Consider the following 72,089-nt stretch of genomic DNA (forward strand, 5'->3'; position numbering starts at 1 on the left):
CTTTTAACATTGACTCTTTTAACACAAAGAGTGCAAAGCAAAAAATATTTATATACATGATTCTGATGACAGTCACTTGCATGGGTATCCTGTTTTGTGGGGGACTCTCTGAGAAGCTGAGTGGTTCTCCCACCACATTCCTCATTACTATCCAAGAGAATTCCTAAATATAGCAATTTATCTGCATTTGCTCAGTGCCAAAAAGAAATGAAAGCTTACCAGTAAGAAGTATTGCTTTATTATGAACATGATTATATTAATAGTTCATATACTTAAACATATTTCACAGTGTATATATATTTTTTAATAATTTTTATTGAGCTTTAAGTAAACATTTACAAATCAAGTCAGTCTGTCACCTATAAGCTTATATACACCTTTCTCCATACTCCCACTCATTTTCCCCCTAAAGAGTCAGCCCTTCCAGTCTCTCCTTTCGTGACAATTTTGCCAGTTTCTAACCCTCTCTACCCTCCTATCTCCCCTCCAGACAGGAGATGCCAACACAGTCTCAAGAGTCCACCTGAAACAAGTAGCTCACTCTTCATCAGCATCTCTGTCCTACCCACTGTCCAGTCCCTTCCATGTCTGATGAGTTGTCTTCGGGAATGGTTCCTGTCCTGGGCCAACAGAAGTTTCGGGGACCATGACCGCCGGGATTCCTCTAGTCTCAGTCAGACCATTAAGTCTGGTCTTTTTATAAGAATTTGGGGTCTGCATCCCACTGATTTCCTGCTCCCTCAGGAGTTCTCTGTTGTGCTCCCTGTCAGGGCAGTCATTGGTTGTGGCTGGGCACCATCTAGTTCTTCTGGTCTCAGGATGATGTAAGTCTCTAGTTCATGGGGCCCTTTCTGTCTCGGGCTCATAGTTATCGTGTGACCTTGGTGTTCTTCATTCTCCTTTGATCCAGGTGGGTTGAGACAAACTGATGCATCTTAGATGGCCGCTTGTTAGCATTTAAGACCCCAGATGCCACATTTCAAAGTGGGATGCAGAATGTTTTCATAATAGAATTATTTTGCCAATTGACTTAGAAGTCCCTTTAAGCCATAGTCCCCAAACCCCCGCCCTTGCTCCGCTGACCTTTGAAGCATTCAGTTTATCCCGGGAATTTCTTTGCTTTTGGTCCAGTCCAGTTAAGCTGACCTTCCCTGTATTGAGTATTGTCCTTCCCTTCACCTAAAGTAGTTCTTATGTACTAACTAATCAGTAAATAACCCTCTCCCACCCTCCCTCCCTCCCCCCCTCGTAACCACAAAAGTATGTGTTCTCAGTTTATACTATTTCTCAAGATCTTAAAATAGTGGTCTTATACAATATTTGTCCTTTTGCCTCTGACTAATTTCACTCAGCATAATGCCTTCCAGGTTCCTCCATGGTATGAAATGTTTCACAGATTCGTCACTGTTCTTTAGCGATGCGTAGTATTCCATTGTGTGAATATACCACAATTTATTTAACCGTTCACCCGTTGATGGACACCTTGGTTGCTTCCAGATTTTTGCTATTGTAAACAGAGCTGCAATAAACATGGGTGTGCATATATCTGTTCGTGTGAAGGCTCTTATTTCTCTAGGGTATATTCCAAGGAGTGGGATTTCTGGTTTGTATGGTAGTTCTATTTCTAACTTTAAGAAAACGCCAGATAGATTTCCAAAGTGGTTGTACCATTTTACATTTCCACCAGCAGTGTATAAGAGTTCCAATCTCTCCGCAGCCTCTCCAACATTTATTATTTTGTGCTTTTTGGATTAATGCCAGCCTTGTTGGAGTGAGATGGAATCTCATCGTAGTTTTAATTTGCATTTCTCTAATGGCTAATGATCGAGAGCATTTTTTCATGTATCTGTTAGCTGCCTGAATATCTTCTTTGGTGAAGTGTGTGTTCATATCCTTTGCCCACTTCTTGACTGGGTTGTTTGTCTTTTTGTGGTTGAGTTTTAACAAAATCATATAGATTTTAGACATCAGGCACTGGTCAGAGATGTCATAGCTGAAAATTCTTTCCCAATCTGTAGGTGGTCTTTTTACTCTTTTGGTGAAGTCTTTAGATGAGCATAGCGGTTTGATTTTTAGGAGCTCCCAGTTATCTGGTTTCTCTTCGTCATTTTTGGTAATGTTTTGTATTCTGTTTATGCTTTGTATTCGGGCTCCTAGGGTTTTCCCTATTTTTTCTTCCATGATCTTTATCGTTTTAGTCTTTATGTTTAGGTCTTTGATCCAATTGGAGTTAGTTTTTGTGCATGGTGTGAGGTATGGGTCCTGTTTCATGTTTTTGCAAATGGATATCCAGTTATGCCAGCACCATTTGTTAAAAAGACTATCTTTTCCCCAATTAACTGACACTGGGCCTTTGTCAAATATCAGCTGCTTATATGTGTATGGATTTATATCTGGGTTCTCAATTCTGTTCCATCGGTCTATGTGCCTGTTGTTGTACCAGTACCAGGCTGTTTTGACTACTGTGGCTGTATAATATGTTCTAAAATCAGGTAGAGTGAGGCCTCCCACTTTCTTCTTCTTTTTCAGTAATGCTTTACTTATCCGGGGCTTCTTTCCCTTCCATATGAAGTTGGTGATTTGTTTCTCCATCACATTAAAAAATGTCATTGGAATTTGGATCGGAAGTGCATTGTATGTATAGATGGCTTTTGGTAGAAGAGACATTTTTACTATGTTAAGTCTTCCTATCCATGAGCAAGGTATGTTTTTCCACTTAAGTAGGTCGTTTTTAGTTTCTTGCAGTAGTACTTTGTAGTTTTCTTTGTATAGGTCTTTTACATCTCTGGTAAGATTTATTCCTAAGTATTTTATCTTCTGGGTGGCTACTGTGAATGGTATTGATTTGGTTATTTCCTCTTCGATGTTCTTTTTGTTGATGTAGAGGAATCCAAGTGATTTTTGTATGTTTGTCTAATAACCTGAGACTCTGCCAAACTCCTCTATTAGTTTCAGTAGTTTTCTGGAGGATTCCTTAGGGTTTTCTGTGTATAAGAGCATGTCATCTGCAAATAGAGATAATTTTACTTCCTCCTTGCCAATCTGGATGCCCTTTATTTCTTTGTCTAGCCTAATTGTTCTGGCTAGGACCTCTAGCACAATGTTGAATAAGAGCAGTGATAAAGGGCATCCTTGTCTGGTTCCTGTTCTCAAGGGAAATGCTTTCAGGCTCTCTCCATTTAGAGTGATGTTGGCTGTTGGCTTTGCATAGATGCCCTTTATTATGTTGAGGAATTTTCCTTCAATTCCTATTTTGCTGAGAGTTTTTATCATGAATGGGTGTTGGACTTTGTCAAATGCCTTTTCTGCATCAGTTGATAAGATCATGTGGTTTTTGTCTTTTGTTTTATTTATATGGTGGGTTACATTAATGGTTTTTCTGATATTAAACCAACCGTGCATGGTGTCCTGGTATAAATCCCACTTGGTCATGGTGGATTATTTTTTTGATATGTTGTTGAATTCTATTGGCTAGAATTTTGTTGAGGATTTTTGCACCTATGTTCATGAGGGATATAGGTCTGTAATTTTCTTTTTTTGTGGTGTCTTTACCTGGTTTTGGTATCAGGGATATGGTGGCTTCATAGAATGAGTTAGGCAGTATTCCTTCATTTTCTATGCTTTGAAATACCTTTAGTCGTAGTGGTGTTAACTCTTCTCTGAAAGTTTGGTAGAACTCTGCAGTGAAGCCAACCGGGCCAGGGCTTTTTTTTTGTTGGGAGTTTTTCGATTACCTCATCAATCTCTTTTTTTGTTATGGGTCTATTTAGTTGTTCTACTTCTGATTGTGTTAGTTTAGGTAGGTAGTGTTTTTCTAGGAATTCATCCATTTCCTCTAGGTTTGCAAATTTGTTAGAGTACAATTTTTCGTAATAATCTGATATGATTCTTTTAATTTCAGTTGGGTCTGTTGTGATGTGGCCCATCTCGTTTCTTATTCGGGTTATTTATTTCCTTTCCTGTATTTCTTTAGTCAGTCTGGCCAATGGTTTATCAATTTTGTTAATTTTTGCAAAGAACCAGCTTTTGGCTTTGTTAATTCTTTCAATTGTTTTTCTGTTCTTTAATTCATTTAGTTCAGCTCTAATTTTTATTATTTGTTTTCTTCTGGTGCCTGATGGATTCTTTTGTTGCTCACTTTCTATTTGTTCAAGTTGTAGGGACAGTTCTCTGATTTTGGCTCTTTCTTCTTTTTGTATGTGTGCATTTATCGATATAAACTGACCTCTGAGCACTGCTTTTGCTGTGTCCCAGAGGTTTTGATAGGAAGTATTTTCATTCTCATTGCATTCTATGAATTCCTTTATTCCCTCCTTAATATCTTCTATAACCCAGTCTTTTTTCAGCAGAGTATTGTTCAGTTTCCAAGTATTTGATTTCTTTTCCCTGATTTTTCTGTTATTGATTTCCACTTTTATGGCCTTGTGGTCTGAGAAGATGCTTTGTAATATTTCAATGTTTTGGATTGTGCAAAGGTTTGTTTTATGACCTAATATGTGGTCTATTCTAGAGAATGTTCCATGTGCGCTAGAAAAAAAAAGTATACTTTGCAGCAGTTGGGTGGAGGGTTCTGTATAAGTCTATGAGGTCAAGTTGGTTGATTGTAGCAATTAGGTCTTCTGTGTCTCTATTGAGCTTCTTACTGGAAGTCCTATCCTTCTCCGAAAGTGGTGTGTTGAAGTCTCCTACTATAATTGTGGAGGTGTCAATCTCACTTTTCAGTTCTGTTAAAATTTGATTTATGTATCTTGCAGCCCTGTCATTGGGTGCATAAATATTTAATATGGTTATATCTTCCTGGTCAATTTTCCCTTTAATCATATTGTAGTGTCCTTCTTTATCCTTTGTGGTGGATTTAACTTCAAAGTCTATTTTGTCAGAAATTAATATTGCTACTCCCCCTCTTTTTTGCTTGTTGTTTGCTTAATATATCTTTTCCATCCTCTGAGTTTTAGTTTGTTTGTGTCTCTAAGTCTAAGGTGTGTCTCTTGTAGGCAGCATATAGACGAATCGTGTTTCTTTACCCAGTCTGAGACCCTCTGTCTCTTTATTGGTGCATTTAGTCCATTTACTTTCAGCATAATTATAGATAAGTATGTGTTTAGTGCTGTCATTTTGATGCCTTTTTATGTGTGTTCTTGACAATTTCATTTTTCCACTTACTTTTTTGTGCTGAGACGTTTTTCTTTGTAAATTGTGTATTCCTCATTTTCATAGTAGTTGCATTTATGTTTGCTGAGTTGTTATGTTTTTCTTGGTTTTTATTTTGAGTTATGGAATTGTTAGACCTCTTTGCGGTTACCTTAATATTTGCCCCTATTTTTCTAAGTAAAAACCTAACTTGTATCGTCCTATACCGCCTTGTTTTCCTCTCCATATGTCAGTTCTATGCCTCCTGTATTTAGTCCCTCTTTTTGATTATTGTGATCTTTTACATAATGACTTCTGTGATTCCCTGTTTTGAGCATTTTTTTCTTTTTAAAATTAATCTTAATTTGTTTTTGTGATTTCCCTGTTTGAGTTGATATCAGAATGTTCTGTGTCTTTGTGTTGTTATCTGATGTTATTGATTTTCTGACCAAACAATTTCCTTTAGTATTTCTTATAGCTTTGGTTTGGTTTTTGCAAATTCTCTAAGCTTGTGTTTATCTGTAAATGTCTTAATTTCACCTTCATATTTCAGAGAGAGTTTTGCTGGATATATGATCCTTGGCTGGTAGTTTTTCTCCTTCAGTTCTCTATATATGTCATCCCATTGTCTTCTTGACTGCATGGTTTCTGCTGAGTAGTCTGAACTTAGTCTTATTGATTCTCCTTTGTAGGAGACCTTTTGTTTATCCCTGACTGCTTTTAAAATTTTCTCTTTGTCTTTGGTTTTGGCAAGTTTGATGATAATATGTCTTGGTGATTTTCTTTTTGGATCAATCTTAAATGGGGTTTGATGAGCATCTTGGATAGATATCCTTTCACCTTTCATGATGTCAGGGAAGTTTTCTGCCAACAGATCTTCAACTATTCTCTCTGTGTTTTCTGTTATCCCTCCCTGTTCTGGGACTCCAATCACAGGCAAGTTATTCTTCCTGATAGAGTCCCACATGATTCTTAGGGTTTCTTCATTTTTTTTTAATTCTTTTATCTGATTTTTTTTTTCCAGCTATATTGGTGTCAATTCCCTGGTCCTCCAGATCTCCCACTCTGCATTCCAATTGCTCGAGTCTGCTCCTTTGGCTTCCTATTGAGTTGCCTAATTCTGTAATTTTGTTAATCTTTTGGATTTCTACATGCTGTCTCTCTATGGATTCTTGCAACTTATTAATTTTTCCACTATGTTCTTGAATAATGTTTTTGAGTTCTTCAACTTCTTTATCAGTGTGTTCCTTGGCTTTTTCTGTAGATTGCCTTATTTCATTTCTGAGGTCATCCCTGATGTCTTGAAGCACTCTGTAAATTAGTTTTTTATATTCTGTACCTGGCAATTCCAGGATTGTATCTTCATTTGGGAAAGATTTTGATTCTTCAGTTTGGGGAGTTGTAGAAGCGATCATGGTCTGCTTCTTTATGTGGTTTGATATTGACTGCTGTCTCTGAGCCATCACTAAGATAGTGTAGTGATTTATTCTATATTTGCTCACAGAGTCTTATCATGTTTTGTTTTCTTTCAATATATGTAGATGGGCTACTAGATTGTGCTGCCTTGATTGTTGTAGCCCTTGACTCACTTATGTCGTATTACCAGCTGGTTTGGGCTGTTACCAGATATATATGCCTGAGTCCATTCACTATTCTTGAGTAGAATCTGATTTTGGGTCATCAAGTGTGTGGTGTAGACTGTCACCTATCTACCTTGAGAAGTAGTGGTGATAGTTGTGTGCACCAGATTCTAGTAGCAGCTGGGGTTCACGCTCCAGGGGGGCAGGATGCTGACAGGCTTCCCCCAAGTGCCAGTGACGTAGGTGTGTCTCTATTCCTAAAGCACCTTGGTGGGTGGGCTCTGCAGCTGTACCTTAGGCCCCCAATGCAAGTACCTCTACAGATTGGCAGGTGTCACCCTCCTTAGACCCCTAAGGCAGGAGGCTAGGTGGTCTGGGGGGAGCTTCAGCCCTCAGTTCCCTGTTGTGGGTCAGTGAGGGCTCTGTTGAATACGCAGAGATATCAGACCTGGGAAACTTGTCTTTTCAGTAATCCGCTAAAACAATTACAGTCAGATCCCTATCAGAATTTCCTTTGCATTATAATAGCCACCTTGTTCCCTGTAGGGATGAAAGCCCAATACTGGATCACATATGCTTGGCTGGAGCTGGTTCTGTGTTTTTAGTCCAATTAGGGAAGGATTTTTGGTCCCTGGGTATTTTGTAGCTGCTTCTCTCAGGCCAGGAGAATGGCTTAGGAAAAGACCAAAAAAGAAAGAAAGGAAAACCACAGCGCAGTTCACTTTCTGGCTCAGGAAATTCCAATGTTAATGAAGCCGCCTGGGAAGGGGAGGGTAGGGTTCAGATAAATAGGAGAGAGTAGCACCCCGGAATATAGACAATGTTACTTATCTTGCTTGGGATGACTATTTTATCTGAGATTCCCGAGGGGTGCGTCGACTGAGTGCGCTGGCTGGGTAGAGATTGCCCCCAAGGGTCAGGCCCGCATCCTGTGCTTGCGCTGTCTCAGAAGCCGCGGTTAGTTCCTCTGCTCCCAGTCCAAAGCCCAGCACCAAGGTTCCCCTGCTGGGATGTTGCACTCCCGGCTCCAAAACCACTTGCTGCCTCCTGGTGACTTCTCTTCCTGTCAGCCGTGTCGCTGTGCAGCCTGCGTGCACTGGCTGGGCTTCCCCTGAGGTCAGTTCAGGAGGCTAGGGTTGCACCCCTTGTTTGCACCATCACAGGATGCCATGCTCAGCTCCTCTACCCCCAGTCCAAAGCCTGGCACCAAGGTTTCCTGACTGGGACGCTGGCTCCAGGCTCTGAAAACAGTCGCTGCTTCCCCGTGGTTGTTCGTTCTCAGTCTCTGTCACTCAGGTCAACTCTTTAGATCTGTGTTTGATGGTCAGGGTTCATAGATTGTCATGTATTTGATCGATTCACTTGTTTTTCCAAGTCTTTGTTGCAAGAGGGATCCGAGGTAGCTTCTACCTAGTCAGCCTTCTTGGCCCCGCTTCTCACAGTATATTTTTGTACTGGTATAATTGTCAATCATTTTCCATGTACAATTTAAAAGTAAATATATAGTTAACAAAAACTGAAAAAAAAAAAAAACTGGTCCCGTCGATTCTGATTCAAAACAACCCAATAGGACAGAGTAGAACTGCCCCATAGGGTTTCTAAGATATGACTGGTGGATTCGAACTGCTGATCTTTTGGTTAGCAGCCGAGCTCCTAACCATTGTGCCACCAGGGTCCACAGTTAACAGAGAACAGGCTAATTGTTTTCACAACTCTTATGAGTGGTAGATAAGGGGAGAAGGTAGAGAAGGCATATGATAGGAGGCAAACTCGCTTACTTATTTTATATCTGGGCGCAAAGAATTTTCTTCTTTACTGGTTTCAAACTTAAGTGTGCATTATAATCACTTTGGGAATGTGTTAAAATGCAGATTCCTGGGTCCTCTCCTAGTGCCTAATTCCCTTTGTCTGGGTTAAGGTCCAGAAACAGGCTTTATAAAGAACTACTTCAGATCAAATTTAGAGAACGCTATATCTAGATAAGTCCAAACTACCTAAAGGGAAGGTACAAACTTCAGTTGCTTTGAGAATGTGCTAACAAAAATAACACATCAAACCTTTGCAAATTTATAATAATTTTTAAGATGGACTGATAAAAATGCCTTTTATCTTCGCTAATGTTTCAGTTGAATTGTGTCACAGAAGTTAGTCTTCTTATCTCAGGATCTTGGAATATTACTACTGGTATATACTTTAAAATCTTGCAAAATGTTTCAAACAAAACAGACTCCAAAAGATTGTGATAGGCTCATGATTTGAGCATAGATATTTGTACGCAATATAACATTTTCCCTTATAATATGGCTTTGATTCTAATAAGGAGCCTGCTGCAGCAATGTAATACTGCTTTGTGGCACCAAAATATTTTACAGGTTCTCATTTCTTGCTTTATTTCATACTATAAATATATGGCCTTAAATTTTCCTGGGGAGAAAGAAGTGATATCATATAGCCATGCAGATACACTTTTTGCTCTTTCTTCTTAGTTTACATCAGGAAGAGAAATGAGGTAGCATTTTGAAGGAGAAATATTTCAGTTTGCCTCATGCTTTTTTTCCACCAATTAAAACACTGTTCTTTTACGGATGCACCACTGCAAATACCTGTCACTCTTTCCGTCAAACAAGGAAAGCAAATGTCATAATGTTTCTAGTCAAAGTCATCATACGTCCACTGAAATCGTCCTTTTGCTAATATGCCAATATTCTTGAATTCTTCAGCAATTGTAGCCTTAGAATAAAAATTGTTTTATTTTCATTTTTGTGCAAATCTGGATTGACTTATCTAACCTTGCCTCCAACTACATTCACAATTCAATTATAGTCAACTTAATGATTGCAAAAGTACTGTTTTCCTTTTAGGCTATTTTGCTGACACCGTTTGTTAATGGTTCCATCATTAACCTTCCCTCCAAAACGTGCCCATTCATTAGTTCATTCATTCATTTAGTACTTACGTATTGACACTTCATCATGCACCAGGCACCATTCTAAAATCTGGGCACTATTCTAGACACTGGGCTTCCCTTGACATGTCTCTCAAATCCATTTCTTCTTTTACATACTTGTTGTTGTTCTTAGGTGCCATAAAGTCGATTCTGACTCATATTGACCCCATATACAAGAGAACGAAATGCTGCCCACTCCTGGGCCATCCTCACAATTGTTATGCTCAAGCCCACTGCAGCAGCCGCTATGTCAATCCATCTCATCTGGGGTCTTCCTCTTTTTTGGTGATCCTCTACTTTACCAAGCATAATGTCATTCTTCAGGGACTGGTCCCTCCTGATAACATATTGCCACTTTTCAATTCAGCTCTTTACCTTTATCAGAGTAATTTCCAAAGGTCTTCTTGCTTTCTTCTTCCCACACACCTTTTTTAACTCCCTCCATCATTTTAACCACTTCTGTACCTTGCATCAGATAGTATAGAGTAGTGTTTATGAGGCAGGTTTTAGACTCAGTGCTTGGACTGAGTTCCAGGTCTGCTACTAGTTCACTGAGTGACCTCGGACAAATTATTTTTCATCTCTAATGCTCACTTAACCTGTTGCCATGGAGCTGATTCTGACTCATAGCAACCCTATAGTCCTCACTTATCCCGTGTAAAATGGAGACAATGCTTTGTGGAGTTGTGAGAGAATTGAATAATGCATAAAATTCTTTGGCACAGAGCCATGCAAAATTTAGAACTTAATGAATATATGTTCCATTGTGTATATTTCTATATCCATATATGCTGTACTGTAGCTGTATGCCCAAATTTTCTTCCTAAAGCCCTAAAACATCTCTTTTAACACATCATTTACCTCATCAAAAATCTTTAAAAGGTCCATAGAGCTTACCCTAAAATTTAAGACATCTTACAATTGTAATGCTGCCTCAGTTTAAAGCCACCGCTCCCATTTATCCCCTACATGAACCATTAATTCAATCCAATGGTTTACTTGCTGTTCCCCAGATGCTGAGTGTTTTTCTGCTTCTGAGCTTTGGGTCTCCCAGTTCTTTTGCTCTTGCAATACTCTCCTGTCCATCTGTCTAAATCCTGCCTGTCCTTTAAATCAAATGAAAATGACAATCCTTTTCTCTATTCATCCCCATCTGAAATGACATCTCCTTCCTCTGAACTCCAACAGTACAAAATTGTACTGTTCAAATGTCAAACGACAAGTATTATCTGGTGGCAATTGTTCTACTATTTTCTTGAATATCTTCTTTAAATATTTATTTTGCTCATTTTGTATTTTGCTGTTCATTTTGTCATATGGTGTCCTCCCAGCTACTTTGTAAATCCATTTAGGGTAGAGTATATAGCTAATATCTCTATCCCTACATCTATCTAGAAGTGTATCTTGCTAATAGTTGCAGCCCAATTCAGTATTATTATTGTAACAAAATAATAAAATATGTGCATGTACTTCTATCAATTGATAAATGAACTACTGATGAAGCTCCATTTCTTGATTTTTTTTTAGATAAAAATATAAATAAAAAGAAATGATTATGTTTTCTTCTTATGCCTCAATGGACTATTCTATTCATCTCCCCCTGCCCAAGGGACATTGGTGCTCCTCTTTCAACACCAGTGACTTAAAGGAGTGCTACTCAAAGTAACAGATCTATAAACTGTTTGTCACTAGCCCGGGAAGAGATAAGTTGCTTGGTCTGGAATTTAAGTCAACTGGTGGTGCAGTGGTTCATAGATCGGCTGCTAACCAAAAGGTTGGCAAGTCAAATCCACCAGCTGCTCCTTGGAAACCCTAAGGGGCAATACAACTGTGCCTATAGATTCTCTATGTGTAGAAATCAACTCAACAGCAATGGGTTTGTTTGTTTGTTTTTTGTAGCGCTGTACATAGTTAGCTCAGTTGACATCACTTTCATTACAAGATATCTTGATTAAGGTAGCAGCATGTTGATTTACCAGGAAGCTCCTTACCTCTTCATGGAAAAAACAAAACTAAAAGATTTACAGCAGAGAACCAGGAACGTCAATCTGCAAATGACAAATATCAGAAAAATAAAAGGTGAAATAAATGGTGTAGGTAGAGAACTTTCAAATGGAGAGGAAATCAAGGAGATACTATGTAATAAAAGACTGGTTCAAACTCAGAAAGATAGGGGTAAGTTTCAAGGTAACCACAAAAAAGTTAACAAACCTACTCATCAAAATAAAGAAGATGAGTCTAAGTAAACACAAAATCTACAAAAATGAAAGAAATTAAAAGAAAATCCACAACCAAAAGGAACTCAGCACAGGAGTGTAAGAGGAACAAAGAAAATGTCCCAGCCCAGTGCCGTCGAGGCGATTCAGCACCACAAAAAAAAAAAAGCAGTGCAAAAAGGCAGCAATAAACTCACACCTATTGATAATCATGCTGAACCTAAATGGCTTAAATGCTCCCAAAAGAGACAGAGAATGATGGAATGGATTTAAAAAAACAGGACCCATCAATATACTTCCTACAAAAGACACACCTTAGAAACAAAGACATAAATATATTCAAAATTAAAGGATGGAAAAAATACATCAAGCAAGAAGCAACAAAAAAGGAGCAAGAGTGGCAATACTAATTTCAGATAAAATAAAATTTAAGACAAAACGAACCATAAAAGACAAGAGAGGACATTATATAATGATTAAAGGGACAATCCATCATAATGACATAACCATAATAAATATCTACTTCCCAATGTCTGGGCTTCAAAATACATAAAACAAACTCTAACAGCACTGAAAAGAGCAACTGCCAGTTCCACAGTAATAGCAGTAGACTTCAACATGCCACTGTTGGTAAAGGACAGAACATCTAGAAAGAAACTCAACAAAGATACAGAAGGTCTGAAGGTAATCTAAACCAACAGAATTAAGAATCTTATAAAAATAATAATAATAATACAGTATGACCAAGTGGGATTCTTAAGAGGTATGCAAGGATGGTTCAACATTAGAAAATCAATCAACATAATCCACCATATAAATAAAACAAAAGAATCACATAATCATCTCAATTGACACAGAAAAGGTATTCGACAAAGTCCAATGCCTATTCCTGATAAAAACTCTCAATGATATAGAAATAGAAGGGAAATTCCTCAACGTAACAAATGGCATCTATACAAAACCAATGGCCAACATCATTCTCAGTGAAGAGAAGCTGAAAACATTCCCCCTGAGAATGGGAACAAGACAAGCATTCTCTTTATTACCACTCCCATTTAACATTGTGCCAGAAGTCCTGGATACAGCAATAAGGCAAGTAAATAAATAAATAAAGGACATCAAATTGGTAAGGAAGAAGTAAAACTATCCTTATTCACCAATGATATGACACCACATATAAAGAACCCTAAAGACTTCACAAGAAAAGTACTGGAACTAATAGATCCAGCAGAGTAGCAGGATGCAGGATACCAGATAAACCTACAAAAATAAACTGGATTTCTATACACAATAAAGAGAACTACAAAAAAGGAAATCAGAAAAGCAATACCATTTATAATAGCCCCTAAAAAAATAAATTACTTAGTAATAAATCTAACTAGGGTTGCAAAAGACCTATACAAAGAAAACTATAAAACACTACTGCAAGAAACCAAACAAGGCATACAAAATTGGAAAAATATGCTCATGGATAGGTAGACTTAACATTGTGAAAATGTTAATTTACCCAAAGCAATCTACAAATACTATGCAATCCTGATTCACATACCAATAGCATTCTTTAACCAGATGGAAAATCTAATCATTAATTCAAGAAAGGGTTTACACGCAAAAAGAAATAAAATCTTTGATAGTAACAAGAGAGAGGAGGAGTGAGGAGAGAAAAACACTAAGGAGACAATAGATAAGTGGTAACTTTGGTGAAAGGTAAAACAGTATACAATACTGAGAAAGTCAGCACAACTTGACCAAGACAAAGTCATAGAAGCTTCAAAGACATACCAGACTCCCTGAGGGACCAAATTACTGGGCTCAGGGATGGGTATCATGGTCTCAGGGGACATCTAGCTCAATTGGCATATGAAAGTTTTTAAAGAAAATGTTTACATCCCATTTTGATGAGTAGAGTTTGGGATCTTAACAGCTTGTGAGCAGCCATCTAAAATACATCTGCTGGTCCTACCTCATCTGGAGCAAGGGAGAATGAAGAAAACCAAAGACACAAGGGAAAGATTAGTACAAAAGACTAATGGACTACAACCACAGCCTCCACCAGACTGAATCCAGCACAACTGGATGGTACCCAGCTATCACCACCTACTGCTCTGATAGGGATCAAAATAGAGTGTCCCAGACAGAGTAGAGAAAAATGCAGGACAAAATTCAAACTCACACACACACACACAAAAAAGATCAGTCTTACTGATCTGAAATGCGGAGAGTATGACCCCCAGACACCCTTTTAGCTCAGTACTGAAGTCACTCCTGAGGTTCACTCTTCAGCCAAAGATTAGACAGGCCTATAAAACAAACAATAACACACATGGTTCAATCATGTACATAGGACTAAATGTGTGCACCAGCCCAGGGGCAAGGATAAGAAGGCAGGAGAGGACAGGAAAGCTGGACTAATGGAAATGGAGAACCCGAAGTTGAGAAGGGGAGAGTGTTGACACACTGCAGGGTTGGCAACCAATGTCATGAAAAAATATGTGTACTAATTGTTTAATGGGAAAGTAATTTGTTCCTAAAGCACATTTAAAAATAATAATAATAAATAAAATGAAGCATTTGGCATAGGTTCAAGTGCTGATTCAGGAGCTGAGACTAGGCTCCATTTCTGCTTCTGCTATGAGAAAGTAACCTTCAGGCCACAGCTATGTCTGTATCTAAAGAATTAACTCTGTAACTCAGGAAATGTTTTTTTCTGTGTGGTCAGGGCCACACTCTTTCCGCAAACATGTTCCCAGAGGCAGATGGGACACAAATATTTATCTGAAACCCCTTTATGCAGGATGTTCTCAGAAAATATCTTGCCATAAGCAAGTCATTTTCAATTTATCTTGCTTACCATGTTGAAACATTCGTTTTGACTTCTATATGTTCTCAAGAAATTATTGCATCATACAATCTTCTTTACAATGTAACCTCAAGAAAAGATATTCTTGAGAAAACAGTTTCAATAGCATGTTACCATACCAGCATGTCCTGTCATTGTTCTGCGGTTTCCTGTGTACCCTGTCCACACACACTTCTGTAATCTATGATGAATTTCTTTCTAACCAATCACAATATTGTAGCCTCCATTCTTTGTCTAAACGCTATGATAATGTTTGTGTCATTATGATGCCTCAGACTTCATGGTTTCATTTTCATGAGCTGTGTGGTTCTCAGTTCAAATTGCTTTTAACCCCTTAATAAGTCTCTCTGTTTTACTCTGAAAGAGCGTTCGAGTTCTCTCCACAACATTTTGGTGTCAGTGACGTGGGATCCAAAGTAACTTGCTGGTTGCAACCCTGGTGGGCCACGGAACAAGAGCATGGTGTCTATACAAGCCCCTTTTACTTAATCTTCTTCCCCCGCTCTCCCAGGCAAGCACTTCCAGTCAGGACCTCCACCTTCTTCTCTTTGAAGTGCTCTGAATTTTGTTTTAAAAGGTTAATGGCCTTTTGTCTCTTTTACCCTCAGTTTGCCATGGAGCCTATTTGAGGAGTTCATTAGGTGTTTTCACTTTGAGTTGTGGCTTGGTCCAGTCGAGTCTGTTTAACAGATTTGTCAAGTATTTTCACTTTGAATTTAGCTGGGTTTGGTAGTGTGAACTCCCTGTGTTTTCTCTAAACACCTATTAAGGTTTTTTCAGGTGTGTTTCCTCCTTTTATAAAATACTGTGAAGCAAAGGTTAACTGTTTTTCACAGGAATGTTTTCTATCTTGATGGATATTAAAAAGAAAAAAAAAAAAACCTGTTGCTGTTGAGTCAATTCCGACCATAAAGCACACCAGCTAATCATTCACATACACAGCATTTGACTTAAACAAATTTAAGCTCTCTGTGCAGTGAATTAGAATCTAAGGGCACCTAAATTTGACCTTCTTAGTTAGATATCTATTTTTGATCCTTTGTATTTGGAATTTTGTTTAACTCTCTAACAGCAGTTTGTTAAATTAGGAGCCACTTTTAAGAACTTTCCTATTAGAGAGAATAATGTATTTAAAATAAGAGACTAGGTCTCTAGCAGGCAAAATAAATTAGGTTCAAAAACGATGCCTTATATATTTGTCTTGCATAGTATTGTATAAGCCTGGTTTCTTAGCTAGCCTCACAGACAGGTAAATTTATGTAGTTTTTGCCACATTTTGTGTTTAAGTTTTTGTGTATCTTGTCTCAGAAAACTATGACTGGCAGTAGTTAGTTTTTTTTTGTTTTGTTTTCCTTGTGAGGCAGTCTTTTAAGTCTTAGAAAAACTGCTTAGTGTGCTTGGGCTTCTAATAGCCATTTTGAAAAACTTTCATATAAATTGATATATTTGAAAAATGCACCAAAAAGGATAAATTGTTTCTCTAAACGCTCCTATAAAGCATGCAGAAGGCAAGGTTATGAAAATACAATAATCTCTTACCTCCAGATGGTATTATTATTAAATTAGATTATAATATTTCTTTAAAGAACTTACACTGATTGTTTTAATCATAAATAAGCACTAATGTAAGTTTAATAGTCCAAATATTTCAAGGAATTGATGAAGGTGAATTTTTTTGATAGATTTTTATGTTTTACAGTATGTTAACTTAAAGTAGTTTCTAAGATCTTTTTAAGTAACTTAAGCTAAATTGAATATGTTGTTGTTGTTAGGTGCCATTGGGTCAGTTCTGACACATATCAACCTTACATACAACAGGATGAAACACTGCCTTGTCCTGCAACATCCTCACAATCGTTGTTATGCTTAAACCCATTGTTGCAGCCACTGCCTATTTTGAGTCCTTTCCAACCTGAGGGGCTCATCTTCCAGCACTATATCAGACCATGTTCTGCTGCTGTTGCCAAAGTTTTCACTGGATAATTTTTTTCAGAAGTAGAACACCAGGTCCTTCTTCCTAATATGTCTTATTCTGGAAGCTCAGATAAAACTTGTCCACTATGGGTGACTCTGCTGGTATTCGAATACCACTGACATAGCTTCCAGCATCAAAGCAATACACAAGTCCCCACAATACAACAAACTGACAGATGCATGGAAGAAATTGAATATATGGAATGTTTTGTTAAAGAAAAAATTAGTAATTTTGCACTAAAATGAAAGAAACTAATGGTTCCATGATAAGAAAGAGAAAAGCATAGGAAAAAAATTAGATGATACAGAAAGTTGTAGGAGGCCAGAGAAAAATACAAAGTTAAAATACTAAAGAAGGAAGGCTAAACTTATGCTACAGGAAAATATATATATATGTATTTTCATGTGTATTTGGGTTTGTCATGGATTGAATTATGTCCCCCCAAAAATGTGTGTATCAATTTGGCTGGGCCATGATTCCCAGAATTGTGTGGTTGTCCTTCATTTTGTGATTGTAGCTTTATGTTAAAGAGGATTACAGTGAGATTGTAACACTCTTACTAAGGTCACATCTCTGATCCAATGTAAAGGGAGTTTTCTTGGGGTGTGGTCTGCAGCACCTTTTATCTCACAAGAGATAAAAGGAAAAAGAAGCAAGCAGAAAGTGGGGGAACTCATATCACCAAGAAAGCAGTACCAGGAGCAGAGTGCATCCTACGGACCTGGGTTCCCTGTGCAGAGGAGCTCCTAATCTGGGGGAAGATGGATGAGAAGGCCAACAGAGAGAGAAAGCCTTCCCCTGGAGCTAACACCCTAAATTTGGACTTTTAGCCTACTTTACTGTGAAGAAATAAATTTCTCTGTTAAAGACATCCACTTGTGGTATTTCTGTTATAGCAGCACTAGTTGACCAACACAGGGTTTAACAGTAAATGTGTTTGTCACTTAGATGGTTATACTATAAGAAATATATTACAAAGACAAGAAACTTAAAAGATTTATTAAACATTTTGTTCGATATGATTGAGCTTCTTGTTTATTACAATAGAAGTTTTGATGGGTTATTTCATAAGAATTTTTAAGAGCTTTTAATGTCAAATAGATATAAAACAAAGAAATGGATTTCTTACTGTTAAGATAACAAAATTTCCTTAATTACTAAGTTGAAAAGTTAATTTTATTCTTCATGCAATCTGCCTTAAAGGCAAGAGTTCAAAAGGATGAGTTCCTGGATCAAAACAAAGCCATATGGTTTTAAAAAAAAAGACTAGGGTTTTTAACCTTTGGAATCTCTGGTTTGAATAATTTAAGCACTGTTTCTCAATAATCTATAATAACTCCTGACAACTTTAAAACTTCATAGCTGTATAGGGTTTGTTTCTGTTTTATAAAAAAACAAAATAAAATAAAGATTTTTTAAAATAGGTTATGAGCTATGTAGAATGTGTTGTCGAGTCAGGAAAAGTGCCAAATTTTCTTTAAATAAAAGTTTATATATCAGTAATGTTTACCTAATGCTGCACAGCAAGCACATACTATTATGTCATAATTTTATGATTTCAATTGTTGACTTGGTCACAACTTTGTCTCTTTTAAATCTAGTGTCATTAAAGCCAATGTTTTTAATTAGGGAATTCACAACATCTACCCATAATTTTTTTAGTACCATTCAAATGCTTAGAGACTTAATCTTAATATGCTCTTCATGTACCCTGACTACATAGTACAATGTCTCGAGATTATTAGTGTTATATCTGAAGCTCTTTGGAAAATTAGGTTAATCATTATGGTTAGAGATTTTTTTGTCTAAAGCTTTTATTTAACTTTACTTAGCTTGCATTACTTTTGTAGTTAATTTCCATCAGGTCTTTTCACTTTTAAGAATTATTATTATAAGTTAACCATAGCCATTTTTAAGTCTATCATTCACAGATAAATTTTACCTTGCTGATTCACCGAAAACACAAGAAGAATGGACTATATCGGATTCATAAAGAGGACTATAATATTTTAAACATGAATACAATTGAACTAAATCAAGATTTTTAGATTCTAAATCAAGATTCTTATATAGAAACTGACAGGGTTTTTCAAGTTCCTGCTGATCCAGAACAGCATGGAACCAAAATTACCTACGTGGGACTGAATAAACTGAAAGTATTACAATATGGCTTTTTTGAAAATATTGCTGATGTTCAGTGATCTAATTTCCAGATATTGGAAACCATTTTTATTTTCCTTTCCATCTTTTAATATAAAAATAACTTATTTCGGTAACTAATAACATTATGCTAAACCCCAAACCAAACCCATTGCCGTTGAGTTGATTCCAACTCATAACAACCCCACAGGGTTTCCAAGGCTGTGAACCTGAACAGAAGCAGAGTGCCACCTCTTTCTCCCACAGAGCCGCTGGTCATTTTGAACTCCTGACCTTTTGGTTAGCAGTAGAGCTCTTTAACAACTGCGCCACCAGGGTTACCTTATAACATTATGCTATTTACAGAATATCCAATGAATTAAAAGATGTTATGGCTCAAGTCAAGGTACTGACTAAAATATATTCAGAAATGCCTCAGACTCCAAGAAATGGATGCTGATATGACTGTGATGAAAAAAAGAATTCTTCAAAATCAAATGGCCTCTCTTGTGTCATTTATACTGACTCTAATATTGTTAAATATTGTCAATCTTTAATCCAATACTCTTAGAAATGTTTTCACAGGTTAAATAAGTCCTTGATGAATGAAAACCAAAACCCCAAAACCTGCCTGCTATTGTTCCAGGGGGCTATGTATATTAGAAAGAAATCAGCTCAAATTTTCCCTGGAGCCTTATTGGAAAAAATTGTATTTTGTTCTCCTTACTAATCCTTATGCCACTAAATTACAGGGAGTTAAGACTTGAATACACTTCTCCCAATTCAAGAAGACTGCAGCTCCTTTGGACTGTCCAGCCAACTAAAGGACTCAAACTGAAATTCAACCGCCCCAGTGGACCAAAGCCAATGACTTCGACAGAAGTTGACAGCTCCATCTGAGACCACAGAATCACACTTCATGCAGGCAGCTGAGATTATTGGACTAAGCTTTATAATCTTTGCTATTTATCTTGATTATCCTTCACTGAGTTGGTATTTTCCCCTGGTAAGATATGCCATGTGGAAACCCCTGAATTAGTTGCCCTTTGATAGTTATAGTTTTTAAAGTGGCATTGTTTTATAAGCTGAAATTTATAGATTGGTAATTTGCCACCTCTTACTTTCCAATTTGCATCCATTCTTTTCTTTACCACGTGTTATGCAGGCTGTTGAAGGCCTTGGACTTCTGTTTCTACTGGTGTGGTCGATCCTTATAGAATTGCATTTAGGTTGTCATACTCCTGTATCGGAAAATTTCCCTCCATGGTGTTAATTCTTTATGTCCCCACTAGATGAATGTTACCCCTGCCTAACACTTATAGCCTTTGAAGTTGCCTTATTCTATAAGTTAAGATTCATAGATTAGTAATTTTTAACTAGTTGTTTTCATTCCAGAATTATTCGATAATATTACATCAATCATCATCATTCTACTAATCATTACAGTCACTGTTTTCCTGTTAGAAATAGTACACATGCCTTTGAGGGAGAAATTTATTTTGGAATCACTATAAATCTTATGACTCTTCCCTTACTATATTATTTTTGGTTACTGTTTTCACAGTACGGAGCTTTTCTTCCATATTCTCTTACTATTCTCCGTAACCATCATTAATACATGACATAAAAATATGTTAGAATAGCCAAGTCAGTCACTAGTACTAATAACCTGTCTGACTGTTGGATCTGTCATCAAATTCTAAAATCTGGCCTCGCAGAATTCTGATCCATTAGCTTCTCCTATACTGAATTACAGTTTTGTTCCTCCTGCTACCATCAACTTTAACATCCCCTCAAGGTGAAGACTGGCATCCTCCCAGGCTATTAGCTCAACCTCAGATCCCTTGTTTCACTCCAATCTAGACTGGAGTTAAGGATTGTTCTAAAGCTGGCTGGAACCCTTCAGACTATAAAAATGAGGGCTTAGTTTCATACAGTGCCCCTCCCAAATTTTAAAAGGCAGCTTTTGCAGGAAATTTGACGATGTGGAATTGGCTAAGATTAGGATGATTGCCTATTTGTAACAATTCCTTAAAGGAAAATAGGCTTGAATAAATAAACCAAAACATCCCTCTCCCAAATAAACTGGAATTGGCATAATATGTGCCCCCTTTGGACACATATTTTGTGTGGAGAATTAAGATTCCCAAACATTGCCAATCCAAATTCAAATGATGAGTCCTGTACCTTGGATGGTTAGGATATGACTGGTCAATGTATATTAGGTCTTTTAGAAGTCCCTCTAGATATCCAGAGAGTATGTTACAGGATCTAATGAGAACTCTATAATGGACAGACACAGAGATGGATGGACATTTCTTCAAAGCCTCCTACCCCATCTTGGCATTCCTGAACTTGAAAAATCTATTCACAATTTATCTACTACAATGCTTCAACTCCCCCATGTGTCTGTCAGTTTGTCATACTGTGGGGGGTTGCATGTTGCTGTGATGCTGGAAGCTATGCCACAGGTATTCAGATACCAGCAGGGTCACCTATGGCAGATGGATTTAAGCTGAGCTTCCAGGCTAAGACAGACTAGGAAGAAGGACCTGACAATCTATTTCTGAAAAGAACTAGCCAGTGAAAACTTCATGAATAACAGCAGAACATGGTCTGATACTGTGCTGGAAGATAAACCCCTCAGGCTGGAAGGCACTCAAAAGGAGACTGGGGAAAATTTGCCACCTCAAAGTAGAATCAACCCTAATGATGTGCATTGAGTCAAACTTTCAGGACCTTCATTTGCAGATGTGGTACAACCAAAAAAGAAAAAAACAGCTCCAAATATCCATTAATAATTGGAATTTGGAGGGTACAAAGTATAAATATAGGAAATTTGGAAATTGTCAAAAATGAAATGGAATGCATAAACATGGATATTCTAACCATTAGTGAGCTGAAGTGGACTGGTATTGGCCATTTTGAATCAGACAACCTTATGGTCTACTATGCTGGGAATGACTACTTGAAGAGGAATGGCATTGTATTCCTTGTCAAAAAGAACATATTAAGATCTATCCTGAAGTACAATGCTGTCAGTGATGGGGTGATATCCATATACCTACAAAGACCAGTTAATATGACTATTATTCAAATTTACACACAAACCACCAAGGTCAAAGATGAAGAAATTGAAGACTTTTATCAACTCCTGGAGTCTAAAATTGATCGAACATGCAATCAGGATGCTTTGCTAATTACTGGTGATTGGAGTGCAAAAGTTGGAAATGAAGAAGGACGGGTAGTTGAAAAATATAGATTTGGTGATAGAAATGATGCCTGAGATCACATGATAGAATTTTGCGAGACCAAAGACTTCATTGTGAATTCCTTTTTTCAACAACACAAGCAGTGACTATACACATGGACCTTGCCAGATGGACTACACAGGAATCAAATTGACTATTCTATGGAAAAAGAGGAAGGAAAAGTTCAATATCATCAGTCAGAACAAGGCCAGGGACCAACTGTGGAACAGACCATCAACTGCTTATATGCAAGTTCAAGTTGAAGCTGAAGAAAATTAGAACAAGTGCACGAGAACCAAAGCAGAATCTTGAGTATATCCTACCTGGATTTAGAGATCATGTCAAGAATAGATTTGACGCCTTGAACACTAATGACCTAAGACCAGACCATTTGTAGAATGACATCAAGGGCATCATACATGAAGAAAGCAAGAAGTCATTTAAAAAAAACAGGAAAGAAAGAAAAGACCAAAGTGGATGTCTTAAGAAACTCTGAAACTTGCACTTGAAAGTCAAGTAGCTAAAGTGAATGGACAAAATGATGAAGTAAAAGAGCTGAACAGAAGATTTCAAAGGGTGGCTCAAGAAGACAAGGTGAAGTATTATAATGGCATGTGCAAAGGCCTGGAGTTAGAAAACCAAAAGGGAAGAACACCTTTGGCATTTCTTAAGCTGAAAGAACTAAAGAAAGAATTGAAGTCTTGAGTTACAATACTGAAGGATTCTATGGGAAAAATATTAAATGACACAGGAAGCATCAAAAGAAGATGGAAGGAATACACAGAGTCACTATACCAAAAAGAATTGGTTTATGTTCAAACATTTCAGAAGGTAGCATATGATCAGGAATCGATAGTACTGAAGGAAGAAGTACAAAGTGCTCTGAAGGCATTGGCAAAAAACAAGGCCCTAGGAATTGAAGGAATACCAACTGAGATGTTTGAACAAAAGGATGCAGCACTAGAAGTGCTCACTGGTCTATGCCAACAAGTTTGGAAGGCAGCTACCTGGCCAAGAGGCTGGAAGAGATCCAAAGAAATGTGATCCCACTCAATGTGGAAATTATTGAACATAATTAATATCACACGTGAGTCAAGTTTTGCTGAAGATCATTCAAAAGTGACTGAAGTAGTACTTCAACAGGGAACTGCCAGAAGTTCAAGCCAGATTCAGAAGAGGGTATGGAACCAGGGATATTATTGCTGAAGTTAGATGGATCATAGCTAAAAACAGAGAATACCAGAAAGATGTTTACCTGTGTTTTATTGACTATGCAAAGGCATCCAACTCTATGGATCATAGCAAATTATAGATAATATTTCAATGAGTGGGAATTTCAGAACACTTAATTGTGCTCATGAGGAACCTGTACATAGATAAAGAGGCAGTTGTTCAGACAGAACAAGGGGATACTGTATAGCTTAAAGTCAGGAAAGGTGTGCATCTGGGTTGTATCCTTTCACTATACATATTCAATCTGTATGCTGAGCAAATAATCCGAGAAACTGGACTATATGAAGAAAAGCGTGCCGACAGGTTTGGAGGAAGACTCATTAACAACCTGCAATATGCAGATAACACAACTTTGCTTACTGAAAGTGAAGAGAACATGAAGCACTTACTCAGGAAGATCAAAGACCACAGCCTTTGAATTATGGTGTTGGCAAACAGTATTAACTATACAATGGGACTGCCAGAAGAATGAACAAATCTGTCTTGGAAGAAGTACAGCCAGAACGCTTCTTAGGAGTGAGGGTGGCGAAACTTCTCACATACTTTGAACCTCTATCAGTAGGGACCAGTCCTTGGAGGAGGACATCTTGCTTGGTAAAGTAGAGGGTCAGCAAAAGAGAGGGAAACTTTCTATGAGTTGGATTGACACAGTGGCTGCAACAATGGGCTCAAGCTTAGCAACGACTGAGGATGGTGCAGATCTTGGAAGTGTTTCATTCTGTTGTATATAGGGTAGTTATGAGCTGGAATGGAAACCCTGGTGGCATGGTGGTTAAGTGCTACAGCTGCTAACCAATGGGTCGGCAGTTGAATTCCACCAGGCGCTCCTTGGAAACTCTATGGGGCAGTTCTACTCTGTCCTATAGGGTTGCTATGAGTTGGAATCAACTTGATGGCACTGGGTTTGGAACTGGATTTTTATGAGTTGGAATCAACTTGGTGGCACTTAACAACAACAACATGCTACAACTAACTGATAACTTTGGTGATAGCATAGAAGCAAAACAGAAGTCCCTAAGTTCTTTGAAGTTTTACTGGATAATAGAATTGTCCTTAATTTTTTTCTAGCCCAACAAGGAGGAAACTGTACAGTTGTCAATACCTCCTGCTGTACTTGGATAAATACTTCAGCAGAAGTAGAACAAGATATTGGACACTTGGCTTCAAATACTTCTGTGTCCAACTTCCCTTTTCTATTTTCAGCTGACTACACTCAAGGATTAGATCATGGATTAGATCTATATTGTTAACTGGGTTAAAAATATTTATTATTATTGTAATAGTTATCAGAACTGTCAGATATTGTATGAAATATAGGGCTAATATTATTACTCAAAATACCAAAATGATAGCCATCCAGAGAATCATGAACATTGGCTCTGCTCACTTTTGTAACAAGATAGAAAAGTAGTCACACCCTAGATTAGCCTGTGGAATAGCCAAGTTATTCTCCTAATGTGGTTCTCTCTGTAACTCCCTCAAGTTTGGTCACTGAAGCAGAATTTCCAGCCATAGTATGGTGAAGGGGACCGGTGGTTCCCAGCCCCTACAGATATGGCCCAACTACTAAAAGTAGTCTCCAAGTTTGTCTAAATAGGCTATTGAAGGACAGCAGTAGCATCTGGTGTCTTAAGGCTGACCGTAGTGCACAGCCACCTAGATGAAGTGTTGCCATCAAAATCTATGTAGAAGAAATGTTCTTGTGCCCGGCAATCATAGGCTGGGCATAGAAATCCTTAATCAAAACGAGGGAATGATTAAGAGCACTTAAAATGAAGCACTCAGCCTAAGTAAAAACGCTGAGACTAGACTCCATTCCTGCTTCTGCTATGGCAAAGTAACATTTAGCCCATATCTATGGCTGTATCTAAAGAATTAACTCTGTACCTAAGGAAATGTTTGTGTGTGTGTGTGTGTGTGTTTAACCTCTGTGGTCAAGACCACACTCTTCCTGCATATGTGTTCCCAGAGGGGATTGGGACACAAATGATTATCTGAAACCCCCTTATGCTGGATGCTTTCAGAAAATACATTGCTGAAAGCAAGTTATTTTCAACTTATCTTGTCTAGCATGTTGAAACAATGCAGTTTGACTTGTGCATAATGTTCTCAAGAAATGCTTGTGCTATGCAATCTCCTTTACAATGTAACCCCAGGAAAAGACATGCTTGAGAAAGTAGCTTTAATAGCATGTTCCCAGGCCAGCTTGTCCTGTTATTGTCCTCTGATTTCCCATGTACTCCCTGTCTACACACACTTCTGAAATCTATGATGAATTTCTTTCTAACCAATTGCAATATTTTAGCCTCTGTTCTTTGTCTAAACCCTATTAAAAATGTTTGTGTGATTATCACTCCTTGAACTTCATGGCTTCGTTTTCCTGAGCTGTGTGGTTCTCAGTTTGAGCCACTTTTAAACTGTTAATAAACCTCTCTGTTTTACTCTGAAATAGCATCCAAGTTGTCTCTACTACCTTATTTGCTTTTCATTTTACTTCTCTGCTCACTGCTTCTTTCATTACCACTTTTCCAAAATGGCTCATGCAAAGGTTATCAGATACCTGTGTGCAGTCCAATTTAACGGATATTGTTTTCAGTTTGGATTCCATTGATCATTTCTGCTTTGCCTATTATTTCAGGATATTCTTTTCCACTTAGGCTTCCATAACACAATCCTCTCAAGATCCCTCTTCTGTCTTTCTGAGTGTTCTTATCTATTTCCTTTTTGTAATGTATGCTTATTTTCTATTCCTTAAACATTTATCTTCCACGGATTCAATTCTTTGCCCACTGCTCTTTCCACTCTACCATTTTTTTTTTCACCCACTCTTAATGGAATATTCCACCATCCATACCACTCCTAGATTTATAGCTCTAGTTTTCGTCTCTCTCATGGGCTCTGGACTATTTCTATAGCAACGGTTTTGTGGTATATTTTTATGCTGACCTCAAACTCATACTTGAGTTGTAAGCTCATGGTCTCTTACCCACAAACTATTTCTCCTTTGGTATTCTGCTTCATCATGCCGTCACTCATCCACTCAGAGGAAATAGGAACCTGGGAATCACTCTACTCTTTCTCCTTTCCCTAGCCTTCCCTACACACTACCGTAAATTGCTGCTAATAAGTCAGAATTGACTCAGTGGCAACGGGTTTGATGTTTTTGGTTTAATATTACTTAAAAAGTTTCTTAAATCAGTACCACTCTTCTATTTATTTTTCCACTACCTTATTTCCAGTACCCTTCATCAGTATCTGATCCATTTTATTTAGTTTCCGTGTTTTTTTTTCCCCCTTACTTCCAAACTTCTCTCTTCCCTGTTAACTGTAAAACCATTATGGAAAATGCAGTCTGCGCCATGTTGAAGCATTTCAATTTCTTCCCATAAACAACAGGATAAGACCTGTACAAGACCTTATCTAACCTCTAGCCCCTACCTCTCTTTTCTTCCTCTCTCCTATCTCTTTCTGTCTCATACTAAACACTTTGAAAATAACAATAATAGTAATTATTATTACCATAATATGAAGACGGAGAAGAGAGAAACCATGAGCATAGCACACATTTAGTTCTCATCACTGTGCTAAGCACCTTACATTTATTACCTCATTCAATCCTCACAATCCTTAAAGTAGATAATATTTGTTTCAATCTTACAGATGTGGGTACTGAGGCTTGAAGAAGAGAATTGTTTTGCCCAAGATCACGTAACCAGTAAATGACTGATCTGGCATTCAAACCTAGATTCTCCTCCACCAAATTTTATCCTATCATACAAAAGCATAATACTGTCTCAGGTCTTGTTTTTTCTGTTTTTTTTTTTTATTATTATTATTATTTACCTTGTTGGTACTGCCTGAAATAAATGCACTTCTCATCTTCCTTCAACTGTCTTTTCAAGACTCACTTTAGGTTTGGTTAAATTTTCGTCCTCAAAGCACCCTTAGCACAGAATAAAAACTGTGATCTTAGTACTTATATTATTTTGAAATAATGTCAATCTCTCCTATTAGATTGTGCTCTCTTTGAATACTGGAACCATCATTTATTTATCTTTCTGGTTCCATTACTTAGCCCAGTTCTTGGACAAAGTAAGCAAGGATTTAGAACATTTGTATAGCAAGTTGCAGGCAATTTAGGAAAATATAATTGTTGAGGTATAGTAATCACTGTAAGAAATTCGTAACGACCAATGAATTTTTTTTTTTTTTTTTTTAGGAAAATGAAGCTGTCACTGATTTTAATAAGAGTCCAGAATTTCCAAGGTTTAGCATAGAAAGGAAATGCTGTCTTTAAAAAGGGCTAAGGTGACCCACCTAAGGTCCCCTCTGTCCACCTCAGGTTTACATTCTCCTTGGTGTCTTATCACTTTCTTGGTCACTTACTCAAACTTATTCCTTAGAAGCTAGCATACTATCATGCCTGTTTATTACACCTGTAAGAAATATCTTGAAAATAAGAAATCTAAAATATCCTGAGAATGTAAACATCATAAAATCAGAGAATTTGTTGTTGTTTCCTTTGCTTTTGTTTTTTGTCTGCATGACTAGGACAGTGTCAGTACTTACAAGTTCTCCATCAATATTTGTGGAATGATTGTTGAAGTGAATCCTCATTTTACTGTTTCCCTTTTTCACAGACAAGTTGAGATGGGACTTTCACAAGATTCCATTAATTTTTAAAGAAAAATAAACAGGAAAAAAGAGATAAAGGGACAAGCTTATGACATAGAGATTACTGCTTTAATCTTGACTCTATGTCTGATTTCATGTGGAGAGTACCATCTATCACACAAGCACTCTGCAACTTCTTTCTAGACTTCTTGACATCTGCATGTGGTCTACACCAAGAGGCACAGATACCCACAGTGCAAATTGAATTAGCACTTCCTTATAAATTCTGATTTCTATATGACAAAATCCAGTTTCTCCTCTGGTGATTGACACCAGGAATGTACTTACATTTAAAGTGTCTAGAGAGTGCTTTTTTTTTTTTTTTAGAGAGTGCTAGTTCTGGGTAAGACAGAGAAAATACACTCCATCCCGTCACTCCCACTGAATACAGCCATAGAACCTAAACAGAATGCATGGAGCATCTATTTGAGGTCTCTGAAAACTAAATAGTAGCAGATGGCTTGGGGAAGAGGACCAGAATTATAATAACAGTGTACCACCCAGAGTTTACTGTTTCTTTATTCCTCCAACATTCCTTGGCCAACAGGCAAGTGGGCACAGGCATGTAGAGAGAAAGGGCTCCAAGAGAAGCCCTCTGTTCTCACTTGAAGAGAAGGGAAGGAAACTCAAGACACACAAAGTGAATGTGAGAATCCTTTATTTATTTTCTTTTTCTCCATTCCCCAACACCCCAGTCCTATGCAAACCTGTGGTGACAGTGGCTGTGGTTGGAAATGGGAGGTCACAGGAGCCACAACTCTGAGGAAGGGGAATGCTTCTCTATATACAGTGAAATTATGGTTACAAGAAAGTTGGGTCAACCTATTTTTTTCTTGTCTTCCTGTCCTTTGGCCTCAGATTCAGACACAGTTGCAGCAGTGCACAGAACAGCAGGGTGAGTAAAGGCCCAGCTAACTAGTCAGAAGACCAAAAAAAAAAAAAAAATGAGTTCCAGGTAACAGGGGAGATTATGGAGAGGATGAACTGGAGAAATCAATTCCATAAAGTTGATTATGAATTTGTCGTCTCACCTTTAAGCTCACAGGCCTGGATCTATGCTACTTAGCATACTGAGATCTGAACTAAGAGGTAGATCAGCCACTATATCCCAGACTGGGTGACACATATGCTGGGCAGATCTTAATAGCACTGCAAAGATGATGAAAAATGTGCTGACAATCCATCGAGGTGAGCTGGAACTTACAGTCTGAACCTAACCAGGTCTACTGCCTACTACAAAAAAAAAAAAAAAAATCAACATTCTCCATAGGATCTCATAGCATAATATTCACAACATCCAGGATTCAGACCCAAAGTATGCAGCATGCGAAAAACCAGGAAAACCTCAACTCTCATGTGCAAAGACAATCAACAGATGTCAGTGCTGAGATGACAGATGTTATCAATATTTGACAAGAACTTTAAATCAGTTATTACAAAAATGCTGCAGCAAGCAATCACGAGCACTCTTGAAACCTATAAAAAGATAGAAAGTCTTAGCAAAGCAATAGAAAATATACACAAGAACCAAGCAAAAATTTTAGAACTGAAAAAATATAATAGCCAAAATCAAGTGATTCTGTATTCAATATACAGACAGATGAGTTCATCCAAACACTGTTATGACCACATCTTAAGACAATGTCATAAGCTGTACACACACAGACACACACACAGGCACACTCTTACAGACACATTATACACAGACATACATATATATAGACACATTATGTATATACATTATATACATATGTATATCTCACATACATGTACACACACACATATATATAAGAAATATACACACAATAAAAGAAGTGAGACATCAAGTGAATGTTATTTTGGATAACATTTGGAACATTTTAAGTGAATATTATTATGAATAAAGAAGTCTGTACATTGAAGTTGTTCCCATGATTCACTATCTTATCTAGTTATGGAACACCTTTGCTTTCAAAATGATTGAACTAAGCCTGAGTGTTATATAAAAAATAGTTTATGGAAATTGAGTGTTTTGCATTTACAGAGGTAGAAGCCCATTGTTAAAAAGTACCATATGTACATTACCAGCAATTCTATTTACAAAGAACTGCCCTAATATGTCTATTTGCATATCATTTGCATTTTTGTCACCATAGCTGTCAATCAGCTGAAGCAATGAGCAAATCTGGTAACACACATGGGAACCTGGGCCAAAGGAAAGAAAAAAATGCAAGGTGATCTAAGGTGGATGAAACCTTTATGTATTTATTTTTTAAAGGCAGTATTTTTGAATAAACATAGTGTTTTATGTCTAAAAATAAATAATTTTGGATATTTTAATAAATAGAGCCGTCTCACATTTTAAAAACGTTTATTTTTCGTACATTTTGGGAATCTCTGTTTAATTTTTGTCTGTTGTCACTAAATTATGTCCAACTACCAAATAATACTCTGTGGTTAATTTTATTCTGGGAAACTCTTAGCAACTATTATTTCTGGAAATATTCTCACATATTAAAAACACAGTAAAATTAAAGATGTTTAGAAAAAAAATTAAGTTCGGGGTTGTTAAAAGATTCTTGGAAATGCCAAGGTTATAGATATGAATACCAATATAGGGCCAAAGATTTGTGACAAGTAAAAGTAAAACGGGTATTTCTAGAACAAAACCTCCAGGATGTTGAGTGACAGAATCCCTTTCAGGTAGAGTTTCTGTGGTTTTCTCCTGGTGCTTATATTTCAGCTGGGAAGATAAACCCTCTGTGAATGATGACACAAGGAAAATCCTGCTTGCTTAATAACGAAGCTTCCAGAACTGATGTTTCTTTGGGGGATAATATCCAGTTATTGTGTCTGCAGAATCCCGGGACGGGGAAGGTGCTTAGTAATCGTTATCATGGTGATCTGCCAGTGTGGTGGCTGCTGGAGAAGGGCCCGCATTTGGCCTCCTGGACAGCACAGCAGCCCTGACTCACAAAAAAAGTACTTTCCAATGGGTAATATATTTCATTTAGTTTTGCACATGACATTATGAAACTAACTTTTGCACATGGGCGCACTGTGAAATGAATGTCTTGAACCTAATCGCAAAAACGTGGGAAGCTGGCACCAAATTCACTTTTTCTCAGTTAATTATGAAGTTGAGACCTTAGTATCCTCCTCGGGAACCTCAGTCCCTGCCAGACACTTTCCTTTGCACTAAATCTGTGACTGCACCAACATTCATTAAAGGTGGGGGGGGGCGGGATTTAACACAATCAACAAGTTTGCTTAAACAGACGACCTTTCTTTGTTAAAACTTGTACACAAAAAAGATGTTGTATGGAAGTAAGGACTAAGCAAAAAAAAAAAACAAAAAAACATTGTAGCAATTTGCTGAACATGGAGACTTATTGAGGATGCAGTCCTGAATAATACACACTAGCTTTGCTCTTCCTCTTTAGTCTGTGTAGAGAAGCTATGAATCATTCATGGTCTCCCAGCTGAGAAGGGCTTCAAAGGGAATGGTTCTGATTGGATGTCCTGTGTGAATTGCCATGCTGCAAAATCCGCTACACCCCTAGCACTGGAGGGTGGAGGAAGCACTTTCATCTGGGCCTCCAAAGTGTTTAGGGTCACAGTTCACCAGGAGATAACGATGTGGATGTACATTCAGAATTAGCTGCAGAGATACCTGTGTAGTGCGGTGTGGAAAAGTGAGCCAGTTAGATCCCCAGTGGACGCTGTGAATCAATTACTGTATTCTGAATACAAGGTTGGCTGCAGGGGATAAACAGATGTCAGAGAATTTTTCCCTAATAAGACCCGGGTAATAGAAGAGCACTGTCAGCTTCATTTTGCATTAAAAATCTCATTTCCTCTTTATATGACCAATTTTATTAGGTCCCTAAACAAAGATATTTTGTGTAACTGTTAGCAGCATAATGTGAATGGTGTCACTAAATTTCATATTTTTGGGTTTTTGTCACAAAACTCAAGAGGCAAAATAGGAGCCCATCTGAAGTCACAAATGGAGGAAGACGAATCAAAAAAGACTTTCCGGGGATCTGTTCACAGGCTAGTTGGTCGTGGCTGATATTCATATTCAATCAGCAATATCAAAATTCTTAAAGAATATAACCCTTCGAGTGTAAATTAAAGCTAAATCTGAAATTTGTCTCTGTGCTCTTTTTTTTTCTTTTCTTTTTCTTGTTTTCCTGTCGTGGATGACATTAACACAAAACTTCTCTAACTAGAGTTCAAGCACCGTTTAACTTTTCTGGGTAATTTTGTTTTTAAAGCTTTATACATTGAGAGGTACCTCTGACATGGGATATTTCCTAACCCAAGCATCAGTCTTTCACAAAAGGAAATTGACACTTGAATCCTTCCCTCTATACCCTTTGGAGGTCCAAATTGAAGCAGAAACATCATTTTGAGATATCTGCTAATATCCAATTAACCTCTGCCTTCATCTGCAACTCTTCTGAAAGAGAGAGAATCTCCTTCAGGCTGTCAAGCAATGTATTTTCTGCATACAGCTCCAAGTGGAAAAAGCGGAAGCAGAGAAGGTGAACTGAGTTCACTTCACATTGTTGTGTTCTATTGATTTGTGGAGAAAATCTCTATCATTTTAAAATTCACTAGGCTCCACAATCTTCCAAGTGTAAAAACCTTTATTCCAAACATCTAACATTGGAGTTAGCTCAAGGAAGAGGTGCTTCTTCATGATGAGGAGAAATAATAATAATAATAATAATAAAGAAAATCACATGGTCAAGTTATTCAAATGCTACAGAGAAATAAGTTCCTGTAAGCTGGAAATTTAAGATGGCAAAGGTAGAGCTCCAGGGAGGAAAGGGTATTCAATAAAATGCACATTATTCTCAATGTTGTTTTATTGTAAAGCTTAATTATACTGACTAATCTGATGTTAGCAATATTACTAAAAAAATTAGCTATTAATTTGTGACTATCATACATTCTCTGGAGAAATACTAATTGTTTTTGGAGAAACTGTTGAGATGAGGAAGCTAAAATAGAAAGGAAAGGCACCTTTGCAATACCCTGTATGTGGCTGGTCAGCAGATGCTCCAAGAAATTTCATGCGGCGTACAAAGGATTTTGACAAAGCACAGCAGGTGGCGCTCTTCCCCAGGCATGGGTGCTACTGACTGGGCCAATTCCCACAGGACGGGTTCTAGGGTGTGTTAAATTGGGGTGAAATGTTCATACAAACTGAGATTTCGATTGGTAAAGATACCTTGACATGTTTAAAAGGAATAGTGGTGTCCTATCAATATCTCAATTTGGGTAATTTTATCTGCCTTAAAAAAAAATTTTTTTTTCAACATTCTTTGTCAACCCTTTTGTTTTAATTTGGCATTCTTCAGTTATTGTCTAAATTTTAGGTACCAAGTTGCTGAGGCTGTTAGGTACCCTCTATGTTTCTATTCAGAAATGCATAAATTTCTATCATTACTTCAATTACTTTTGCACAGAATATATTCTATAGGTTTTTTTTTTTTTTTTTTTTTTTCCAAATAGAATGAGTGGCATCATTTATTGGCAATAGGCTCATATTAAGAAAGGTGAAAATTAAATCTGCAAGTACATTGACAGGTTGAGTACTGAGCAAAGTACTCATGGAAGATGAAAATCGAAGTGGCATTAGTCCACAGGTAATAATTAAAATATAGTGCTTTGAGTCCTGGTGGCAAAGTGCTTAAAGCACTCGGCTGCTAACTGAAAGGTTAGCAGTTGGAGCCCACCAGCTGCTTGATGGTAGAAAAATCAGGCAGTCTGCTTCAATAAAGGTAACAGACTTGGAAACCCTATAGGGCGTTTCTACCTTGTCCTACAAGGTTGTTACGAGTTGGAAATTGGCTCGACAGCAACGGCAACAGGTTTGATAGTGCTTTAGAGTTTATGACTAATGTTTCCTCATCACAACCAAATAAGTTACTTACAAGAAAGAAACCCAAAATTAAATCCGTGTCCCCTCACGACAAAGTCTGTTTTTTTATTGTTATGGCATGTTTCATTTATTGTTAGTCGAGGAATATATGTATTTGCCATATTCGAGGGGTAAGATTTTTGTGAATAATCAATACAGTAGTTCCATAATCATCACTGATTATGAAGAATTTCACAATATTTTAACTAGCTATTTTGATTCTGTTTGGAATCTTCTCAGCTATTCCTTGTCTAAAGCATACGTTGCCTGGCAATCTCAAAAAAAAAAAAAAAAAAAAACTGGAAAAAATTAGAAATAGTTTTGTTCAGTTCCAAAAATAGAAAATAGGAAAACCAGTGAGTGAAGGAGTAAAATAAAGCATAGATACAAACGCTGGAGTAGGAGTTTACAAGGGCAAAGCAGCAATTTTGCAGAGACGAAAGAAAGCATTTATGGAAAGGTGTGCCCACAACCAGGGTTCTGAATTTTGATCCTGATGGCTTTCCCAATGTCTATGAAATGATTCTAATACAAATGAATTTTTTGATAGTCCATAAATAGCACTAAACCAAACTTAATGATTTATTTCATACCATTTATGGGCCATTAAAATCTCAGTTGCACACTGAATTAAGTGAAGTTCTAATTTAATCTATTTGTCCAATATAAGAACTTCTTAGTTTTTCTTATAATTTCTCCTAAAGAGCAGACATTTCCTATGTTAATATTTTCCAAGTAAGGTATTTCTAAGTATATGCATTGAAAGTATATTCAAGATGTTAAAAGGTGGTAGTTCTTATAAATAGTTTGAGAAATAAAAGGGGAGATAAAGTTGACATACATGATATTAATCTACCTAAGCAAAGTTAAAACAAATGTCTTTCTAGTCACTTATCTTGATCTACACACCAGGAGGATGGACCATGATTCATACAGTAGTTAGAAAGGACCACACAGTTTACTCTTTTGATGCCCCAGAGCAGGGGTCATGCCTCATACATTCAATGCCTACCAACATCCCTAGAACACTGTAGGTGCTTAATCCCTATATGCTGGATAAATTAACAAAACAAACAAATAGAGAATTTAGTCAAACCAGTTGTATGAGTAAGGAGATGATTTTTCAAATTCCAAATAGATAGTACCATATGGTGGGCAATGTACTAGTTTTCTGGGAAGTAACTTCTGGGATGTAATTTATTCATTCCTTCCATTTAATAAATGTTAAATATCCATTTAGTAGTAGGCAAGAAAAGAGAGTTGGCTTTTGAAAATGCAGCCATGAAGGAGTATAAGTCAGGAGAAAAAACATTAAACAAGCCATTACATGTAGTGTGGAAATTGCAATGATTGGAGTAAGCACAGAGTACTTAGGGCCACTAATCTGATCCTTGATGTGGGGGGCGATGACATGTAAACTGAGCCTTGATCTGAGGAACACATGGAAGTCACTGGGCAAGATAAGGGTTCATGGGGCAGGACAGTGAAAAGTGATCCAGAGAGAGGAAGAGTGTGTATAAAGGAGCATGTGCACGCAATAACCTGGAAGGCATTAAATAAGGCACATACATACAAGAGAATATCACTTAAAATATTCCCATAACTCTGAAGGTAATTATGAAGTTACATATGAGCACAGAAAGAGCTCATGAATTAAAATTATAATTGAATAAGAATGATACAGGAACAGTCTATCATTGGATTGGGAATTCTGTGTTTTGTCATCTACGTGACAAACACCAAGCCAAAATCAAACCTGTTGCTGTAGAGTCGATTCCTACTTGTAGAGATCCTATAGGACAGAGTAGAACTGCCCTATAGGATTTCCAAGGCTGTAAGGAGACTGCCACACTTTCTCCCACAGAGCAAGCGGTGGTCTTGAACCACTGACCTTATGGTTAGCAGCCGAGTGCTTTAACAGTTGTGCCACCATGGCTTCTTTATCTGCATGACACCAAAAAACCATACAGTCATAGAGTCGTTTTCACTCATAGCGACCCTGTAGGACAGAGTAGAAATGCCCCAGAGATTTTCCAAGGAGTGGCAGGTGGATTTGAATTGCCCACCTTTTGGTTAGCAGCCTAGCTCTTAACCACTGCCCTATAAAGGCTTCATCTACACAATCCAAAACCAAAACCAAACCCACTGCTGTCTAGTTGATTCCAACTCATAGCAACCCTATAGGGTTTCCAAGGCTATAAATATCTATGGAAGCAGACTGCCACGCCTTTCCTCCCAGAGCCACTTGTGGTTTTGAACCACAAAACTTCCAGTTAGCAGTTGATGGCTTTAACCATTGCACCATCAGGGCTTCTTATCTACATGATACTACCCCAAAAAGAAGAAAAATTTACCTAAGTCAGAATGTGATATTTAAAAGAACACAACAAGAGACAATTTTATGGTGTTTAAAAATCCACAAATAATTTTCTTCTAAAATGTGGAAAATAAGAAGTGTCAACAAAACATCAAAATTAAGATCATATCATAGGCTTATAGAGTGATGGTGGCAATCAGTTTTCTTTATGATCTTAAGTTGGTCATGAATATCCACGGAAATTTAAGGTTTTCATTGTGAAAAGGAGAAGAAAAAGAAAAAAAAAAAGAACAAGCAAAAACTCATTCTTCTAGTTGTCTTGTTTTCTCAGAGACAAAATGATGCCAACCCCATACAATATATATGACCCCATTTTTATCCTATGAATCTGGGGATAGAAAACAAACCTACATATAATACATGCGTGTTAAGGTCACTTGGCTGACGAGGCTGTTCTTAGTCATTGGGAGGGTGCTGTTGGAGTCACACGGCTAACATCTCAACATCGGCCCTCAGTTAGGTACCAACCTTGGCATTAGCTGCTTTCAGTGAACAAATGGGCTTGGGACGTCCTCAACTGGCACTTTCCAAACAAATGGGCTACTGAAAGAATTTAGTAAAATCATTAGTAGAAATCAGTAAAATCAGTATATATGACACCAGGAAACCATTTTCATGTTGTCTGATTATTTTTTTGTTGGTTTTAGGAAAATGGATGTCAATTCGCTGCTTGTTGTCAGGACTGCTGACATAACTTGTGGGACCCAGTGCAAAATGGAAACGCAGGGCCCTTTGTTCAAACATTATTAAGAATTTCAGGACAGCAACAGTACCATTAAACCAAGAGCAGGGCCCTTTGTGACTGCACAGTCTCGCATCAGTGAAGCTGGCCCTGAGTCCTGGTATGACACCGGGGTACCAACTACACTTCATTAATGAGAGTACGATGTTGACACAAATATTCAGCCTGGGAAGGGAGTCCCTGAGAAGTCTTCCTCTGAAAGAACAATGTGTTGCTGTTGGTACTTTCCCATTAGACAAAGGATATCAGGCTTCTCTGTGCCTAAACCAGTTGCCCTGAAGTCAGCTTCGACTCACGGAGACCCATGTGCGTCATAGTAGAACTGTGATCCATAGGGTTTTCAGTGGTTGATTTTTTGGAAGTAGATCACCGAGCCTTTATTCTGAAGGGCTTCTGGGTAGGCTCGAACCGCCAACCATTTGGTTAGCAGCTTAACTTACTAGAGGCAAAGCTGAGGAGGGAAAACAAGATGAGGCACCAGTAAAGCTGGTTTGCAATTCCAGTTCCCCACTCTCTAAAACCAAACTTCAGCAAGGCTCATAACCACTTTTAACTTTGGTTTCTTCACCTGTAAAATGAAGCTGGTCATTCTTGGATTGTCTATTTTGAAGCGAAATTGTGAAGATAATATGAAATAATGTATACGGATTTTCTAAAATCACAAAGAATACAAAAGTAAGGTATAGTAATTTCTGAGTAAACAATAATAGAAATAAAAATCATAATAACAATAGGATATTCAAAAACTCCTTTGGGAAAAACCATTTCAACTGTTAACATCCTTTCTAGATGAGCCCCATAGTTTTGTATGGAGCATATTTTTTTTTTTACCCTGGCAGGTGGTAAAAGTCTGGGTAGTCTGAATTTTATACTAAAAGGTGAAGTTTATTTGTAAGTGAATTCATGTCACAAATGTAAATTAATTGTTTTAATCTAAAATTTCCATATCCATAAAAATATGAAATACAATGACCAACTTTGTGATTATTCGATGAAGCAAAGGAATGCTTAGAAATCTACATTGAACTTGCTACAGATATTAAAATACTATTTGTTTCTTTATATTAAAAGATACCTAAATTTTTCTCTTCAATAAAATATGCTAATTAAAAATGGGGGTAAATATACATAAATTTTAATTTTCCAAACTTCAGCATGTACACACTCCATGTGGGAGAAAGAATTATTAGCCATGAGCAGAAAACATGTAAATAAAACAATTCCCAATTGTCCGATTGGAAGAGAAGGATTTATTTGAAAAGGAGAATTATTCCTTCACCTTCATAAGCACTTTTGTTTCTGTATGTGCTTATTGATGGGTGCTATTTTCACAATTCAGCACTAATTATTAATTTGTATTTTCAGGAGGTTATGCATGCAATTCTTATTATTCCCAAGGGGTTTTGTAAATAACACTTTAAAGCAGAGGCTGAAAATTTGTCTCGCCCTCACTTCTGGCTGCACTTTACCCCACATTATAACCCTGCGGATAAGTTGTAATTGCTAGCTTGTATTATACCTCCACACTCAAGGTACCCATATGTCAGTGAGAATGGAAGAATTTTTGGTAACAGGAGCACAGAATGAAAAGTTGGTCCCCGGGTACTTTTTCATTTTAGTGGCATGCCATTAGCATCTTAAATATTTCAACGTGAGCACAAGAAAGTTCTTAAGGGGATAAAATAACAACAGTAATGTCAGATTTATACAGGGTCTTATCCTGAAACTCTTAAACTGCTTCCAAAGCAGGATCAGATTAGATACTTCTCTAAGCTCCTTTCCATTTTCTTTTCTCTTTTTGAAAATAAAGAAGGGTAAAATAGTAGTGATTTACACCCCTTATACTGTTTGGTTTACTGGAAGGATTCATTGTACCATTTAAATGTAATTATTTTTCTAAGGGAGATACAATGTGGCTTAATTTTTTTTTTCTATTTGATCAGTAGCACCTAAAGCAGAATTTTTTTGATTACTTGAGTAAATGCTATTATTTAAAAATGCTCAATATAAGATTTTAGATGACTATGATATTATTTTCTGAGGAGCCTTGTGGCTCAGTGTTAAGCATTCGGCTGGTAACTGAAAGCAATGTGCTTCAGTAAAGATTTACAGCCTTGGAAACCCTATGGGGCAGCTCTGCTCTGTGCTGTAGGGTCGCTATGAGACAGAATCAACTTGTCAGCAATAGGTTTGGTTTACAACAGTATTTTGAAACTAACAAAATGAATTATATTCTACTTAATTAAATCCAGAAAATATTTATTGGCATTTACTATGACTATAGAGCATGTACCAGGTATTTTGAGGAATACTAAAACTAGCAAGGCATGAATCCTTGCCCTCGAGATCTTCACCACCTACAAGGAAGGGAGGTTCCCTACAGATAATTCATCCCCAAGCCTGCTCAGGTAAGTACTCTTGGAGAAGTACAAGCATGATGCGATCAGAGGACAAACGGGGATGATGCTGCCAGGTGGGAGTGATCTGAAAGGATTCCTGGAAAAGGTGAGAGATGAGTCTTAGAGAATGAGTAAGGACTCATCAATTCACCATTAAGGATAAAGAGATGAATCTAAGAAAAAGTATGGAGAAAAGACGGTACAGTTGAGTTGGAGAATGATGAGTAGGTTTTATGGGCTTTAGGGTGCAAACAGTTAGTGTTCTTGGCTACTAACTGAAAGGACGGAGGTTCAAGTCCATCCAGAGGCAGCAGGGAAGAAAGATCTGGAGATCTACTTCTGAGAAATCAGCCATTGAAAACCCTATGGAATACGGTTCTACTGTGACACACATGGGGTCTCCATGAGCTGGAATAGACTAGATGGCAACTGGTGGTGGTAGGATGTGTTAAAACGAGGGGTGAGGGAGTCAAAAGTAGTGTCAACTGCTGGACTAGGCATTTGTGCATTATTCTGTAGGCAATGTGGAATACTGAAGAATGGAAGAGTGATATTATATGAGCTTCACTTGAAGGAGATGACAGTGTCAGAATTGGGCAAGAAGGACCAGAAGAGGCGAGGCCACATTTGGACAGTGAAAGAAACCTCTCCAGGCATTATGAATGTCTGAGCTTAAACATCCTGTGCTCTTTTCAGACAGTAGGTTAAGTTGATGGTGGTAGTAATGAGAAACTGTTAACAAAAATCATGTTAAATAAATGTAGGGAGAAGGTTTTGTCAAAAAGACATACTTCATAAAAATATAAGAATGATATAGTTCAGCTGTTTGCTACTAGAAATTTTAAACTGCTTTTAAAAAATCTAATTTCTTTGGTAAAATAAGAATTTCCCTGTTCACATTACAAACTTCAGGGAGAGATAAACTGCAGGCTAAATACTGTGTAAAAAAAAATAAATCATGATTCCTACATTAGCAGAATCTAAATTAATGAATTAAAATATTTCTTTTGCAGAGCACTGTGACATTTTTATAAGTGACTGAGGGTCTTCAGTGAAAGTTGTCTTGGTCTGTGTTATTATTTTTGTTACATGCCATCTAGTCAATTCTGACTCATATAGTGATCTCATGTGTAATGGAACAAACCACTGCCAGGTCCTGTGCCATCTTCACAATCATTTTTGAGGCCATTGTTCCAGCCACTATGTCAATCCATCTCAAGGGCCTTCCTCTTTTTCACTGACCATCTACTTTACCAAGCATGACATCCTTCTCCAGGGACTGGTCTTTCCTGATGCCATGTCCAAAGCAGGTGAGATGAATTCTTTCCATCCTCCCTTCTAAGGAGCATTCTGGTTGTACTTCTTCCAAGGCAGATTTGTTTGTTCTTCTGGCAGTCCACAGTATATTCAATATTCTTCACCTACACCATAATTTAATGGTATCAATTCTTCTTTAGACTTCCTTATTCATTGTCTAGCTTTCACATGCATAGGAGGTGACTGAAAATACTATGGCTTAGGTCAGGAGCACTTTAGTCTTCAAAGTGACATTTTTGCTTTTTAACACTTTAAACAGCTCTTTTGCAGCAGATTTACCCAATGCAATACATCGTTTGATTTCTTGACTGCTGTTTTCATGGATGTTGATGGTGTATCCAAGTAAAATGAAATCCTTGAGAACTTCAGTATTTTCTCCATTTATCATGGTGTCACTTATTGGTCCAATTGTGAGAATTTTTGTTATATACTGAGGTGCAATCCATGCTGAAGACTGTCGTCTTTGATCTTCATCAGTAAGTGCTTCAAGTCCTCTTCACTTTCAGCAAGCAAAGTTGTGTCATCTACATATTGCAGGTTCTTAATTAGTCTTTTTCCAATCCTGATGCCCCATTCTTCTTCATATATCCAGCTTCTCGAATTATTTGCTCAGCATACAGATTGAATACGTATGGTGAAAGGATACATTCTGACATGAAAATTTCCTGATTTTAAGCCACTCTTGGTCTGTAGTGATGGTATTATTCTGGAAATTAAATAATAACTTTCTCAAGTGTGAGAACAAACGACATCCCTCATAACTCAGAAATCAATTTACCTAAAAAAAAAAAAAAATCAGTTCATATCACTGAAACAAATAATTGCAAAAAATAATAATAACCTTTTCTATGGACTCTGACGCTGTCTGAATTGTACAAGCGGCATGATTACCAATTTCAAGTTTGAATTTCTGCTCCTGACCTGTTGTTTTATTTTGCTCTTCAAATCTTATTCCTTGAGGCTTGCCCCACCCTCTATGGTTTTCTTTCTTTCCTCCTGAGTACACACATAACCTATTTGTTTGGTTACTCAGACTGAAGCTACAGACCAAGGAATTGGAAGTCGCTGCCTCTTGACAACCAAAGCTTTCTTCTTCTATCATAAAAAGGATCCTAAGTAAAGAACACCAGCAGTGACTTGCGTAGCTTCTGGGCATTTTTTTGTTCTTGTGATCTAAAGTCCACTTATTGTGTTTTCTGTTATTCGGAGGTCATCAGACTTTGATCACTAGGGGAGAGTGTGGGATTTTGCCTTGATGTTTGAGATCACACTACAGACTGATTTTTAAAAACATAAATTAAAGGTTTATTTTAAAATAAATTTTTAAAAAGCCATGATTCATTTGTATCAGTGTAAAACTTTTAAGAATGGTGAAATTCAAAACAGCATTAATTAGGATTAATTTATAAATAGAAAGAGAAACATGGCCAGCGATTCTTTGAAAACCGAACTCCTCAAATCCATTTGAATGAGGTCGTTCTTCCACAGAGCCAACGGGAAGGTTCGATCTGCCAACCTTTCAGTTAGCAGCTAAGCGCTTAACTGTTGTACCACCTGGGCTTCTTATCATTGGGTTACCACTTATGAATATGGCAAGGAGGTGGTAAGAAGAGTAATCAACCATGCCATGCCCCTAATTTATCCACTAGTTATTGCATACTACAAGCATGTACAAAAAAAAAGGTTTCCATCTACTCCATTCCAACTCATAGCAACCCTATAGTAAAGAGTAGAACAGCCCCATAGGGTTTCCAAGGAGCAGCTGGTGGATTTGAACTGCCAACCTTTTGATTAGCAGCCATAACCACTGTGCATAATTATTTTTGAAAAGCTAACTAAGTGTACCTGGTAGTAAATGGAAGCAACAAGTCCTTTTTTTCATTAAAGCAGAGAATTTTAGAACTAGGTAAGATTTTAGAGACCATGGAGTCCAATTTAGAGTTTATGAAGCTGGGTTTCAATTGCCTTCATATTTGCCTAGGATCTCTGAGCTGCTATTGTTGTTGACTGTGGCTGCGTCAATTTTGACTCACAGTCACTGCTGTGACAGAGTAGAACTGCCCTAAAGGGTCTTCTGGGCTGTAATCTTTATGGGAGCAGATAGCCAGGTCTTTCTCCTGCAGAGCCACTGGGTACATTACAAACACTAACCTTTTGGTTAGCAGCAAGTGCTTAACCTTTGTGCCACCAGGGCTCCTCAAGGTCACCGAGCTAAGTAAGAGGAAAGCGATGTTTCTGTAACATACAGCACCTGACATCAGCTTGGTGCTTCCTTCTTCACCAACCTATATTATCACTTGCAAATTTGCTTCCCAAGTCATCTTTTAGCAGAGAAAGACTTTGCTCTCTCCTTAGAATTGCTACTTTTAATTATACAAATAAAATTAACAAATATCTCCCAAGTCCATCTCAATTCTATTATTTTTGATAGGGTCCTATTTTCTGTGTGTGATAGGCATGTGCACATCACGAAGGTAGAAAGGAATTAAGGCCTTAAAACTTAAAACTCAGTGTAAATTTGAGGATATATGAAACGGTAGATTTTTTTTTCTTTCTTTTAATGTTGACATTTGTGGCTCTAGGGTTAACTCTTTCTCAGCATCCCCCCAAATTTCCCTTCTCTTACTTTTTTATATTCTATTTCCTAACAAAAAGAAAATAAACAAACTATCTAACCTAAGTATTAAGGAAAAATCAGACGCCTTCTAGGGAGAAAGCAAGGCTAAATAATGCAAAGAAATTTATCTGGGACTCTCGGATTTGCCTGTCATCACCGAGGAATGGGTTTGCTTCTTCCTAGCTGTATCTCTGACACTTAGGTATTCATCAGGTCATTTATAGACAAATTAAATAATGGCAGTATTTTTAAATATTGTGTCAAATTCAGGTAGACCTCAAGAAGAAGAAGAAAATACAAATTATATGCTCCCTGGCCTCAAAGGATTAACCATCTTTTTGGGAATACACACACACACACAGAATTAGATAATAGTAAACAAGATATGAATAAAAATAAATATGTCAAAAATACCCTAATCACTACAGGAGCTCAGAAAATGGGTGGGTCTTGAAAGAAGGGTAGAATTTGGTAAGTGGAAAAAAGAGGAGAAGCCTTTTAGACTAGGGACAGGCATTAACAAAGACTGGGAGTTGGAAAAAACAAGAACCAGGTTTGAGGAAGTATGAGCTGCCCGATCCAGCTCCAGGGGAGATCTGTAAGGAAATAGTTGAAGCTAACCTTGAGGCAAAAGTAAAAGACCTTGAATGTCACAAGAAACAATATGGATTTTGATTCCTACGGGTCAACATCTTTCAAGATGTTCCTCCAAACGTGAATCCATTTTGGGGGTAACAATCCGTGATTAAATAACTGGGAGAAACTTGTCTACCAGAGCCCCCTCCCAGGGATTTACAATGTACATTATTAGCAAGGTAAAGTCTCTGAGAAGATCTGCTATTAAGCATTTCATCTAGCCATGTTTAATGTACCTTTTTCTCATGATTTTAACCTCAACACCTTTAGCATCATGAGTTTCAATGTGAGTATAGCTCAGAAAAAAACTATATTTCTGCAGTAGATAGCAATAAAGTCTTTTTAAATAGGAAAGTGACATGATGAAATTTCTCTTTTAGAGAGGTAAATATGAAAGTTGCAAAATTCAAATAACTTCTGTCCAATTAAACAAAGGCCAGAATGTTCTGTGTGTCCAATTTGTGTTTAATGGGTTGTTCTCCATGGTGTTTTCTGTTTCAACAATTGGATTACAGGCTTTATTATCTTCAGGCACTATCAAATATGATAAATCATTGTAATGTTCAACAAGTTGGACAATATTCTCCCACCAGAATTTGTAAAGTGATGAGTCGCTTCAAATTTTAGCATGGTTAATAAATATTGAATGACCTCCTGTAGCAAAACAAAACTTATTTACAAAAGCAAAGGAAAATAAGCAAAATGCAATAATCATAGCTTCTGATCAGCAAATGTGAAAACTGAGCAAATAAAAGTCTTTGGGCAGCAAGCAAGGACGAATTAAAATCAGTTAAACCATTTTTTTTTTTTTGTATATTTGTTGTTGTTCGAAATAAGATGCTTACTCCTATCTGGTAATTACACCTAATTTGGATTTTAAAACAGCATTTGCAAATTCTAAGCCAATGCTGTAGAAGAATGAGACCTTTCTCGAGGAAAGTGATTTTCTGAGCCTGGCTCAACTTGGTACTTAGTTCCCCTTGGGATTTTGCAGTAATTCCTCTCCTGAAAGTTCCTAAAACCACAAACATCACTTCAATAGTCATTTAGCAATGTCAACATAACATTAAGATAATAACCCTGCCATAAAAAGCAGGTTTGCTAAAATCTACCAAAGAATTATCAAGCATGAGTAGACGTTAGTAATAAAAGCTTCTTTATAGCAATGGCACAAAGACGCTGTAAGAATTAAGAGACTGGAACAACAGAAACTTATTTCTAAACTATTAAAAAAGAATTTTGTTTTTTTTTTTTATGGCTTCTGAAAATATGTAGGTTTCTTAATTCTTCAGGAAAAATGCTTGCAGCTTGAAACTGTCAAAGCTATCGTTACCATCTTCAAAAATAGGGAGAAGAAATATGTATTTGCATGCAGGAACACATGTGCTGATCAGCAAAAGGTTTGTGAACAAGGCTTTTAGGTGACCTATAAGTGGAAGATTAATTAAAGGGTTTTCTCCACAGAATGGGGTACAGGAGAAGGGAAGGCAAGGTTTTCATTTTAGAATAGAAAGAACCTGAGGGATTAGTATATTGATATCAAGGTAAATGAACTTCTGATAAAACAAAATTTGACCACATCAATAGAGATGCAGCCTTCTCTCAAGTGCTGATGGCTACATTAATTAAGCTATTGCCCATTTTTCCTGGTCTATTTTTTTTTTTTTTATGTACGTATTTGATCAAAGGTTTCTAAAAGTTAGTAACATGTGTATGACAAGTTTAAGGGCCTGAAAACTTCCATTTGATCTGTTTCAATTAGTCATTGCTGAGCACTTACAGTGTTGAGTCATCTTCATAGATACTGGGGATGTCTTAGTGAGAAAAGCAGATATCGTGACTGACCTCATGGACCATACAGCATAGCGGGATATAGAGATAGTTTATGTGGAGCCTTCAGTTAGTGTTTTCCCAGTTACTAAGTATAAGCCACTAAGGGAAAAACAAAAGAAGTCTGCTTCCTACAATCAAGTTGTATTGAGCATTAAGCATTCATTCATTCAAAAAACCCATATTGAATGCTGTTAGCTGCTGTCGAGTTGGCTCTGGCTATTGTTGAGTTGACTCCAACTCCTGGCAACCCTATTCACAATGGAACCAAATGCTTCCGGATCTTATGCCATTTCCGTTAACAGTTGTGGATCAGACAGTTGTGATCCATAGGGTTTTTACTGGCTGATTTTTAGAAGCAGATCACCAGACCTTCCTTCCTAGTCCATCTTAGTCTGGAAGCTCTGCTGAAGCCTGTTCAACAACATGCAAGCCTGCACTGCAGATGGGTGGTGATTGTGCGTGAGGTGCCTTGGCTGGAATTAAACCAAGTCTCCTGCATGGAAGGAGAGAATTCTACCACTGAACCAGTAACCACTACTGAATGTTAGCTATTTGGTACTTCTTTCAAGAAACATGTATTGAGGTCTCTACTTTGCACCAAGCACTGTGTAGGTTTTGGGGATACCAAAATTAACAATAAACTACACACAGGGTTTAGCTAGAAGGTTGGAAGGGCTGTCTAGAGATGGCCTAGTGAGCTCTTTTGTGTTTGCTCTATTTGGGGAAGCCTAGGAAAACTGGCCCAGAAAGTGAGGCTTGAGCTGAGTCTTCGGAGGGGATTTTGCCAAATGGAGAGTGAGAAGCTAGACTTAGAAGATTACATATTTCACAATAATGTCCCTTGGGAAAGGTACACTATGAAAAAGAGACCAGTAAATGTGTTGTTAGCCAGTCCTCATTTCTTGTGTCAGCCTCTCCATCAAGGAGAATGATAAATGAATGGAAAAATATAGATATAAGGTCAATAAAGCCCAGAATATTTGAATAGATTGCACTTGTTATCTTTATCTCCTAGATCGGCAAGACAAATAGGTAGTGTGGTCTTCCATTCTTGGGTTCTCCTGTTGGACCACTATGCAGGCACAGCTGTACGTCTGAAGAAGATCTGTTGAGGTTAATTTGAGCAGGAAGCAGGGGCAGGGAGAAGAAAACATTTAAGGCTCAGGAGAACATGAGGTCCAAGGGAAGCTAATCTCTGCCTTTCTGGCATAGTAGAGGATGTCAGGGAGCCCCTGCGTGGTGCAAATGGTTAAGCACTGGACTAGTAACAGAAAGGTTGGAGGTTCAAATCCTCAGAAGTAAGGCCTGGTGACCTGCTTCCAAAAGGTCATAACCTTGAAAATCCTATAGAGTGTAGTTCTATTCTGCACGCATGGGTCTCCATGATTTGGAATCGGCTTAACGGCAACTAACAACTACAATATAGGATGTGGAGAGTGATGTAGCTCTTTCACGTCTATCATGTTGTATGAGACTCACATACTATTGATAAAGAAACTGAGACTCAATGAGGCTGAGTGATTTGGCCTAGGTCACATGTCAGATTGGAGGTAAGTGGATTCAAAGCTAGAACTCTGATGTTGTTTTCATTACATCTCTCAGGTGCAAAGGGTGAAATGAAGTTAAATGTTAGCAGGAGTTTGTCTGACAATAGCCAATAGCTGACTGTTTCTCATCACCAAAGCCTGTAATTGTCCTGCACTAAAGGACTCGCCTGGCCTTGCTATTTGAAATGAGATGTGTTCCCTATTAAATATTTTGTCAGAGAACAAAAATTTTATTCTCAGCTCCCTTTAATGAGATTTCTAGATTTTTAAAATAAGAAATTGATCAGTCTTCCCTCATTTTACAAAATATGATATAAATTTATTTGGCTCTATGATAAGTTTTATTCAAAATATAATTAATTTTTACTTTGTATTTTGTTGATTTTACATTTGTATTTGTAGTTAAATTCATAGCTCCTTGTTATAGATTGAGTTGTGTTCCCCCGAAATATGTGTTGTAAATCCTAACCTCTATGCCTGTAGTTATAATTCCACTTGGAAATGGGTTGTCTTTGTTATGTTCATGAGGCAGAGTAAGTGTAGGGTGTATCTTGAGTCACTCTTTTTTGAGATATAAAACAGATTAAACAAGTGAGCAAAGAAGATACTAAGGAAGGAAGATGCCAAGCCACTTGAAGATTGTCCAGGAGCAGAAGCTCAAAGAGACACGGACTTTCCCCTAGTGCCAGCACTCTGAATTCAGACTGTGAGAAAATAAATTTCTGTTTGTTAAAGCTACCCACTTGGGGTGTTTCTGTTATATTAGCACTAGATAACTAAGACACTCCTCCTTATCTGCAATTTTGCCTATTTTTGTGGCTTTATGTCATTTTCCAATATTTTGCTGACAAGTGTTATTAATGAGTACGATACTCTTATTTCTATAGACATAATTTGCCATCAGATAATTTATAAGAAATGCATATCTACAATTCTCTTTGTGCAGCCATTTTCTTATATCCATTTCTTAGTTAATATTTCTGATACAAATTTAGAAATAAAGTGGTGTTTTCCTCCTTTTAATTAAAAAGGTGCCAATATTAAAAGTGCTGCAATTGTGGGAAAGAGAGACTGATTCCTGATGTTTTTTGTGTGGCTCTGAAGGGGTTTTACATCCCTCTCACTCATCTGCCTGCCTTTTGTTCAGAGAAATGTATTCTGTGTTAGTAGTCTTCTCAGGCTTCCCCAATTCATGGGCTGCCAAAATTACAAGATTATGTACAATAGGTTTATGTTGTGGATGTCTGTCCACCAGGGACTTAACAAGCTGAAATTGTCAACTTGGACTTGAACCAATGGCCTAAAGCTACAAGGTAAGTGAGATTTCAGCTGTGCTACAGAGCACTTGCAAGTGTGTCTTCATTAAACCCATGATGTTCTCCAAAGGAGAGTTATTTCCAGTCAAAAAATACAATTTGGCTCCACTCTTGGGTGGTGTAACAGCAACAACTAAAAATCAATAAACAAAAAGAGTGTCAGCCAGAAGCTAAGAGGCTGCTTGTGCCTTGCACCCTTTTCCTTTCAGACATGATCTTCATAAGTAGCATACCACGTGACATCACATAACATGTAATTCCTAAATGGTAATTAGTCAGATAGAAGCTTCAAAAATGCAGCATCTAGTGGGTCATCATTACCCCTTTCATTCTTGAGAGCTTTTTTTTTTTTTTCCTTAAAATCTATTTGGACCTAGAAAGAAAATGTGTCTTTCTCTACTGTTTCTAGTGCTTGAGGTACTGCAAAGACCTGTAAGGAGGGCTTGATTGTCCCTTTACTCAGTGTAAATTGATTTGATGTTTTACTTAGAAATTATTCCAGGAAATAACAAACATATAGCATGTTCTGGCCTGTGATATGAACAACTACACTTTCACAATCATTCTATAATTTACTCTTTGAACCACCAAAGCACAAACTAAATGTAGTTCAGGAACAATTTCAGACAAAATAGTCTTTTTTCAGACCAAATTACTCCTAGTAAGTTTATTAGACCTTTAAGTATAATTGCTTTATTAAAAATGGATTTTCAAACAATATGAAACACAAGAGATGGTTGTGTTGTGAGTATTTAGACTAATTTAAAAATTCGGGCATGCTGATCTTGCTGTGAATAAAATTCTGAAATCTGGAAATAATATATGGGTCAGTTGACTCGACCTGATGATGATGTCTTCTAAGGCTAGGATTTTTAGACTAAACATAAAACTACTGAATATAAAATAATCCCTGAATTTAATATTTTATCTATTGTGCAATTGGGGGAGGATCCAATTTTTCAGCTGAGAGGAACATTGGAATTTCAGTTGGCATTTACTCATTCAACTGAAATTTATTTAGAAAGAAGGAAAACAAGGAAGGAAGAAGGGAGGGAGAGAGGAAAAGAGGGAAGAAGGTAAAAAGAGATGAAAAAAAAGAAACTATTATATGACCAGCTATGAGCTAAGTGTTAAAACAAACAAACAAAAAAAATTCATGCCTTCTAGGAACTTACAGTTTGTAAGGAAGACTTAACTGAACAATAATTTCAGAAAGCGATAAGTGCAATGATAACAGAGGTGCAGGCAAAGGGAGCAGAGAGGTGAGAGTCTTTACTCTGGCTAGGCAGATAAAGAGGCTTCACACAGATGTCCTTAAACTGAATTTTCAGTGATGAATAGGATGTTTCTGATACACACAGGTGGTATGTGCACAAAAGAAAAACAAAATATTAATGAAAATGTCAAATCAAATCCTGCAGAAGTTGCCAATTAAAAAAAAAAAGTCTTTTTCTCCCATTACTGGTCCCATGCTGCAGAAGTAAATTTTATTTCTTTTAGGAGCTCTTCCATACTTTTATTATATTTACATATTCATTAGTATTTCTTGACCCCACCCTACCAAATATGTAGGAAGAAGGAAATAACCATCCCACCTCTCCTTTCTCCTCTTTCCCCACCTGTGTCCTCACCGCCAGGGTTTTGTCAGCTGTATATTTACTTTCATACTGTCAAGATGGATAATATTTAAATGCCATTCTTTAACCATATTTATGCCTGATCTGTAGCTTTTTCTAAAAGTTGAAAGCTAATCAAAGACATTTACCTTATCGGGATTATATTAGTGTCCACTTCAAAGCTAGGTGTTGGCTAGGATTTCTCTACGAATTCGCCATCAGCATCCGTGGCTCACTCAAAAGTGGAAGACGCCATCAGCAAGGTTAAGTGGATTTCCTCCCATACCACATACTGCTCAATATCATGTCACATTTTAGTTTACTTCTAATATAAACAGTGACATTTCCTATGGGAGACTTCTCTTCTGGCAGTTCTGATTGTCTCTCAGTTTTGTTTTTTTTAAGAAAAAGCATGCAATTCCTTCACCTTATTATTCAAATCTTTCAATTGCTATTTATTATCTTTTGGAAGAAATACATTTGATTCATGATAACATTCTCCTGTAAATCATTGTCAGTGTGTTCTGTGGCCTGATGATGACTTTCTAAGCTTGATGCACAGCTCTCGTCTGGGGATTTTATTTTTTTACAACTGCTGGATTTGTTCTAAAACCAAAAAAACCAACTCATTGCCAGTGAGTCGATTCCTACCCACTGCGACCCTATAGGAAAAAGAGTAGAACTGCCCCATAGAGTTTCCAAGGGACGTTTGGTGGATTCGAACTGCTAAACTTGCAGTTAGTAACCACAGCTCTTAATCACTGCACCACGATGGCTCTGCATTATTTCTACTGTTTATCAAATTTTGTTAATGGTCTTTCTGGTTTTTCTTGTACTTTTTTATTCTGGAGTACCTCTCAAATGAATATTTCAAAAAGTGTAATTGGGATGTAAATATCCTGAGCCTGTACATGCCTGAAAATGCTTTATTTATCCTTCACATTAACTGAGAGTTTGGGTATAGAATTTGACTAGTTTTCTATTATGGTTATAGCAAATTACCACAACTTAGTGACTTAAATGGAAACCCTGGTGGCATAGTGGCTAAGTGCTATGGCTGCTAACCAAGAGGTCAGCAGCTCGAATCCACCAGGCACTCCTTGGAAACTCTATGGGACAATTCTACTCTGTCTCATAGGGTTGCTATGAGTCGGAATCGACTCTGTGGCAGTGGGTTTAGTTTTTGGGCAAAAAAAAATTAAAAAAAATTTTTTTTTCTAACTTAAAAAACATATATTTATTATCTTACAGTTGTGTGGGTTGGTAGTGCAAAAGAGGTCTCATCATACTAAAATTAAAGTACCAGCAGGGCTGAGTTACTTTCTGGAAGCTCTAGGGCAGAATCTGCTTCCTGCTTATTGAGGTTGTTGGCAGAATTTATTACCTGTGGTTGTATGACTGAGTTCCCGTTTTCTTGCTTCCTATAAACTGAGGGCAGTTCTCAGCTTCCAGAGTGTGCAGTTTCCTCCATTTTCAAAGTCAGCAATGGTGGATGCCATCCTTACATCACTTCTCAGTGACCGTTCTGTCATCACATCTGTCCCTGACCCAGCCAGGTAATATCTTCCTAAAACAGTGGAGCTCACCTGCACAATCAGGATAACATCTCCATTTCAAAGCCTGTAATCTTAATTACATCTGCTAAGCCTTTTTTGCCATGTAAGGTAACATATTCACAGGCATCAGGGATTGGGTTGTGAGCATTTTGGGGACCATCATTCTGTCTCGGTTCAGAATTATTTTCCTTCAGAAATTTAAAGGTACCACTTTTTTTTTTTTTTTTTTTTCCTCTCTGCTCTCCAGTATTGTTGATAAGGAGTTTGATGTCATTTTTTTTTTTTTTTTTTTTTTGCCTCTGTTGGTAACTTCTTTTCATCTCTCTGGAAGATTTAAAAGTTTATCCTCATTTTGTATCATTTTTATAATTTTGACATCTGAGGTCAGGCTTGTCTAATCTTGGTCTTTTCAACTTCTCCTCTCTGGCAGTAAGAAAGTCCTAGCAATATGACTTCTCCAGTCTTCCTTTAGGCCAGGATTGTTTTCTTCTCTTATTTCTTTGACTTAGCGATCCTCATTCTACTTTTTACTTCCACCATTAGGTCATGCCTCACACATTTAATACATGTTTGTTCCAGTGAGAGATGTTTAGGCCTGGCATATAGATTTGACTGTCAAGAACACAAGGAAACTGAAAATATGTATACATGAACAAGAGAATAAACCAGAGGAAGAAACCCAGAATACTGACATTTAAGGTTTAGCAGAGGAAAAGGAAAGATCCGCCATCTTGTGGTATGGCAACATTAAGCAAGAAATTGCTTCTCATGAAATTCTATCCCCTAAGAATTCTCCAAATCATCCCCTGAATTATAGACACTACATAATTTTTGAAAAATTGTAGAGGTTTTCCTGGCCAGCTAAAGAGGTTTCCTAATGCTGCTAGTAAAGGACATTATGTTTGGTAAAGAATCAGCAAAAACAAGGGAAACCCTCAATGAGATGGCTTGACGATAGCTGCCACAATGGACTCAAATATATCAACAGTCATAACCAGGCAATGTTTTGTTCTGCTCTACATAAGGTCACCATGAGTCGGAGCTGATTCAAAGTTGCATAACTTGAATCTACTTTGTAAACGATAAACTGCCATAACAATTAGATTGTTAATATGGCTACTATTATCTCAGAATGCTCTCCTTCTTTCAAAATATACTTACCAATGTTTCTCATGAAACTGAAATTAAGCTTCAGTGATTTCAGGTCTTTTTATACTTCCCTACCTCCTCTTGCCTTAGTATTTCTTTAGATAATATCTTAAATATTTACAGTGTTCTGTGTTGATAAAATTTATACTCAGGCCCCACAAAGGGGATATTTAAAACTGAGAGTCCCAGGCCCAAAAAGAGGAGAAAACATTTTATTAGAATAATTGTTACTTATTTGAAAACACTGAAGGAGAAAAGATTATAATTACCAATCTCCTTTAAGACGCCACGTGAGCAGGCTCATAGGAGTTCTGTGTGGCTGAGACATAATGAGCTTCTCAGTACCTTCCCTACAGAACAATGCTAGACAGTTCCTATCACTTCAACACAGCAATATTTTTGCAGCTCTGGCCCCAAATAAATACTTTTATCCAGAGTCAGTCTTCTCATCCTGGTGATTACAATAGCAAGGTAGAGAGAATAAATAGGGCCTGCTGTACAAACTAACATTGTAATGAAGATCTAAATTTGCTCGTTATCCCTTGAAACAGCAGTTAGGAGGTACAGAGGGGACAGGATATTGCTGTTCTTTTGCACACTCTGCAAGGAGAAGGAAGCAATTCGAATAAAATATCTGACAAATAAGCTGTTGGGAATTTGTCAGAAGAGTGTTCCTGGTCTCGGCAGGAAGTCTGTGAGGGGAGTTGAAGGCCTGTAATGATGAGAAGTCTTAGCTCCAGCCTGTGTTACATTCAGTACAAGGGAAGTTCTTGTGTCTTTTTGTATCTTTGCATACCCCATGGGGGCCGCGCTTGCCCTCCAGAGGCTAGATAGCTTCCTCACAACCAAAGAGTTCTCTGAAGGGGTTATTTAAGATTTGGTGAATTTCCCTATCTGATTCTTACTTATTTTGCCCGAAATTTGGTGACCTGTGTTTTTGATGCTCATTTCCAAACATGGTTTGTACCCACCAGAAAGAACTAAAATTTGTTGTTGTTTGCCTTCCAGTCAATTCTGACTCATAACAACCTTATATGATAGAGCTGAACTGCCCCATAGGGCTTCCTAGGCTGAAATCTTTAGAGAAGCAGGTAGCCAGGTCTTTCTCTCACAGAACCACTGCGTGGGTTTAAACCGCCAGCCTTTCAGTTATCAGCCCAGCTCTAGACCATTGTGTCACCAGGGCTCGTTAAAAATAGGAGCCGTCTTTTAGACAGCTGGCATTAAAGAGAAGCATAATAATCGCTTAAAATTTTCAAGATCACGTTTTAAATATGAAATACCCTTTCCTTAAAAGAGTCACTTGGTAATTTAAAATGCAATGGAATATGTGTTAGGGATATGTATTTTATTGTGATTGATTTTTTTGTGAAAATTTTAAAGATTTGATTAAAAATCACTTTTTTAGAATAATTTTTATTGTGCTTTAAGTGAAAGTTTACAATCAAGTCAGTCTCTCACACAAAAACCTGTATACAGCCTGCTCTCTCCCGCCACTCTCTCATTTCGTGTCGGTTTCGACAGCCTCTAACCCCCTCCACCCTCTCATCTCCCCTCCAGGCAGGAAATGCCAACATAGTCTCAAGTGTCCACCTGATCCAAGAAGCTCACTCCTCACCAGCATCCCTCTCCAACCCATTGTCCAGTCCAATCCACGTCTGAAGAGTTGGCTTCGGGAATGGTTCCTGTCCTGGGCCAACAGAAGGTCTGGGGGCCATGACCACCAGGGTCCTTCTAGTCTCAGTCAGACCATTAAGTCTGGTCTCATGAGAATTTGGGGTCTGAATCCCACTGCTCTCCTGCTCCCTCAGGGGTTCTCTGTTGTGTTCCCTGTCAGGGCAGTCATCCGCTGGGCCAAACACCATCTAGTTCTTCTGGTCTCAGGATGATGTAGTCTCTGATTCATGTGGCTCTTTCAGTCTCTTGGGCTCGTAATTGCCTTGTGTCCTTGGTGTTCTTCATTCTCCTTTGATCCAGGTGGGTTGAGACGCATTGATGCATCTTAGATGGCTGCTTGCTAGCATTTAAGACCCCAGACACCACTCTGCAAAGTGGGGTGCAGAATGTTTTCTTAATAGATTTTATTATGCCAATTGACTTAGATGTCCCCTGGAACCATGGTCCCCAGGCCCCTGCCCCTGCTACGCTGGCCTTCGAAGCATTCAGGTTATTCAGGAAACTTCTTTGCTTTTGGTTTAGTCCAATTGTGCTGACCTCCCCTGTGTTGTGTACTGTCTTTCCCTTCACCTAAACTAGTTCTTATCTACTATCTAATTAGTGAATGCCCCTCTCCCACTCTCCCTCCCTCCCCCCTCTCATAACCATGAAAAAATGTTTTCTTCTCAGTTTAAATTATTTCTCGAGTTCTTATAAATAGTGGTCTTATACAATATTTGTCCTTTTGCAACTGACTAATTTCACTCAGCATAATGCCTTCCGGGTTCCTCCATGTTATGAAATGTTTCACAGATTCCTCATTGTTCTTTATCAATGCATAGTATTCCATTGTGCGAATATACCATAATTTATTTATGCACTCATCCATTGATGGGCACCTTGGTTGCTTCCATCTTTTTGCTATTGTAAACAGTGCTTCAATAAACATGGGTGTGCATATATCTGTTCGTGTAAAGGCTCTTATTTCTCTAGGATATATTCCGAGGAGTGGGATTGCTGGATTGTATGGTAGTTCTATTTCTAGCTTTTTAAGGAAGCACCAAATCAATTTCCAAAGTGGTTGTACCATTTTACATCCCCAGCAGCAGTGTAGAAGAGTTCCAATCTCTCCACAGCCTCTCCAACATTTATTATTTTGTGTTTTTTGGATTAATGCCAGCCTTGTTGGAGTGAGATGAAATCTCATTGCAGTTTTGATTTGCATTTCTCTAATGGCTAATTTTTTTTTTTAATGGCTAATGATCGTGAACATTTCCTCATATATCTGTTAGCTACCTGAATGTCTTCTTTAGTGAAGTGTCTATTCATATCTTTAGTCCATTTTTAATTGGGTTATTTGTCTTTTGCAGTTGAGTTTTTGAAGTATCATGTAGATTTTAGAGATCAGATGCTGATCAGATATGTCATAGCTAAAAACTTTTTCCTAGTCTGTAGGTAGTCTTTTTACTCTTTTGGTGAAGTCTTTGGATGAGCATAGGTGTTTGATTTTTAGGAGCTCCCAGTTATCTAGTTTTTCTTCTACATTCTTTATGATGTTTTGTACACTGTTCATGCCATGTATTAGGGCTCCTAACATTGTCCCTATTTTTTCTTCCATGATCTTTATCGTTTTAGACATTATGTTTAGGTCTTTGATCCATTTTGAGTTCATTTTTGTGCATGGAGTGAGATATGGGTCTTGTTTCATTTTTTTGGAAATGGATATTCAGTTATGCAAGCACCATTTTTTAAAAAGAGTGTTTTTTCCCCATTTAACTGTTTTGAGGCCTTTGTCAAATATCAACTGCTCATATGTGGATGGATTTGTGTCTGGATTCTCAATTCTGTTCCATTGGTCCGTGTATCTGTTGTTGTACCAGTACCAGGATGTTTTGACCACTGTGGCAGTAAAATAGGTTCTAAAATCAGGTAGAGAAAGGCCTCCTACTTTGTTCTTTTTCAGTAATGCTTTATTTATCCTGGGCCTCTTTCCCTTCCATATGAAATTGGTGATTTGTTTCTCCATCTCATTAAAGAATGTCATTGGGATTTTGACTGGAATTGCATTAAATGTATTGATCGCTTTTGGTAGAAGTGACATTTTTATAATGTTAAGTCTTCCTATCCACAAGCAAGGTATGTTCTTCCACTTATGTAAGTCTCTTTTGGTTTCTTGCAGAAGTGTACTCTAGTTTTCTTTGTATAAGTCTTTTACATCTCTGGTAAGGTTTATGCCTAAGTATTTTATCTTCTTGGGGGCTACTGTAAATGGCATTGATTTGGTGATTTCCTCTTCGATGGTCTTTTTGTTGGTGTAGAGGAATCCAACTGATTTTTGTATGTTTATCTTATATCCTGATAATCTGATGAACTCTTCTATTAGTTTCAGTAGTTTTCTGGAGGATTCCTTAGGGTTTTCTGTGTATAAGATCATGTCATCTGCAAATAGAGATACTTTTACTTCTTCCTTGCCAATCTGATGCCCTTTATTTCTTTATCTAGCCTAGTTGCTCTGGCTAGGACTCCCAGCACAATGTTGAATAAGAATGATGATAAAGGGCATCCTTGTCTGGTTTCCGATCTCAATGGGAATGTTTTCAGGCTCTCTGCATTTAGGGTTATTTTGGCTGTTGGCTTTGTATAAATGTGCTTTATTATGTTCAGAAATTTTCCTTCTATTCCTATTTTGCTGAGAGTTTTTATCATGAGTGAATGTTGAACTTTGTCAGATGCCTTTTCTGCATCAATTGATAAAATCGTGTGATTCTTGTCTTTATGTGGTGGATTACATTAATTGTTTTTCTAATGTTGAACCATCCCTGCATACCTGGTATGAATCCCACTCGGTCATGGTGAATTATTTTTTGATATGTTGTTGAATTCTATTGGCTAGAATTTTGTTGAGGATTCATGAGGAATATAGGTCTATAATTTTCTTTTCTTGTGGTATCTTTATCTGGTTTTGGTATCAGGGATATGGTGGCTTCATAGAATGAGTTTGGTAGTATTCTGTCCTTTTCTATGCTCTGAAATACCTTTAGTACAAGTGGTGTTAACTCTTCTCTGAAAGTTTGGTAGAACTCTGCAGTGAAGTCGTCTGGACCCAGGCTTTTTTTTTGGGGGGGGGAGTTTCTTGATTACCTTTTCAATCTCTTCTTTTGTTATGGATCTATTTGTTTGTTCTACCTCTGTTTGTGTTAGTTTAGGTAGGTAGTGTGTTTCTAGGAATTCATCCATTTCTTTTAGATCTTCAAATTTGTTTGAGTATAGTTTTTCATAGCAATCTGATATGATTTTTTGAATTTCAATTGGGTCTGTTGTAATATCACCTATCTCATTTCTTATTTGGGTTATTTGCTTCCTCTCCTGTTTTTCTTTTGTCAGTTTGGCCAATGGTTTATTAATTTTGTTGAGTTTTTCAAAAAACCAGCTTTTGGTCTTGTTAATTCTTTCAGTTGTTTTTCTATTTTATTTAGTTCAGCTCTAATTTTTATTAGTTGTTTTCTTCTGGTGTCTGTGGGTTTCTTTTGTTGCTCTCTTTCTATTTGTTCAAGTTGTAGGGGTAATTCTTTGCTTTTGTCCCTTTCTTCTTTTTGGACGTGTGCATTTATTGATATAAATTGGCCTATGAGCACCTCTTTTGCTGTGTCCCAAAGGTTCTGATAGGAAGTGTTTTCATTCTCATTCGATTTTCTGAATTTCTTTATTCCATCCTTAATGTCTTCCATAATCCAGTCTTTTTTGGGCTGGTATTGTTTAGTTTCCAAGTGTTTGATTTCTTTTCTCTGCTTTTCCTGTTATTGATTTACACTTTTATGGCCTTATGTTCAGAGAAGATGCTTCGTAATATTTCAATGTTTTGGATTCTGCTAAGGCTTGCTTTATAACCTAATATGTGGTCTATTCTAGAGAATGTTCCATGTGCACTAGAAAAGAAAGTATAGTTGGTTGCTGTTGGGTGGAGTGTTCTGTACATGTCTACGAGATCAAGTTGGTTGATTGTGGCATTTAGATCTTCCGCATCTTTATTGAGCTTCTTTCTGTATGTCCTGTCCTTCACTGAAAGTGGTGTGTCGAAGTCTCCTACTATTATTGTGGAGCTGTCTATCTCACTTTTCAATGCTGATAGAGTTTGTTTTATGTATCTTGCAGCCCTGTCATTGGGTGCATAAATATTTAGTACGGTTATATCTTCTTGGTGTATTGTCCGTTTAATCATTATATAGTGTCCTTCCTTATCCTTTCTGATGGGTTTAACTTTGAAGTCTATTTTGTCAGAAATTAATATCACCACTCCTGCTCTTTTTTGATTGTTGTTTGCTTGATATATTTGTTTCCATCCTTTGAGTTTTAGTTTGTTTGTGTCTCTAAGTCTAAGGTGTGTCTCTTGTAGGCAGCATATAGCTGGATGGTGTTTTTTAATCCATTCAGCCACTCTCTGTCTCTTTATTGGTGCATTTAGTCCATTTACATTCAGAGTAATTGTGGACAGGTATGAATTTAGTGCTATCATTTCGATGTCTTTTTTTGTGTGTTGACAGTTTCTTTTTCCCACTTGATTTTATGTGCTGAGTAGATTTTCTTTATATATTGTCCTTTCCTCATATTTGTTGTTGTTGCTTTTGTTTCTGCTGAGTCTGTATTTTTTTTTCTTGGATTTTATTTTGATGAGTAGAATAGTGCATCTCCTTTGTGGTTACCTTATTATTTACCCCTATATTTCTAAATTTAAAACTAACTTTTTATTTCTTTGTAGTGCCGTATCTTCCTCTCCATATGGAAGGTGTATGATTACATTTCTTAATCCCTCTTTATTATTTTAATGTTGTCTTCTTTTATATAATAACATTGCCATTACCCTGTGTTGGTTTTTTTTTTTTTAATCTTGCTGTGTTTTTTTTTGCATTTCTCTGTCTGGGTTAACTTTTATTTGCTCTGCCCAGTGTTCTAGTCTTGGATTGATACCTGATATTGTTGATTTTCTAACCAAAGAACTCCCTTTAGTATTTCTTACAGTTTTGGTTTGGTTTTTACAAATTCCTTTAACTTGTGTTTATCTGGAAATATCTTAATTTCACCTTCAAAATTAAGAGGCAGTTTTGATGGATATATGATTCTTGGCAGGCAATTTTTTTTCCTTCAATTTTTTAAATATGTCATCCCATTGCCTTCTTGCCTGCATGGTTTCTGCAGAGTAGTCCAAGGTTTTTCTTATTGGCTCTCCCTTGTAGGTGACTTTTCTTTTATCCCTCGCTGCTCTTATAATTGTCTCCTTAAATTTGGTTTTGGCAAGCTTGATTATAATATGTCTTGGTGACTTTCTTTTAAGATCTACCTTACGTGGAGTTTGATGAGCATCTTGGATAGATATCTTCTCATCTTTCACAATATCAGGGAAGTATAAAAATCACTTTTTTGAAAAATTCTTTAAAATTGATTTAACATTTCTTTATTGCTTAAGGCTTACAACTTGAAATATCTACACAGTTAAACTATTTGTAAGAAATTGTGCCTGCAGAATTGACAATCCAGATATAAATCCATCCACATATGAGCAGCTGATATCTGACAAAGGCCTAGAGTCAGTTAATTGGGGGAAAAGATAGTCTTTTTAACAAATGGTGCTGGCATAACTGGATATCCATCTGCAAAAAAAAAAAAAAAAAGAAACAGGGCCCATACCTCACTCCATGCACAAAAACTAACTCAAAATGGATCAAAGACCTAAACATAATGTCTAAAACGATAAAGATCATGGAAGAAAAAATAGGGACAATGTTAGGAGCCCTAATACATGGCATGAACAGTGTACAAAACATTATAAAGAATGTAGAAGAAAAACTAGATAATTGGGAGCTCCTAAAAATCAAACACCTATGCTCATCCAAAGACTTCACCAAAAGAGTAAAAAGACTGCCTACAGACTACGAAAATTTTTTAGCTATGACATTTCTGATCAGCATCTGATCTCTAAAATCTACATGATACTGCAAAAACTCAACTGCAAAAGACAAATAACCCAATTAAAAATGGACAAAAGATATGAATAGACACTTCACTAAAGAAGACATTCAGATAGCTAACAGATATATGAGGAAATGTTCACGATCATTAACAATTAGAGAAATGCAAATCAAAACTGCAATGAGATTTCATCTCACTCCAACAAGGCTGGCATTAATCCAAAAAACACAAAATAATAAATTTTAGAGAGGCTGCGGAGAGATTGGAACTCTTATACAGTGCTGGCGGGAATGTAAAATGGTACAACCACTTTGGAAATCTATCTGGTGTTATCTTAAACAGTTAGAAATACAACTATGATACAACCCAGAAATCCCACTCCTAGGAATATAAAAAAAAATAGAGAAATAAGAGCCTTCACACAAACAGATATATGCACACCCATGTTTATTGCAGCTCTGTTTACAATAGCAAAAAGATGGAAGCAACCAAGGTGTCCATCAACGGATGAATGCTTAAATAAATTGTGGTATATTCACACAATGGAATACTACGCATTGATAAAGAACAGTGACAAATCTGTGAAACATTTCATAACATGGAGGAAACTGGAAGGCATTATGCTGAGCGAAATTAGTCAGAGGCAAAAGGACAAATATTGTATAAGACCGCTATTATAAGATCTTGAGAAATAGTATAAACTGAGAAGAACACATACTTTTGTGGTTATGAGGGGGGGAGGGAGGGAGCGGGGAGAGGGTTTTTTACTGATTAATTAGTAGCTAAGAACTACTTTAGGTGAAGGGAAGGACAATACTCAATACATAGAAGGTCAGCTCAACTGGACTGGACCAAAAGCAAAGAAGTTTCCGGGATAAACTGAATGCTTCAAAGGTCAGTGGAGCAATGGCGGGAGTTTGGGGACCATGGTTTAAGGGGACTTCTAAGTCAATTGGCAAAATAATTCTATTTTGAAAACATTCTGCATCCCACTTTGAAATGTGGAGTCTGGGGTCTTAAATGCTAACAAGCGGCCAACTAAGATGCATCAACTGGTCTCAACCCACCTGAAGCAAAGGAGAATGAAGAACACCAAGGTCACACAATAACTAAGAGCCCAAGAGACAGAAAGGGCCCCATGAACCAGAGACCTACATCATCCTGAGCCCAGAAGAGCTAGTTGGTGCCCGGCCACAATCGACGACTGCCCTCACAGGGAGCACAACAGAGAGCCCCTGAGGGAGCAGGAGATCAGTGGGATGCAGACCTCAAATTCTCATAAAAAGACCAGACTTAATGGTCTGACTGAGACGAGAGGAATCCCGGCTGTCATGGTCCCCAAACCTTCTGTTGGCCCAGGATAGGAACCATTCCCAAAGACAACTCATCAGACATGAAAAGGACTGGACAGTGGGTAGGAAAGAGATGCTGATGAAGAGTGAGCTAATTATATCAGGTGGACACTTGAGTCTGTGTTGACATCTCCTGTCTGGAGGGGGATGGGAGGATAGAGAGAGCTGGAAGCTGGCAAAATTGTCACGAAAGGAGAGACTGGAAGGGCTGACTCATTAGGGGGAGAGCAAGTGGGAGTACGGAGTAAGGTGTATATAAACTTATATGTGACAGTCTGACTTGATTTGTAAACGTTCACTTGAAGCTCAATAAAAGTTAATAAAAAAAATTAATAGACACCCACCAAAAAAAAAAAAAGCTAGAAATAGAACTACCATACAATCCAGCAATCCCACTCCTCAGAATATATCCTAGAGAAATAAGAGCCTTTACACGAACATTTTACACCAACAGATATATGCACACCCATGTTTATTGAAGCACTGTTTACAATAGCAAAAAGATGGAAGCAACCAAGGTGCCCATCAATGGATGAGTGAATAAATAAATTATGGTATATTCGCACAATGGAATACTATGCATTGGTAAAGAACAAAGAGGAATCTGTGAAACATTTCATAACATGGAGGAACCCGGAAGGCATTATGCTGAGTGAAATTAGTCAGTTGCAAAAGGACAAATATTGTATAAGACCACTATTTATAAGAACTCGAGAAATAGTTTAAACTGAGAAGAAAACATTTTTTCATGGTTATGAGAGGGGGGAGGGAGGGAGAGTGGGAGAGGGGCATTCACTAATTAGATAGTAGATAAGAACTAGTTTAGGTGAAGGGAAAGACAGTACACAACACAGGGGAGGTCAGCACAATTGGACTAAACCAAAAGCAAAGAAGTTTCCTGAATAACCTGAATGCTTCGAAGGCCAGCGTAGCAGGGGCAGGGGCCTGGGGACCATGGTTCCAGGGGACATCTAAGTCAATTGGCATAATAAAATCTATTAAGAAAACATTCTGCACCCCACTTTGCAGAGTGGTGTCTGGGGTCTTAAATGCTAGCAAGCAGCCATCTAAGATGCATCAATGGGTCTCAACCCACCTGGATCAAAGGAGAATGAAGAACACCAAGGACACAAGGCAATTACGAGCCCAAGAGACCGAAAGAGCCACAAGAACCAGAGACTACATCATCCTGAGACCAGAAGAACTAGATGGTGTTTGGCCCAGCGGATGACTGCCCTGACAGGGAACACAACAGAGAACTCCTGAGGGAGCAGGATAGCAGTGGGATGCAGACATCAAATTCTCATAAAAAGACCAGGCTTAATGGTCTAAGACTGGAAGGACCCCGGTGACCATGGCCCCCAGACCTTCTGTTAGCTCAGGATAGGAACCATTCTTGAAGCCAACTCATCAGACACGGATTGGACTGGACAACGGGTTGGAGAGGGATGCTGGTGAGGAGTGAGCTACTTGGATCAGGTGCACACTTGAGACTATGTTGGCATCTCCTGCCTGGAGGGGAAATGGGATGGTATATGGGGTTAAAAGCTGACAAAATGGACATGAAAAGAGAGAGTGGAAGGAGGGTGCGGGCTGTCTCATTGGGTGGAGAATAAGTGGGAGTATGTAGTAAGGTGTATATAAGTTTATATGTGAGAGGTTGACTTGATTTGTCCACTTTCACTTAAAGCACAATAAAAATTATATATAAAAAAGAAATTGTGTCTGGTAAAAAAAAGGGGGGTTGGTTAAACATGCCTACCATACAATAAAATAAATGTAGCTTCTATCAGTCTGAAAAGGGTAGTGAATTACGAGTTTAAAGTTCCCCCATAAAGAGAAAATTGTTTCCCTGAAACTTGAAACTAAAGATTTTTGCCAAAGCACATTTTTATTTTTTTGGTGTAACAAACCAAGTTATAGACTAATTTCCATATTGAAAAGGATAGTGGAAACTGCCTTAGAAATAGAAAAGTTCATAAATGTGGCCTTCAGTAACAGACTCCAAATATGAATGCACCTGTCTTTGTGATTTTTTCTTTTTGTTTTCTATCCAGCTGGAAACTTTTTGGTTACAGACCAGTCAGCAGGGAGAGCTCAAGACTTCTGTTCTCAACGTTTGGTAGGAAGGGTCTAGTTTGAAGGTTTTTGGGTCCTTATTTCTAGGGGCATGGTATCCTTTCATACTCTCTAGGATTTTATTCCTCTGTTTTAGAAGACAAAGTGTATATATTTCTAATAAACTATTCTTGAAATAAAGCTTATGGATTTACATTTCTTACTATGCTAAACTCAGATTCTTCTCTCTGGATTTCTCCCGTTCTAATAGAGTGTCATAGCTTCTTATATTTTGTGTATCTATGCAGTAGCTTTCTATTCCTGGAAAGTCAGGGACCTGTTGAAACCTTATGGCCTCTTCTATGCTCATTTCTCCCAATATTTGCCTGTCTACAGCTTTTAAATTTTCCAGAGCTTGAGAACATTAGCCAATACACCTCTCCCATCTCATTCAGGATTATTTACTAGATCAGGTCTCTACCTCTTTTTCCTTTGCTTTTTCATTATTTATGTTTTGATTACAAGATTAAAGTCTATTTCTTGTAGCTGGTACTCTGTCTTCCAAAGACTTTCCCTTGGTTTCTATGTAAACAAAGTATTATATTTGACTAGGTCTTCTCATTAACTCTGGTGAAATACCCTAAATTAATAGGTAAAGTATAAAACTACATTCTCTTTAATATGATAAACTCAAGAAAGTAAGGCACACTCATGTTCAAAATTAATGAAAGCAGGAACCCAGAGCAGATGCTGAAACTGAATTACCTCTTGAGGACATTTGGAAAATGATGTGAATTGAGTTACATCTGTCTGGTGGACAGAGACAAAGTCCCTGGCCCATCCAAGTTTATAAACTCAAAAGGGTATACACTCCCCTTAAAGGTGAACTAGAAGTGCATTTGGTGTCAATCTGCCATGTAAAGGACTAAAAAGAAAAAAGCTTGCCTTGAACCTTGATAATAACTAAAAGGGTAACAAAAAATTCCCCCAAGAAATTGTAACACAAGCTGGTCTTCATGTGAACTTGCAGTCTGAATTCACACTGTCCGTGTGGTCTGAAATATATCAAGCTGAGAAGTACTTGAAAATAGTCTTAGGTAAGTACAGTTCGTAGTTGCTTCTCAAAAATAAGTACGAATAATCCCCAGATGAACTCACCTACTGCACATCATATTGGAAGTCATAGCCAATGCAATAAGGCAAGGAAAAGAAATAAAAGGCACCCCTTGCCTTATTGCATTGGCTATTTTTTTTTATTGGAAAAAAAAAGATAAGAAAATGTTTCCACTTACCAATGACATGATAGGCTGCATAGAAAATCCCCAGAAATCTATTTAAAACTGCCTAGAACTAATGAATGAATTTAGCGAGCTTGTAGAATACAATGTCAACATACCAAAACCTACTGTATTTCTATATACGAGGAACAAACAATTGAAAATTTGTTTTTTAAAAAGGACCATTTGTAATGTAGCAAAAATCATGAAATATTTAGGCATAAATCTAACAATATAAATCAGAATCTATAGCCTAAGAACTACAAAACATTAATGAAAGAAATCAAAGAAGACCAAAGTAAATAGCAAGATACACTCTTGATGAACTTTTTAAGATATCAATTTTTTTTATATTTAATGTAGATCCAATGCTCTCCTATGCAATAGCCCAGCAGAATTTTTAAAGAAACTGAAAAGCTGATTCCAAATTTATATTAAAAGACAAAGGAACTAGAATAGCCAAAACAACTTTGAAAGAGAAGAACAAGTTGGAGGATTCACACTCCCTGATTTCAAGACTTACCATAATGCTTCAGAAATCAAGACAGTATATTACTGGTACAGTTGCAGATACATAGATCAATGAAACAGAACATGAAGTCACAAAATGAGCCACAGACCTAAATCGAAAATGTAAAACTATAAAACTTGTAAAAGAAAAATACAGAAGAAAATCTTTGTTCCTTGAGTTAGGCATAGATATGAAACCCAAACTTCATCCATAAAAGAAGACACTGATAAATTGGATGTTATAAAAAGGAAAAATTTACTTCCGTAAGACACACTATTTAAGAGAATAAAAAGATAAACCACAGACTAGGAAGGAATATTTGCAAATTTCATATCTGATTAAAAAAAAAAAGTTTGTGTCTAGAATATATAATGAATTCTTGCAGTACAGCAGTAAGGAAACAAGCAAATCCACTAAACTTGTGGAGTATTTTTGAACACACACTTCTTCAGAGAAGATCTATGGATGGCATATAAGCACACGAAATGATTTCTCAACATCATTTGTCATTAGGAAAATGCAAATTAAAATCACGAGGCAGAAAAAGGACAAGGAGGTGGGGCCAAGATGGCGGAATAGCCAGACTCTTCCTGTGAACTCTCTTACAACAAAGACCTGAAAAACAAGTGTAACAATTTTATTTATGACAACCTAGGAGCCCTAAACATCAAAGGCAAAGTTAGAAAATGGACTGAGTGGTAGGGTGAGGGAGAGATGGTTCAGAAACAGAGAGGAGTTGCTGGACCTGAATCACCGGGATCCCTCAGCCACCATTCCTGGGAGTGGCTGTGGTGGGCTGGTAGTAGCATTTGGCCACAGTTTCCTCAGGGAGAAGCAGCCTGCTGCACAGCCTACTCATACTTCTGGAACCATGGAAGAACGGCACTCTTGGCAAAAGCTGAATGCTTGCTTATATTTTACCATGCCCCCTGCCTCCAAGCTGGCTTAAGTGGCTGTTGATTTCCCTGAGCCTGAGTTAGGCCCTGTTGAACACCTGGAGCCATGCTCCTGGCCTTGAAGAAGGAAAAAATCGTCAGTTGGAGGAAAAGGTAATTTGCCAGCTCCACTAACTTGGGGAGCTCAGGACAGAAGTAGCTCCTGTTCAGGCATAAATGGTCCACGGACTTTGAATACCTTTCCCCACTGCCTTGACCTGTGTGGGCCTATTTCAGGAGAATAGGTCCTTGTTGGCAGATTACAACTGTTTAAGCTGTGTGGTGGAGAGGTGTGTTTTTGATGTTTGACTCTACTTTGCCTATTAGACAGGGTCCTCACCTACCCACATCAGGGGCCTAAGGACTGGTGGCTACACTCAGGGCACCCAGCCACCCACAACAGGGGTCCAAGGATAACTGGTACCTCCCACTCCTTATAACCAAAAACATTGGGTGCTCATGGTCCATCTGCAGAACCCAACCACATGTATGCTTTAGGGAAGAGGGACACGCTTTCCTCAGAGACACTTGGGGGATGATTCTCAGCCCCCTGCCTTGCTCAGAGGATGATCCCCTGCTTCAACCAGATACAGGTACCTACACCAATCATCCCTGCCCCTCTAAGACTGTAGGACAAAGCCTGTACCACACACTTGATGATCAGCTACCTGGACACATAAGCTGAATTAATACAAGAAAAGTGAATGGACTCCTAGACTGATATACCTGATAACAGCTCTAACCATCTGGTGACAGGAAGTCAGAGCTCCAAAGGAGAAAATAATCAAGCTAGCTCACTCAAGCAACCCATTTGGGCATAACAAAACAAAACAAAGCAAGAAGCTAGGATATGGTAAGCAAACATAAAAGAAACTAATACAATAACTTATAGATGTCTCAGAGACAACAGTAAATATCAATTCACATAAAGAAACAGACCATGATCACCTCAACAAGCTCTCAAAGCAAAGAATCAATGAATCTTCTGGATGAAGGTGCCTTCCTGGGATTACCAGATGCAGAATTCAAAAGATTAATATACAGAACTCTTTAAGACATCAGGAACAAAATTAGAAAGGAGATTAGGCACTACACAGAAAAGCCAAGGAACACACAGATAAAGTAGTTGAAGAAATTAAAAAGGTAATACAAGAACATAATAAAAAATTTAATACACTGCAAGAATCCATAGAGAGACAGTAATCAGAAAATCAGAAGATGAACAATAAAATTACAGAATTAGACAACTCACTAGAAAGCCAGAGGAGCAGAATTGAGCAACTGGAAGGCAGAATTGGTGAACTTGAAGATAAAGCACTTGGCAACAATATATTTGAAGAAAAATCAGATAAAAGAATTAAATAAAAAAAAGAAACCTTAAGAATCATGTGGGACTCTATCAAGAGAAATAAGCTACAAGAGATTCGAGTACCAGAACAAGGAGGGATAACAGAAAATACAGAGAGAATTGTCGAAGATTTGTTGGCAGAAAACTTCCCCGAAACCATGAAAGATGAGAAGATATCTATCCAAAATGCTCATCAAACTCTACATAAGATAGATTTTAAAAGAAAATCACCAAGGATTATTATAATCAAACTTCCCAAAACCAAAGATAAAGAGAGGATTTTAAGAGCAGCTAGGAATAAATGAAAAGTCACCTACAAAGGACAGTCAATAAGAATAAACTCTGACGACTCAGCAGAAACCATGCAGGAGAGAAGGCAATGGGATGACTTATATAAAATATTGAAGGAAAAATTGCCAGCCAAGAATCATATATTCAGCAAAACTGTCTCTCAAATATGAAGGGAAAATTAGGACATTTCCAGATAAACAGAAGTTTAGGGAATTCATAAAAACCAAACCAAAACTACAAGAAATATGAAAGGGAGCTCTTTGGTTAGAAAATAAATAATATCAGGTATCAACCCAAGACTAGAACACTGGACATGGCAGGCAGATGTCAATCCAGGCACTCAAAACAGGGAAACAGTGATGTCACCATGTAAAAGAGGACAACATTAAAATAATAAAGAGGGACTAAGAAATGTAGTCATAGACCTTTCATATGGAGAGGAAGACAAGGTGATACAAAGAAACAAAAGTTCTGTTTAAATTTCTAAAATAGGGGCAAATATTTAGGTAACCACAAAGGAGACAAACTATCCTACACATCAAAAGAAAATACAAGAAAAAAATAGAGACTCAGCAGAAACAAAATCTACAACAAATACAAGGAAAAGACAATATATAAACTACTCAGCACAAAATATTAAGTGGGAAAAAGAAAGTGTTAACAACACACACAAAAAAAGACATCAAAATGACAGCACTAAATTCATACCTATCCATATACTGAATATAAATGGGCTAAACGCACCAATAAAGAGACAGAGAGTGGCTGAATGGGTTAAAAAACACCATCCATCTTTATGCTGCCTTCAGGAGACACATCTTAGACTAACAGAAACAAATACACTGAAACTCAAAGGATGGAAAAAAAATATATCAAGCAAACAACAATCAAAAAAGAGCAGGAGTGGTGATATTAATTTCTGACAAAATAGACTTCAAAGTTAAATTTACCACAAAGGATAAGGAAGAACACTATATAATCATTAAATGGACAATCTCCCAGGAGGATATAACCATATTAAATATTTATGCACCCAACGACAGGGCTGCGAGATACATAAAACAAACTCTAATAGCATTGAAAAGTGAGCTAGACAGCTCCACAAAAATAGTAGGAAACTTAAACACACCACTTTTGGTGAAGGACAGGACATCCAGAAAGAACCTCAATAAAGACTCGGAAGATCTAAATGCCACAATCAACCAACTTGACATTATAGAATATACAGAGCTCTCCACCCAACAGCAGTCAAGTATACTTTTTTTTCTAGTGCACATAGAACATTCTCTAGAATTGACCACATATTAGGTCATAAAGCAAGCCTTAGCAGAATCTAAAACATTGAAATATTACAAAGCATCTTCTCTGACCATAAGGCCATAAAAGTAAAAATCAATAACAGGAAAAGCAGGGAAAAGAAATCAAACACACGGAACCTGAACAATACCTTGCTCATAAAAAACTGGGGTATAGAAGACATTAAGGCTGGAATAAAGAAATTCATAGACTCCAACGAGAATGAAAACACTTCCTATCAGAACCTTTGGGACACAGTGAAAGCAGTGCTCAGAGGTCAATTTATTTAAAAAATGCACACATACAAAAAGAAGAAAGGGCCAAAATCAAAGAATTATCCCTACAACTTGAATAAATAGAAAGAGAGCAACAAATAAATCCTCAGGCACCAGAAGAAGGCAGATAATAAAAATTAGAGCAGAATTAAAAGAAATAGAAAACAGAAAAACAATTGAAAGAATTAACAACACCAAAACCTGGTTCTTTGAAAAAACCAACAAAATTGATAAACCACTGGCCAAACCAACAACAAAAAAAAAAAAATGGGAGAGGAAGCAAATAACACAAATACTAAATGAGATGAGTGATATTATAGCAGACCCAACTGAAATTAAAAGAATCATATCAGATTACTATGAAAAATTGTACTCTAACAAATTCGAAAACCTAGAAGAAATGCATGAGTTCCTAGACACACTACCTACCTAAACAAACACAAACAGAGGTAGAACAAATAAATAGACACATAACAAAAGAAGAGATTGAAAAGGTAATCAAAAAACTCTCAACAACAACAACAAAAGCCCTGGCCCAGAGAGCTTTATTGCAGAGTTCTACCAAACTTTCAGAGAAGAGTTAACACCACTACTACTAAAGGTATTTCAGAGCATAGAAAACGAAGGAGTACTCCCAATCTCATTCTACGAAGCCAGCATATCCCTGATACCAAAACCAGGTAAAGACACTACAAAAAAAGAAAATTACAGACCTATATCCCTAATGAACTTAGATGCAAAAATCCTCAACAAAATTCTAGCCAATAGAATTCAAAAACATATCAAAAAAATAATTCACCATGACCAAGTGGGATTCATAGCAGGTACGCAGGGATGGTTCAACACTAGAAAAACAATTAACGTAATCCATCGTATAAATAAAACAAAAGACAAGAATCACATGATTTTATCAATTGATGCAGAAAAGGCATTCGACAAAGTTCAACACCTATTCATGATAAAAACTCTCAGCAAAATAGGAATAGAAGGAAAATTCCTCAACATAATAAAGGGCACTTATACAAACCGACAGCCAACATCATCCTAAATGGGGAGAGTCTGAACCATTTCCCCTGAGATCGGGAACCAGACAAAGATGCCCTTTATCACCATGCTTATTCAACGTTGTGCTGGAGGTCCTAGCCAGAGCATTAGCATAGATAAAGAAATAAGAGCCATCAGATTGGCAAGGAATAAGTAAAAGTATCTCTATTTGCAGATGACGTAATCTTATACACAGAAAACCCTAAGGAATCCTCCAGGAAACTACTTATACTAATAGAAGAGTTCAGCAATGTATCAGGATACAAGATAAACATACAAAAATCAGTTGGATTCCTCTATACCAACAAAAAGGACATCAAAGAGGAAATCACCAAATCAATACATTTACAGTAGCCCCCAAGAAGATAAAATACTTAGGAATAAATCTTACCAGAGTGGTAAAAGAGTTATATAAAGAAAACTACAAAACACTTCTGCAAGAAACCAAAAGAGACCTACATAAGTGGAAAAACATACGTTGCTCATGGATAGGAAGACTTTAGATTATAAAAATATCTGTTCTACCAAAAGCCATCTATAGATTTAATGCAACCCTGATCCAAATTCCAATGACATTTTTTAACGAGATGGAGAAACAAATCACCAATTTCATATGGAAGGGAAAGAGGTCCCAGATAAGTAAAGCAATACTGAAAAAGAAGAACAATGTGGAAGGCCTCACTCTACCTGATTTTAGAACCTATTATACCACCACAGTAGTCAGAACAGCCTGGTACTGGTACAACAACAGATACACAGACCAATGGAACAGAATTGAGAACCCACACATAAATCCATCCACATATGAGCAGTTGATATTGGGCACAGACCCAAAATCAGTTAAATGGGGAAAAAATAGTCTTTTTAACAAATGGTTCTGGCATAACTGGATACCCATCTGCAAAAAGAAAAAGACCCATACCTCACAGCATGCACAAAAACAAATTCAAAATGGATCAAAGACCTAAATATAAAATCTAAAACAATAAAGATTATGGAAGGAAAAATAGGGACAATGTTAGGAGCCCTAATACATGGCATAAAGAGTATACAAGCAT

This window comes from Elephas maximus, chromosome 14, assembly GCF_024166365.1.
Source record: "Elephas maximus indicus isolate mEleMax1 chromosome 14, mEleMax1 primary haplotype, whole genome shotgun sequence".
In the NCBI taxonomy this organism is placed as follows: Eukaryota; Metazoa; Chordata; class Mammalia; order Proboscidea; family Elephantidae; genus Elephas; species Elephas maximus.